Source organism: Lathyrus oleraceus, chromosome 6 (genome assembly GCF_024323335.1).
Source record: "Lathyrus oleraceus cultivar Zhongwan6 chromosome 6, CAAS_Psat_ZW6_1.0, whole genome shotgun sequence".
NCBI lineage: Eukaryota > Viridiplantae > Streptophyta > Magnoliopsida > Fabales > Fabaceae > Lathyrus > Lathyrus oleraceus.
The window spans coordinates 28,496,025-28,551,418 of NC_066584.1; the positions used below are offsets into that span (position 1 = coordinate 28,496,025).

Sequence of the window (55,394 nt, forward strand, 5' to 3'; positions counted from 1 at the left end):
ATAGTGTTTCATGTGACATTTCTTTATGGCAAGCACACAATCAGCTTTATTTTTAAATTGGTTACTCATGTTTATGTCACCCTCAATTGAAAGACGATGAATGGCCATTCAAAGGATGATTGATTTGCACTTAAGTACAAGTTTGTCATGTGGGCAAGTGAGAGCATCAACAATGGTAAAATTGTCGCAACATTGTCTTACAAGGAGATATCATGCCAAACAAATGTAAACCTAGTTGGGAATACATGGATTGGTATAGATCTGTGTCCAATTTGTATCTTTCATAATTTTTTAACCAATTTGACCCTCGTAACCAACCCACATTTTCAAATTTCCAACACATCATACCATCAACCAACACTTACATCCAACAACCAACATGTAACACCCGACAACCTACATGTATCACCCAACAACCTTTCAACCCAACACAACAACCTTAACCCCTGGCCAACACTACCATCAACCATACTAATCATTTAACCCAACCCCCTACAACACCCAACAACAAAACTCAAATTTTACCCACTTAACATCATACACCCTACCACAAACATCATCCAACATCCACTATAACCAATACCCATTCTCACAACCTACCCTGCAAGAACACAACTACCAAACATCCAACCAGTAACCACAAATGTCTTTTTACCACTCAAATACCTTCATCCTAAATTATTTCCAAGACCAACAACTCTACATGCATAACCCAATGTCACCTACTAACCAACCAAATTGAAATAACGAGGGAACCAAACTAAGTTATCGCAGTGCAACGACGATGGAGGAGTTTCATGATGATATGGTCGATGAATTTATGAATCCCAAGAATGACGTGGAAACCTTCTACTCAACCAATAAATGTTGATGAAAATCGTAGAAAGTCTACCCGGATTGGACAAGCTCCTGCAAGTGGAACTCACCAACGCTTTCATTGACCTGGTCAAAATCAAGGCTAGATAGAGTTTAATATACCTTTTTTTTATTACATAAATAAATATTTATTTCCATTATTATTTATTTGTTTTTTATTTATTAATTAAATATAGCTTTATTTATAACAATTATTTTTATTTTAATTATTTAAACACATAATTAAATATAAATAATTACAATCAATTAACATTAATAAAAAATGATTAATATTATATTATTTATATTTAAAATTTAATTCAATTATAATTAAAAAAAAAAACACGTTTATAACATTGCTGCCAATAGGGGTGACAATTAGATTCATTAAGATAAAATTCATCCAATCCATCCACCAAAAAATTCATCCAATTCATCCACTACATAAAAATTAAGTTAATGGATTGAATTAAATTCATCCATTTATAAGCATGGATTGATCCAATCCATCCAACACATTTTAATGATCAAATAGATTTTTTTTATCTAATTTTTAAAAAAAATGAATTTTTTTAAATATTAAAAAATTATTTTTTTGAAAAATACAAAATTAATTTTTTTTTTCGAAAAAAAAATCGATTTTTTTTAAAATACAAAAAACTGTTTTTTTCCAAAAAATTTAAAATCATTTTTTTTTGAAAATACCAAAATTTGATTTTACTTTCGAAAACGTTATTTTTATACGAATATAGAAAAAAATGATTTTTAAATTAGTTTTTTCCGAAAATACAAAAAAAACTGAATTTTTTTCATTAAAATACAAAAAAAAATCCTAAAAAATATAATTTTTTCAAAAAAGTAAGTGATTTTTTTCAAAAGTAAAAAAATTGAAATTTTTTTAAAATACAAAAATTAATATATTTAAAAAAACTATTTTTTCAAAAAAAATGGATGGATGAATATCCATCTCCTAAAAATATGATAATGGATGGATTGAATGAATTTTATTATTAATGGATGGATTGGATTGAATATTTTAAAAAAAAATTTAGTGGATTGTTAATAGACTAATAAATTGTTTTGATCCATCCATATCCATCCATTTTGTCACCCCTAATTATCAATTCAATTGGCGATTTCTCTATTTAATTGTACACTGTTCATGGGCGGTTCTCAGATTATTTATAAGCTTTTCCCCTTTTAATGGGCAGTTGCTTTATAAACGATAACAATTTTTTTTAAAATTTTAATATTTTAATATTTAATGAGAAATGAATGGTGATTTGGTGTTTTTTCTCCTATATAAAGGCAGGGCAGTAAAAAAATTCCATTATTTATGTGTGTACTTTTTCCACACCCGAAGTAAGTGATGAAGTTTATCTCTTTCTTATTTGACTTCTCAGACATTGCGAAACCTTTACTATTTTTGGCCCAACACTTCATATCATAAGATTTGATATGAACTTGTATTCAATCACTTATATGTATTTATCGCTTTTAAATAGTGTCTTCTATGATATGTTACTCCATTTCTTGAAAGGTCATTGTTATTATTCTTTATAGGCGATTAATCCCTTCAAAGAAAGTAATATCACTTGTTACAAAATAAGCTTAACAAAAGCTATAAAGTAGGATGAATGAAGTTTCAATTCCTTTACAGATAAGTCTGATTTTTTAAAATGTTTTATAGATATTTACATAATTAGATTGATTGTAATGAAAATAATTAAGTTTTCTAAATCACATGTCACTAAATAAGTTATAGTTATACCAATGATTGAATACTTGATTGAATTAAATTTCTAATAATTTATTTTAGAATCAACACAATATGGTGAGTAAATTAGGCGGAAGAGCCCCAAGACCTAAAACCCGAAATTATTATCCTAGGCCTTCATTTGCTAATGTGCAATTTGAAGAAAGAAGTAGTTTTATAGAAAATAATTATTCAGGAGAATCCATTGTCGAGTGGAATATCGATGGTGCGTCTGAACAACAAATTTTGGATACAATACAAAACATGACCATGGCTGCTACTGCCTTCAAACTTAAAGGAAATACGGATAAACATACTAAAGAGATATTAGTTATGGGATTTACCGGACAATTAAAAGGATGGTGGGACAACCTCCTTAGTTCGGAAGATAAATACCAAATAGATTCAGCTGTAAAAATAGAATCTAACGAAGAGATTTGTGTTACAACCCTCTTATATGTTATTACTAAGTTCTTTGTAGGAGAACCCCTTAAACTCCAACAAAGAGCAACTGACCAATTGATAAACCTTTATTGTCAAACCATGTCTGATTATAGGTGGTATAGAGATATGTTCTTATCTAAATTATGCCTTAGGTCGGATGGTGCGGCAGATTATTGGAAAGAAAGATTTATTAGTGGTTTACCTAGGTTATTTGCAGAAAAGGTAAAAATTAATATTAAGCAAAACTTTAATGGAACGATCCCCTATCAGTCATTAACCATTGGAGAATTATCTAATTATGTAATTGAAACTGGTATACAAATTTGTATAAATTATAAATTACAAAATAAGATCAAGAATGAAAAGGCTAGTAATAGGCGTGAAATGGGATCATTTTGCGAGCAATATGGAGCTACTCCTTTGAGAGCTCCGAGTAACCCCAAGAATAAAAAACCTGTTAGTAAAGGAAGAAATAACTTCCATTATCATAAGAAGCAATTTTACAAAGACAAGCCAAAATTTTATAAAAAACCTTACAAGAAAAATTATGGTAAGAAACCTTACAGAAAATATAATAATAAATCTAAACCCAAGGATAAAGATGTTAAATGCTATAAGTGTGGTCGTTTTGGCCATTATGCCAATAAATGTAAGGTTCAAGAAAAAATTAATCAACTGAGTAACTTAGACATTTCAGAGGAGTTAAAATAAAGTTTAATAACTACTTTAAATAACATCTTGTTAAACTCGGAGGAAGAAGGGTCGTCAACATCTGAAGAATCTTCTTATGAAGAAATACATCAAATTGGCAATTCTGAAAAATCGGATGATGATTTTGATGAATGTTTAGGCCTAGATTTCTGTAATTGTGACAATTGCAACAAAATAATTAATGTTTTAACAAATAATCAAGCTAATACTTTGATAGGAATATTAGACAAAATGGAAAATTCAGAAAGTAAAAATGCTTTCATGAGATAAATTAAAAATATTATAGATGAAAATGATATTTCCAAAAAGAATATTCACAAAGTAGAATTTTAAAATGTTATGGATTTATTTAAGAAACCGGTTGAAAAAACTGTTTCTGTTAAAGATTTACAAGAAGAAATTAGTAATTTAAAAAATGAAATTAGAATTCTAAAAACCAGAGATGATGAGATAGAAATTAAACTTTTAGAGTTACAAGGAAACATGATTATTCAGAACCAATCCAATAAAAATTTAGCCTCATCTAGCTTAACCAAAAATAATGAGGAAACTATTATTCTGAATAATGAAAATTGGTATATTAAAAAAAATAGAAAAATTAATATCGCATAAATGGTATAGTAAAATAAATCTCATTGTTAAAGATAAAACTTATGAATTAATTGTTTTGATTGATTCAGGAGCAGATTTAAATTGCATCCAAGAAGGGTTGATCTCAACCCAATATTATGAAAAAACCAAAGAATCTTTAAGAGGAGCCAATGGTAATAGATTACAAGTTTCTTACAAATTATCAAGTGCTAAAATTTGTAAAGATCAGATTTGTTATAAAACCTCTTTTCTTTTAGTAAGAAATATTCATGAGTCCATTATTCTAGGAACCCCTTTTCTAGCTTTACTCTACCCTTTCACCGTTAATAATGCAACTATAACCACTAATGCTTTAGGGCGTGAAATTAAATTTGAATTCTTAGAACCACCTAAGATTAGGGATCTTAACTCTGTCCAGAGTAATGTTATATCATTTATTAATCAAATTAATAATAAAAGAAAACAAATTAATTTCATTAATAAAGAAATACACTATAAAAAGATAGAAGATCAACTGCAATCTCCAAGTATTCAAGAAAAAATTAAAGGTATACAAAATAAATTCATTAAAGATCTTTGCTCAGAACAACCTAATGCTTTTTGGAAAAGAAAAGTGCATACTATCTCATTACCCTATGAACCTGACTTTAAGGAAGCAAATATCCCCACTAAAGTCAGACCAATACAAATGAATAAACAAAATTTAGACTATTGTAAAAAAGAAATAAAAGATTTCCTAGACAAGGGATTGATTAGGCCCAGTAAGTCTCCTTGGAGTTGCTCCGCTTTCTATGTTACCAATGCTTCTGAGCTAGAAAGAGGAAGTCCTCGGTTAGTAATAAGTTACAAACCCTTAAATAAAGCATTACAATGGATTAGGTATCCCATACCTAATAAAAAGGATTTGATAAACAAATTACATAATAAAGGTATATTTTCAAAGTTTGATCTTAAATCTGGATATTATCAAATACAATTAAAGGAAGAAGATAAATATAAAACCGCTTTTGTGGTGCCTTTTGGTCACTATGAATGGAATGTCATGCCTTTAGGATTAAAAAATGCTCCTTCCGAGTTCCAAAATATTATGAATACTATATTTAATGATTACTCGCACTTTACCATAGTCTATTTAGATGACATATTAGTATTTTCAGATTCTATAAATAAGCATATACAACATATGAACCTATTTTATGAGATAATTAAAGAGAATGGGTTAGTCTTGTGTGAAAAGAAACTTAAAATATTCCAATCTAAAGTAAGATTTTTGGGTTTTGATATTTTCCAAGGTATGTATACCCCCATTAATAGATCCTTAGAATTTATTAATAAATTTCCAGATGAACTAAAGGATAAAACCTAGTTGCAATGATTCTTAGGTTGTATAAATTATGTGGCTGACTTCATACCCAACTTAAGAACCATTTGTATACCATTATTCAAGAGAGTTAGGAAGAATCCTCCTCCTTGGGATGATTCAATGACCCAAAGTGTTTTGCAATTAAAGAAAATAGTTAAAAAAATACCCTGTTTAGGAATACCTGATCCTAATGCCAACCTTATTGTTGAAACTGATGCCTCAGACATAGGCTTTGGGGGAGTTCTAAAACAAATACTTCCGGGCATGGAAAAGGAACAAGTGGTCAGATATTATTCTGGAACTTGGAACCCAGCTCAATTAAACTATAGTACAATTAAAAAAGAAATTTTATCTATTGTTTTGTGTATTACAAAATTTCAAGATGACTTGTTTTCGAAAACATTTTTATTAAAAACAGATTGCAAAGCTGCACGAAGTGTTTTACAAAAGGATGTTAAAAATTTAGTTTCAAAACATATATTTGCTAGGTGGCAAGCATTACTTTCTTGTTTTAATTTTGAAATCGAGCATATTCAAGGAATTAAAAATTCATTACCAGATTTTCTAACCATAGAATTTTTACAGGGAAAACATGAGTAAAAAATCAGTTGACCCCAGAGATGATTATGGTCCTCCCATTAAACATCAAAAAGATAAGTGTCATACCCCAAAATTTACCCATTAATATTTCAAGACACTTTTCAAGGCATTCCGAATCATTTTTATGATACTAATCTCAAAGGAACGAAGGCCCAGCTCACGAATGAAAATGGCCCAAACTGGCCTGTTCGCTACACGCTCGCCTAGTGATAACATGAAATTATATCATATTTTAAGGCTTAATTCAATTAAATTTTATCATCATTTATTTCAGGTCACTTTATGTTATTGGATATTACGCGGTATTTTCTTCCTATTTGTCTCAAGTGGCTTATTTAGAAACACAAGTAGAATTGGAGGAAAAGAGGTGCAAAAAGGAGGAAAAACGAACCAAACAGCAAAGCCCAACCCAAAGTACAAGAACACGGGTGTGGCATCTGTGACGAGCGTCACAGAGGCTGTGACGAGCGTCATGCCTCGCACACCCCTGTGACGGGCGTCACACATGGTGTGACGAACGTCACACCATTCCCCTACTTTGTGGGCGCAGGCAACGCTTCGGAGACTTGAAGATCCGTTGGGCCCTATATCCACGTACGCGTTGAAGACCTTTTTGGCAGCAGGCATGACCTAATGACAACAATATAAATAGCCGCCTTGAAAACCTAAAAAGGGGGCTTTTTCCGAGATTCTTTTTCCTTTGCCGTTTTCGCCTTTGCATTTTTTCTTCTTTTCCAGCAGCTTAGGCATTGTGTTTTACAAATGCTACACTATTTCTTTTGCAATTCCGGATTCCCTTTTGGTATTTAGTTAATTCTTTTCGCACAATAGTTTCTACAACGGAAACTATTGTGTGCCTTTTTACCGAATCTAATCTTACGGCGGCAGCAAGGTCACCTCCGCTCAATTCTATCCGATCGGCCAATTCAAGGTTGCGACTCAATTGCAAACAGGTTTGCGTTACTATTATCGCTTTATGTTCCTAATTCACATGTGATATCATAATTGAGATTCATAAATATATTTGAGGCTTTGCATGTAACTTAAGTATGCCTGGATACTTTGAATTGTTGTAATGGATGCCGCTGTTCTTCGTCCTATTTTGATCTTTGCCCATCTGACCTGTTTTATCATAACCATGCTTTGTTTACCTATTACTTTGGTGCAACTCTCGATTGCACCCTGATTTGGTATTCTAACCCGTTTGCTGAATTTTGCAAAGGTTCATATGTCCCAGGAAAAGATTGCTGTTTAGGTCTTCCACTTTATTTGTGGGATACCCTTGTGGAGACTCACCCTAAGTGGCCTAATTAATTTTAATGTGTTAATTTTAATGTCTTAATTTTAATGTATTAATTTTAATGTATTAATTTTAATGCATTGATTTTAGTATGGACTTAATTACTTAATTGACTTTAAAATATGACCTTTAAATAAGTGATCTTGGACCTCTCTTTGCTGCCTTACGGTATTACGGTATAACGGTCATGTCCCGCGAATGTGGGGATACGCTTAGCAATGACCCTTCGATTAAATCATCATAAAATAAATCATAGTCCCTCGGATGTTGCCTTCAAAAATACGATTTTGTCCCTCGATGACCCTTCGGTGTAGCCTACGGTTAAATGATGATCGTCCCTTCGAATGCTAAGGTATCCTTACAACTGTTGCCTTCAATGACCTATCGATGACCCTACGATGACCCTTTTACATCCAAAGGATAAAACTACTTACTTCTCAATAGTAAGGACAGTTTTACCCTCATAAGGATAGGAAATGCCCATAACGACCTCAGGAAGGTATAACTCTCAATTACTGGATCATAACCTAAAACATTTTCCACCCCTCACACTTTACACTTTACAAATCCTAGAAAATCACCACTTGGTATACATTCATACTAGAATCATTACCGAGTTATATTTTTCTAAACCATTTTCAAAATCAAATGAGATAAATACTTTGTATACATTCATACGAGAATCATTACAAAGTTAAACTCTCTTTCAAACATTTTTTAAGCAATTCACCGACACTTTTCAGACAAAAATATAAGTGATCCAGTAATTAAGAGCCCATGGATAACCATGGATACAAAGGGTGCTAACACCTTCCCTTTGTATAATGTACCTCCCGAACCCAAAATCTATTGAGGTCTTTCCTGTTCTTTTCCACCTTTCCTTATTGGATAAAAGAAAAGTCGGTGGCGACTCTTGCTATCCGCGACATTGCGATAAAAAGCAAAATACCCCAAGTCAGTTCACCGTATGACAGAACTGGCGACTCTGCTGGGGAGTACTTAAAGAGAGGTTACCTTAATAACAAGATCACATATTCACATTGTCTGATTTACTTTTAAGGGATTGCTTGGGTATTCTTGAGTGAAAGATCCTACACCCGGATTTAGTGTACCTTAGGTAAGTAGCAATAGATCATCGCGACTATCCGGCGTATACTGGAATGGTTAAAATGACGGCTACGGTTAATGTGACACTTTGGTTGTCCTGATGTTCCTCATGTTACTTGAGGAAAAATTTGGCTTCCGCGTGGTGTCACTAAAGCATTAACCAGACCTTTAGAACCCTAATTGACTCATCCTGGCCATTAGAAAGTAGTGAGATAACTGACTTCGGTTCCGACTGGGGTTGGTTGATACTCGATACTACACTCCTTGAGATTGGACTTTAGGGAAGCTTCGGTCAACCACTTGGTGTTGCACTGAAGTGGACTTGAGGGAAGGTCAATGATTGGAGATCCTTTTAGAACCCGGTTACTATTCTAGGACAGGTTGAACCAACTAAACTTCAGTGGGGAGGGTACTTACCTATGGAACTCATGCAAGCCTTAAAACCTAGGAATGATGGTTGTGTGACTTGCTTGTGCTTGTTATTTATTTAACCTCATAACATCATAACATCATAACATCATAACCTCATGACATCATAACATTGTACTAACCATTTCAAGGACTTAGGAATTTAGCTTTGCTCTGTTGAACAGGCTATGGCTCCCAGGAAGACCATCCGGATCAATTTTGTAGCAATCTCTCCTCAACTCAAGGATTTAGTGTCAGAACTTCCCGATCATGCTCAGTTCATCAAGAAACACGGTCATCTCCTCAATTTGGTTACCACTGGTTTCAAAGAAGATATGATGAGAGTCCTATTCCAGTTCTTCGATCCCAAACATCATTGCTTCACTTTCCCAGATTATCAGTTGGTACCCACATTAGAAGAATTCTCCCAGCTGCTTGGGATACCTATCCTGGATCAAATACCTTTCAGTGGTTTAGAAAAGAGGCCAAAATCTGAAGAAGTTGCCGCAGCTTTACACATGACGAAGTCCGACATCGAAGCTAATTGGGTAACAAGGAGTGGAGTTAAGGGTTTACTTGCCAAATTCCTGACAAATAAGGCCCGAGAATTCTTAAAAGTTATGAACGTCCGTGCTTTCGAAGACATCCTGGCATTGCTAATCTATGGCTTGGTGTTATTCCCTAATCCAGACCAATTCATAGACATGAATGCTATTAAGATATTTCTCACTCATAACCCTGTACCTACCTTGCTGGGAGACATTCTGCATTCCCTCCACACTCGTACCATGAAAAGGCAAGGGACTCTCATGTGCTGCATACCTCTATTGTCTAGGTGGTTTATTTCACACCTTCCTCAATCAGTCTTGAAGAATGAGCAAAATCTGAGATGGTCTCAAAGGATAATGTCACTCTCCCATTCAGACATCTGTTGGTGTCCTCAGTTCAAGGAAAATGTTACCATCATCGATCGTTGTGGCGAGTTCCCTAATGTACCACTCCTAGGAATAAGAGGAGGTATTACTTACAATCCTGCTTTAGCTCTGCGACAGTTTGGTTGTGCTCGAAGAGATGGCCCACATGAAATGATCATCGAGGGCATTGTGTTCGACTATGACAACGATTCCCAAGGCCACTGTCAAAGATTTGTACGAGCTTGGGGCATGGTGAAGAGAGGTACGGTAGGACAGAAAAATTCTATTCCTATGGAACCTTATCTCAGATGGGTACGCGCCAGAGCTCGTGAACTTGTCATGCCATATCTTGCAATCGGACCTCAGATTGTCGAACCTGAAGCTGAAGGAGGTGCTCCTCAGATCATTCCTTATCCAGATATGCCTACCAACATTGAGGAACTAAAGAGATCCTGGATCCAGTTGAGAGAAGAAAGGGATACTTTCGAGACTCAGTTCGTCGCAGAAAGGAAGAAAGTGTTAGAACTTACCAGTCAGCTTAATGAGGAACGAAGACTCAATGCGTATCTTCGCCCAAAAAGAAGTCGCCCCTGGGAGACTTGAGCTTTCATTGTATTTTTATTATCATTCCTTTTGTAATGAACATTGATCAAAGAAATTAGCGATAAACATTTCTCTCTTGTTGGTGATTTACGCAAAGTTAAATTCCAAAAGGTCCTATCAGGGAAAGAATGAATCAAATGCTGTGTACAGTGAAAGGAAGCATAACAAGAAGAATCGTGACCATACTGTTGGGGCAGTTACAATTGCCGCCCCGCCAGCTCAAAACTTCCAGCAAAGACCAGACAGACCAAGAAGGCAGTTTACCAAGCTCAATATGACTTTAGCACAAGCACTGCAAAGTATGCTAAAGGTAAACTTAATCACTCTCAGAGGTCCTCCTGCAAATGTCAACACTACTTCGCCTCGTTATAATCCCAATGCCAGGTGTGCATATCACTCCGATAGCCCCGGGCACGATACAAACGATTGTTGGTTGTTGAAGAACAAAATTCAGGATATGATCGACGCTGGGGAAATTGAGTTCGAGCCTCCGGAGACTCCTAATGTCATCACTGCCCCTCTGCCTAATCATGACAAGACTGTCAATGCTGTGGAGGATACTGATAACGGTTGTGACTTGGATAGCTGGATTCTCCCAATAATTGATGATGGACTCAATAATTGGAAGGCTGAAGACACTATCCCGATTTTCTCTAGTCAGGAGTAATTGTTATTGCTATTTTAGTGTTTCAAAGCATTGTGTCTATACCCGGGGCATGATAGCTAATTTTTCAAGGGTTTGTCATTTTTCATAAGCATATTCATATTCAATAAATCAATGGACTTTTTGCATTCAAATATTGCGCTCTTTATCTTTCCTGCCATTTTTCAAACAAGCTATGTTTTCTTGCACACACTCACGTAACAATTTGCCGATCCATATCCACTCTGGATCCTGTTGGTAATGACTCTGCTACTGTTCATTATGACTTTGAAAATCCGATCTACCAAGCCGAGGATGGAAGTGAGGAAGATTGTGAAGTCCCTGGAGAACTTGCCAGACTGGTACTACAAGAAGAAAAGACCACGCAGCCGCATGAGGAATCAATTGAAATTGTAAATCCGGGTACTGAAATAGACAAGAAAGAAGTCAGAGGTTTCTTGGGACACTTGAATTACATTGCCCGATTCATTCCACACTTGACTGCTACCTGCAAACCCATCTTCAAATTACTAAAAAAATAAAAATCAAGAGATGGTATGGAATGATGAATGACAAAATCAAGAAGTATCTCCAAGAACCTCCAATTCTGATGCTACCAGTTGAAGGAAGACCTCTAATCATGCATTTGACCGTGTTAGAAAATTCAATAGGGTGTGCTGGGGCAACATGGCGAGTCTGGTCGAAAAGAGCATGCCATATACTGCCTTAGCAAAAGGTACCGACTGTGAAACAAGATACTCACAGCTCGAGAAAGCTTGCTACGCTTTGGCCTAGGCTGCTCGCCGACTAAGACAGCATATGTTGAATCATACCACTTTATTGATTTCTAAGATGGATCTTATCAAATATACATTCGAGAAATCTGCTGTCCCGAAAGAGTTATCACTGATAATGGTACTAAACTGAACTCTGCATGCAGTTCAAAATAAAACACCATAACTCTTCTCCGTACCGGCCAAAGACGAACGACGCCGTGGAGGCTGCTAACAATATCAAGAATATAACAGTAACATACAAAGACTGGTATCAGATGTTACCTTTTGCTCTTCATGGTTACCGCACTACGACAGGGGCAACTCCGTTCTCTTTAGTCTATGGAATGGAAGCCATCTTACTAGTGGAAGTTCATATTCCCTCTCTAAGAATCATGAAAGAGGCGGGCTTAGATGAAGATGAATGGATTCAGACTCGACTCGATCAGATAAATTTAATTGATGAAAAGAGACTTGCGGCTGTTTGTCATGGGCAGATAAATCGGAAGCGCATGACCCAGGCATTCAACAAAAAGGTCAAGAGACGAGTGTACCGAATCGGCGACTTAGTTATCAAGCATATCATTCTACCACAAGGTGATCCCAGGGGCAAATGGACTCCCACATACGAAGGGCCATTTGTAGTTAAGAAGGTATTCTCTGGTGGAGCCATGATGCTTGCTACAATGGACGGCGAAGATTTCCCGCATCCTGTGAACGCGGACATAGTTAAAAAAATACTACGCATAAAAGAGACCCGCTAGGTCGACGTACCTAGGCAAAAGTAAGGGCATCCCGGCGAACCAAAAGGGTTCGGGCAAAAATTAGGGATAAACATATAAAGACGTACACCCGGCAAGTCGAAAACCTGAAAAGGCGGCTTGAGCAAAAAAGGGTATCCCGGTGGACTGAAAACCTGAAAAGGCGGTCCAGGCAAAAATTAGGGATTAAAGCGTATGACTATGCCCCGTTCTCTGTCAGCTTCACCCAAGTTTCGAGGGACTGACCAAGCCAATCGCTTCTATCCGACAGCAGGAGATGAGATGCTTGAAGACATAATGACAGTAGTGGAATTAAAATCAATAGGACGTTTCCGGCATAGCTTTCTCTTTGTTTTCTTGACAATTTCCTCTTACTAGGATTTCTGTCTCCTTGTACACAGATTGCCTGTTCATAGGCCCTCTTTCAAAATCAATACAATTTTATCTCCAAAAAAGATGCTTTTGTTTTCACTTTTTCTGTTTTGATTGCATAAACGTCCATTGATTTAATTTGAATTGATATATGCATTTGAATATGATCAATGTTTATCAAGAATACATGCCTAAAATGGAAATAGCAATTACTGCGAGACTTCAGGACCAAGGAGAAGGTCTAACCACGCTTTCCAATGAATCCGTTGCTAATTTGATTCCCCGACAACGCCAATTATTCCCCAGAAGAGGTCGGCACCACCATGCCGAAAGGTCATCTCTTCCATCCCCAGCCAGGCTCAGTTGAATCTTTCCATCGTCAGACAGAAATCAAGTACCCCCCAGCCGAGACAGGGTCATCAATACCAATGTCTCCGACCAGCAGACTGAGACTTATCTCCCCAGTAGAGTTCCCTGGAAGAACGTTTCAGACGCATAGTGCATTCATTACATCATTTCATATTACATACCTACATACAATTTTCATTCCGCATCATATACATTACATCATTTCATAACATAGCTCGCATTCATTCCAGACGCATAATTCACTCATTACATCATTTCACAGCACACGCATGCATACAACATTTGCATCTCGCGCGTCATGACATGGCATGAAGCTAACTTTATTTTTCAGGTTAATTATCCTCTTGATACAACCAACACAAAGGTCCATTCATACGGACATCTTTATCAATTACATTCAAGATTCAACTATATCCCTCAGATACTGCCTAGCGTACGGTATATTCCGAGGTGTAGTCTAGCGTACGACTACTTTCTTCTTCAGATGCATCTTTCAGATATACTCCATGTCAACATTCGTTCTGACGTCCTCCCAACGATGGCATCTATAAGCTCATCCCAGACATTTATCGCAAATACAACATATACAAATACTATCAGATATAGCCTAGCGTACGGTTCATCCTGATTCAGCTCAACATGTGACCCCTTCAACTCAGATACGATCTAACGTATGATCCATTCTGACCTCCTTCAACTCAGATACGATCTAGCGTACGATCCATTCTGACCTTCAACAACTCAGATACGATCTAGCGTACGATCCATTCTGACCTTCAACAACTCAGATACGATCTAGCGTACGATCCATTCTGACCTTCAACCACTCAAAGACAGTCTAATGTACGACCAAGTTAGACCTTTAAGTCAGATTCTGCAAATACAGTCTAATGTACGACCAAGTTAGACCTTCAAGTCCTCGGATTCTGCCCAGATACAGTCTAATGTACGACCAAGTTAGACCAGATTCTGCTCAGTGACAGTCTAGTGTACGACCAAGTTAGACCGTCAAGTCCTCGGACAACTCAGATAAGGTTTAATGTACGACCAAGTTAGACCTTTATCTCCTCAGATGCTACCTTCGGACAGGTACATTTCTGAATGGTAGTCTGGTATACGGCTACTCCCCTTGCTCAGGTGCTACCTTCGGACAGGTACATTCCTGAAGGGTAGTCTGGTATACGGCTACTCCCCTTGCTCAGGTGCTACCTTCGGACAGGTACATTCCTGAAGGGTAGTCTGGTATACGGCTACTCCCCTTGCTCAGGTGCTACCTTCGGACAGGTACATTCCTGAAGGGTAGTCTGGTATACGGCTACTCCCCTTGCTCAGGTGCTACCTTCGGACAGGTACATTCCTGAAGGGTAGTCTGGTATACGGCTACTCCCCTTGCTCAGGTGCTACCTTCGGACAGGTACATTCCTGAATGGCAGTCTGGTATACGGCTACTCCCCTTGCTCAGGTGCTACCTTCGGACAGGTACATTCCTGAATGGTAGTCTGGTATACGACTACTCCCTTACTCAGATGCTACCTTCGGACAGGTACATTTCTGAATGGTAGTCTAGTATACGGCTACTCCCTCTTCAAGCAGATTCGGCCTAACGGACGGCTCATTCTGCAACTCAGAAACGATCTAGCGTACGACCCGTTCTGATCTTTCATCCCCATCAAAGTCATCTGCCTAACGAACAGCTCACTCTGGTATTCAGATACGGTCCAGTGTATGATCCATTCTGATCCCTTATCCCCAGCAGTATACAGCATACTCTGACTCCCCAGCGAAGTCAACAGCATGACGGGGGATTCACTATACGGTCTAGTGTATGACCCGGTATGACACCCATGTCTTCAGATATCGTCTAACGTACGACACAATCTGAAGCTCCCATCATCAAACTTCCTGGATGGCATCTTTAAGCCCATCTCCATCAAGACCAATTGACAAGCGCAAATTTTCGGGGCATTCTAGTGTTCAATAATCTTCCACCTCCAGACCACGAATGGTGCACATACCATTCTACTCTCTCGGTTCAAGAATATTGAACAGGGGCAGCTGTCATACCCCAAAATTTGCCCATTAATATTTCAAGACACTTTTCAAGGCATTCCGAATCATTTTTATGATACTAATCTCAAAGGAACGAAGGCCCAGCTCACGAATGAAAATGGCCCAAACTGGCCTGTTCGCTACACGCTCGCCTAGTGATAACATGAAATTATATCATATTTTAAGGCTTAATTCAATTAAATTTTATCATCATTTATTTCAGGTCACTTTATGTTATTGGATATTACGCGGTATTTTCTTCCTATTTGTCTCAGGTGGCTTATTTGGAAACACAAGTAGAATTGGAGGAAAAGAGGTGCAAAAAGGAGGAAAAACGAACCAAACAGCAAAGCCCAACCCAAAGTACAAGAACACGGGTGTGGCATCTGTGATGAGCGTCACAGAGGCTGTGACGAGCGTCATGCCTCGCACACCCCTGTGACGGGCGTCACACATGGTGTGACGAACGTCACACCATTCCCCTACTTTGTGGGCGCAGGCAACGCTTCGGAGACTTGAAGATCCGTTGGGCCCTATATCCACGTACGCGTTGAAGACCTTTTTGGCAGCAGGCATGACCTAATGACAACAATATAAATAGCCGCCTTGAAAACCTAAAAAGGGGGCTTTTTCCGAGATTCTTTTTCCTTTGCCGTTTTCGCCTTTGCATTTTTTCTTCTTTTCCAGCAGCTTAGGCATTGTGTTTTACAAATGCTACACTATTTCTTTTGCAATTCCGGATTCCCTTTTGATATTTAGTTAATTCTTTTCGCACAATAGTTTCTACAACGGAAACTATTGTGTGCCTTTTTACCGAATCTAATCTTACGGCGGCAGCAAGGTCACCTCCGCTCAATTCTATCCGATCGGCCAATTCAAGGTTGCGACTCAATTGCAAACAGGTTTGCGTTACTATTATCGCTTTATGTTCCTAATTCACATGTGATATCATAATTGAGATTCATAAATATATTTGAGGCTTTGCATGTAACTTAAGTATGCCTGGATACTTTGAATTGTTGTAATGGATGCCGCTGTTCTTCGTCCTATTTTGATCTTTGCCCATCTGACCTGTTTTATCATAACCATGCTTTGTTTACCTATTACTTTGGTGCAACTCTCGATTGCACCCTGATTTGGTATTCTAACCCGTTTGCTGAATTTTGCAAAGGTTCATATGTCCCAGGAAAAGATTGCTGTTTAGGTCTTCCACTTTATTTGTGGGATACCCTTGTGGAGACTCACCCTAAGTGGCCTAATTAATTTTAATGTGTTAATTTTAATGTCTTAATTTTAATGTATTAATTTTAATGTATTAATTTTAATGCATTGATTTTAGTATGGACTTAATTACTTAATTGACTTTAAAATATGACCTTTAAATAAGTGATCTTGGACCTCTCTTTGCTGCCTTACGGTATTACGGTATAACGGTCATGTCCCGCGAATGTGGGGATACGCTTAGCAATGACCCTTCGATTAAATCATCATAAAATAAATCATAGTCCCTCGGATGTTGCCTTCAAAAATACGATTTTGTCCCTCGATGACCCTTCGGTGTAGCCTACGGTTAAATGATGATCGTCCCTTCGAATGCTAAGGTATCCTTACAACTGTTGCCTTCAATGACCTATCGATGACCCTACGATGACCCTTTTACATCCAAAGGATAAAACTACTTACTTCTCAATAGTAAGGACAGTTTTACCCTCATAAGGATAGGAAATGCCCATAACGACCTCAGGAAGGTATAACTCTCAATTACTGGATCATAACCTAAAACATTTTCCACCCCTCACACTTTACACTTTACAAATCCTAGAAAATCACCACTTGGTATACATTCATACTAGAATCATTACCGAGTTATATTTTTCTAAACCATTTTCAAAATCAAATGAGATAAATACTTTGTATACATTCATACGAGAATCATTACAAAGTTAAACTCTCTTTCAAACATTTTTTAAGCAATTCACCGACACTTTTCAGACAAAAATATAAGTGATCCAGTAATTAAGAGCCCATGGATAACCATGGATACAAAGGGTGCTAACACCTTCCCTTTGTATAATGTACCTCCCGAACCCAAAATCTATTGAGGTCTTTCCTGTTCTTTTCCACCTTTCCTTATTGGATAAAAGAAAAGTCGGTGGCGACTCTTGCTATCCGCGACATTGCGATAAAAAGCAAAATACCCCAAGTCAGTTCACCGTATGACAATAAGGAAATAATTTTAGGTTCTCCATCTTTTATTTCCAGAGTTACCTCTCCTATTACTGCTACTCCCCTGACAACTATTAAGCCTACATTATTAACTCCATTAGCTTTTACATCTCAAATTACCAGTCCATTATCTATCCAGAAAAATTACTCGTCTAAACTAGCCTACTATACACCTCCTTCTTCTTTACCAAAATCGACCTTTATTACCAAAGATTTGTCTATACCAATATTACCTTTAGAAACACTTTACTGTCCTCCAAACTCCACTTTACTGTCTATACCAATATTTCAAAATACTTCATTCCTAAAGACCAAACCAAGACCAGAAAATTCTACGAATTTATCCTGGTAGATTCTGAGTCTATTACTCTTACCCACCAAACAGATCCGAATGATAAATCTAAGATAAAGTTCTCTAAATTCAAAGTTAATAAGGTATTATCTCCTTCTGATTGGAATCAACCTCCATCAGAATTAAAATCTTTTTCCAGAGTCTTTACTCCATAATATTATTCGTACTTTGATTACATGGATGCTTGGTTCAATTTTTTGTCGGTCGAACCTTTCAACCACACTTGGTTTATATGGTTCAAGAAGGATATTTCACTTAGCTTTCCTAATTGGTTTATCCAGTGGTTCATAATTGTTGGGCCAATTTTAGAAATATTTCCTGATTATGCCTTAAAGGCCTTTAACAATTTTACAACAAAAACTACCTGTCCTAATTACAAGTCTTTATTATGTTTTTGTGCTGTTTTTGGAATTACATGGATTTCATCTTGGACATTTTCAACTGATCCATTATGGGAAGGGTCCTCTTCTACTCAATTGGTCAAGAATTTTTTTGTTAAATGGTGGTCAAAGTTTAATCCAGATTTGCTTTCTCCATCAAGATTAGATTCTTGGTTCAAGTCTCATCCGGGTCTTTGCAAAGAAAAGGCCAATTCTCCAGAAGATACATCGTTCTTGTTAGATAAATCAAAATTACTTGCCTCTTTATCTGCTACTTCAAGCCATAAAGAATTCTTGAATAGAATTAAAGAAGCTATGACTGCTTTATTTGAAAGTGATAGTGCTTCTAGCACTTCTGAAAATAATAATGAAGATGATTGTTATGGAATCATAGATCTCTAAATTATGTTGAAGATAAGTTCAATTATGATCAAGATAAGATTTTGAAGATTCCTCTTGTCAGAATTATTTTGAAGATAAAATCAATTATGGTGAAGATAAGAAGTTAAAGACAACAACGACTCCCTTTGTTGGCCTCAATTACCTTCCACTCAGAATTACTTTTGAATTATTGACTCTACTTTATTAAAGTTTTTGTTTTATTTCAATTATTCAGACCATGTGAATCATTACTTTATTAAAGTTTTTTGTTTTATTTCAATTATTCAGACCATGTGGGTCATTACTTTTTATAAGGTTTATGCTTAGTTTAATTTAGTTTGAAGTCCGTGTGGATCCTTGCATATAAAAGGATCATTTGTGTGTTCTGAAAGGCATTCGAGTTTTCAGTCTTAAAACTTGGAATTCTTGATTGCCATCCTTTGTAAGTATTTTTATAAATAAAGCAAGTCTTTTAATATTTTTAACATGTCTTCCATGTCTTCCGCATATTATTTTACTCTTACCAGTTTTATCAATAATTTTACTAATATTTCCACCATTATGATTATCATTATTAGTATTATTTCCGTATATTATTTTACTCTTACCAGTTTTACTAATAATTTTACTAATATTTCCACCATTATGATTATCATTATTATTATTATTATTATTATTATTATTTTAGAGGCCCCTACCGCTCTGGTATCAGAGCCAGGTTGGTGGTGATTATTGACTTGCATTATCTTTTACTAGATTTCTACTAATTTTATTATAAAAAAAAGAGTTATTTGAAAAGTTTTCTTATTTCACTATTTCTTTTTAACCGTAACCCTGAGCTTTGAATTTCTCTAAGGGTACCTGCTGGTAGTGTGTGGTCCAGGTCGTAAGTCCAGATAGGTGAGACAGTAAACTCGTTGGTTTAGCACACTGTAGTTGCCGTTAAGAAAACAAACAATAAGGGGGAGGATAAAGACAGATAGTGGGTGAGAAACCTGAAGAATAACTAGTTCGATTAAATAAAGCTACTTGTATAAATATTGTTTTGAAACCACGTCTCAAATCATCAAGGCTTTTAGCGAATTAGGATGTAGTTCACGGAGTAAAATTAATAACCGAACCTTAGTTCCTGCTACCTTAAATAATGATAAAATTGAATTAGATCAAGATACCTTCCAAAACCAAGAATTAGAAATTCAGGAAATGGAAAATAGATTAGTTAACTGGTCTATGCCAGAAATTAAATTTAAAGAAATATATAAAATTAGTACTTTTGATTTTAAAAGTCAAAAGATTATTCATACTGTTGAATCCGCTACTTCTATTAGTAACAAGCATGAAACTATTAATTTGTTAAATAAAAAATTATTAGAAACGCATTATAGAGAAGGTTATCGCTATATCCATCTAGGATTAATTCAGATAGCTATAAAACCATTACATAAACTAGGGTTAAACACCCCTATATTGCTAGTTCTTCGAGACACTAGAATTAAAGACTTTCATAATTCAACTATTGATATAGTTGAATCAAATCTTAACGATGGTCCAGTCTACTTTAACTGCCATCCCAATTACTCTATGAGCTTGGCTGATGAATTCACTAAGAATTCATTAGTTATATACGTCCAAGGTCTAAGTGATAATTTTAATCCTGGAGTTTCCAATATTGACGTTATTAGTAGAATTACCTACAAAGTCTCTAATGTAAATTATGATTTTAAATCACTCAAAACTACTCCAAGAAATGAAACTTGTATTATTGAAGCAAATCTTAGCAGGTCCAATGTTATGACCCCAAAAATATTGACTGCTTCGGATATTATAGAAAAATTCCCTCAAGAATGGATATTATAAGATATGGTTAAATCTAAAAAGATTGAGGCGAAAACTATTAGAGATGTTATTCAAGATATTGATGGATCTATTAGGATCAGAATGAATAGAAGCCAATCTTATCGCTATCATCAATCTAGTAGTATTGGGTCAACATCTAGTGCTAGACATTCAGTTGATTCAACAATTAGGGTAAATCTTGCAGGAGTAAACTTTGCTCCTACAATTCCCTAACCGCTATACTCTGAGAGGACCTTTAGGTCACCCTCTCCAACTGAATCCCAAATACTAGGTGTTATTACAAATGACGAACCCTTTGTCATAGACAAAGCTTAGATTAGAGCTGACTTTGAGGCCATTTATAATTTAGAAAAGAGAAATTGGTATTTCACAAATTTCTCTAAAGATCAGACTCAAATGTATTTGCAAATTTTTTATAGGTTTCTAGAAACACATGAAATTAATATCTATTTCTTTACATGGTTTGAATTACTTTATCTCTCCTGAAGAAGTTTCTATGTTTAAGGTTTTTTATTTAGTAACTAATTCCTCTATTTTATGAGTAGTATCACGACCTAAACTCATTCCTTTCAACTCTTGGTTAGAAGGAGTATGGTATTGATAAATCAGTTCACACAAAAAATAATGCATTATCCGATCTTCACTTTTTACTATATTCATCTTAAATCTTGAATTAACTTAAATATTAAATTATCAATCTTACATATTCACTTCGTGTCTCCGTAGTGGAGATCAGCACCACTGATTCAAAAGATTCGATTCACAAATTGCATTCGATTCTGGTTCGTGATCAGAAATAATAAGAAATTTTTATAAACAAAAGTAAAAAGATAAACAATCATATAAAAGACATAAAATTTATACTAGTTTGGACACGATTGTCCTTGCTTGTAACCTACTTCAATCCTTTCCCAATGTGTGAGAGAATTTTTTTCAAATTTCTACTTATGAAGGATTGATTATAACTAAAAACTCATTCAATTTAATTGTTTTAAAGATTTAATGTGACTTTTTGTCCCTTAATTTAATTTTATGTTTCGTTTTAGTTCTTTAATTAAAAAACATGATAAAGTAGTCCCTTAACTAACATTTTGTTTCCTAAAATAGTCTCTTCCGTTAGTTTTTTGTCAAAAAACGTTAAATCTTACCTAGCTGGACATTTAAAATCTGACCTGGAATTTATTTATTGTATATTGACTTAAAATTTTGAAATAAAAAAAGAAACGAAGCTGAAACGTTTTAGGGAAACGTTTCAGTGAGAGAAACATCATTTGCATTTTGAAGACGCAAATGATAGTTGATCCTAGCTCTGTTGAAGACGAAATGAAGTGTGACTAAACGAAAGTTGAAGTCCCAACTCCGTTGAATAATAAACTAAGACGATCTGCAGCCAACTAACGTTTGAAGAAGAAATCCTAAGGTACAAATACTCAACTGTATGTTCTAAAAATGTAAAAAAAAAAAAAAAAAAATCTTTAGTCATCTTCCTTAGTACTTCTTCCATCTTATGTAGCTTGAATAGGTCATGGAAAAAAGGTTTCGTGCATCATTTTGTTGAGTTTTCTAAGGAGCTTGCTAATTTTACCAAGTCGGGTTATAAAGGGTTAGAGACAATTTAGGATGTTGATCCTGATTATTGGGGTTATTTTAAAATTTTGGGCAAGTTAAAAGAGTTAGGTTATCCAATTGTAGATAAGCTTTGATATTTTAATGAAATGAATGTTAATGACATTGTTATGTTGAAATATAACAATGAAACTAAGAGGATGAAAACAATTGCAGTGATGACTGAGACATGTCATTCATATATTACTCATCCTCTTACACAACCCAACATTATTGAGGAACCTATACTTTCACTAGAATACCCAAGTCTCACCGTGTTTAAAGATGTTTTGGATGAAGGAGTCAACTTGAATGAGGTCTCTACCATGTTTGAAAATATTGTGGGTGAAGGATACAACTTGGATAAAGGGACAACTGTGGTGGAAGAGAATGTGGGTGATGAGGAGGCCACTGTGGTTAAAGTGAGTGTGGGTTATGAGAGGATCATTGATATGAAAGAGAATGTGAGTGATGAGGGGGCCATTGTAGTTGAAGTGAATTAGGGATGATGAAGGGACCACTGTGATGGAAGATAATGTGGATGATGAGGGGACCACTGAGGGACTAAACTGTAACCAGGAAGAAGTTGAGGGAGTTAACTGTAACCAATGAGATATGGAAATGGAGGGGACCAATGAGGGACTAAATTGTAACCAAGAATAAGTTGATGGAGTTAGTTGTAACCAATGAGATGTGGAAACTGAGGGTAGTGAAGACAGTACTTTGAATGTCAACTTTGAAGACTCGGAAAATGATATAAGAGTTGATGGAGAGATAGCAGTTGATGATGAGGAAGTAACATGTGAAAATAAAGGTTGAGTTTGATATGCAAGAAAGGTTTTCCATTAAAGGCATACTGTGCAAATATCCAAAATGAAGAGACTTGGCAATTGAGGGAAAGAGTGGACAAACATACATGTAGTATAGACTACAAGGTTAGGTTCCTTAATTTCAAATGGTTGGGCAAAAATATTCAAATCAATGTTAAAGAGAATCCAAATTAGAAGTTGAGTGATATTATGGAGAAGACACGTGAAAAATGGAATGTAGGGATCAAAAAGACACCGGCATATAGAGCAAAGACACTTGATGTTGATATTGTGGATGATCCATTTAAGGAGTAATATAGAAGAATTCATGATTATGGGCATTAACTGTTAAGGGAAAACCCTGGATCAACTGTTAAAATTACAAGTCAACCATTTCAAAGTGAAGGGGGAAGCGGTGAACATCTTGAGAGGCCAATTAATCCTGACTTCTAGAGGATGTAGATATGCTTTAAAGCTTGCAAAGATAGTTTTTCAAGTGCATGCTTGATATAGGATTTGATGGGTGTTTCTTAAAAGGATAATATGGTGAAAAAATTCTATCTTCCATTGGGAGGGACCCAAATGATCAAATGTTTCCAATTGCATTTTCTGTTATTAAGGGTGAAACTAAAGATTCATGGATATGGTTTTTGGAGTTATTGACAACTGATTTGGGAGGAGTCCAATTATGTAACAATTACACCTTCATAAGTGTTCAAAAAAAGGTTAATATCTTTATTTATTTTAATGATATTAAAATATATTGTAATGATTCACATGATTAAATCTTCATATGTTTTAACTGTATTGCATGGTTTGTTACCAACACTTGAGGAGTTGCTACCTAATGTTGACCAAAGGTTTTGTGTTAGGTATCACTATCTTAATATGTTTACAATGTAGTCCACTTACTGTTTGATAAGTTTTAGTGTAGTCCATTTATTATGACAAAGGTTTCAAAGTAGTCCCTTTAATGTGTTTGCAAACATTTGTGCAACAACTTCAGGAAGAAGTTCCTGGGTTTTAACCTGAAGGAATTGATATGGAAGGCTGCAACTGCTATTCATGTCATTGCATGAGAGAAAATCATGCTTGAAATCAAGGGTGTTAATGGGATGCATTCAATCACCTTATCAAAATTCCACCAAGGTTATGGAGTAAATCAAGGTTTAGGACTAGTACAGGATGTGACACTTTGGTGAATAATATGTTACAGGCTTTTAACTTGTATTTTTAACTGCAAGAGCTAAGCCAATTATCAGTATGCTTGAAGAAATAAGAGTGTATCTTATACAGAGATGGGAGTCAAATAGGCAGAAGATTCCAAATATAAAGGTACAATTCTACCAATTATAAAAAAGAGGATGGCAAAGGAATCACAAAAAACAAACCATTGGATTGTGAGGTAATATGATTATATTGTGTTTTCTACATGTAATATATTTATAATTAAATGGGCTTATGATTATATTTTGATTTTTACATGTGTTACATGCGTGCAGGTGAATATGACTACGAGATTAGGTATATATCATTCAATAGGGAAAAATGTGTTGTTAATATTTCCAAAAAAAAGAATGCCCATGAGAAATGTGAATGCTGACAGGGTTGTCATGCTGCCATGCAATAGCATTCACGAAGAATCAACATTTAGAACTTGATGATTTTGTGTCTGACTACTATAAAAAGAAACGCTACGAAGCTTGTCATGCATCAGTTCTTTATCCAGTTAATGGGGAAACTCTGTGGATAAAAACGGATGCTATTGATCTGTAACCACCACTCATAAAGAGACAACCTGGTAGGTTCAAGAAAGAAGGAACAAAGAGGCTGGAGAAATGGTGAGAGATGAGCCACATCTGAAATAAGCAAAACATGAAATCAAATGCAGTCATTGCCATAAGGAAGGCCACATGAAAACTGCCACCACCACAAGAAACTCCAAGTTATCCACCACAAGCACATTTAACTCAGCCACCACAAGAAACTCTAAGTCAGTTGCCACAAACACCTTCAACTCAGCCACCACAAGGTATAATAAATACAAACTGATAGAGTATAATGAACACAAATTGTTTATCATAATATTACACATTAAACCAACAAAAGTGTTACATAGATAAACTCATGGCAGATACAAAACTCAACCCAACTAAATTACATTGATAAACTCATGACAACACACTGCATTACCCTAAGCTTAAAATCCCAACCAAAATCCTAAACTATTTGAAATACATTATTACAAACACAATATTAAATCCTAAGCTCAAAATTCCAACCACAATGGACATTTTCAACCATCCTCTTGTGTGGAGGGCCTCATTCTTCAATTTTGAATTTTTTTTCTTTTTCCTTTCAATCTTCAAATCCCTTTCATCAACTATTTCATCATATAACCACTTGAAGAAGTACAACTCTTACCCATGCAATTTCTATAATTTCTACAACACCAAAATTTTCTCCCATAGTTCGCACTGTTAATATCACTGGCAGTACGAAGAACACTTTCATCTTGGCAAAAACACTTCACCCTCTTGTTTCTATGAAGCACAAATCCAACTGTCACAAAGTTTTGATTGTTTGACATTGAAACACTGCTTGCATTCTTTAACATTGGGAAAGCAAACGAAAGAAAACGCAACAAACAATAAAAAAACAAAAGAAAACGAAAGTTGGAAGATGGAAACGATATAAAAACGAAAGCTGGAAGATGAAGATTCAACCCTAGAATCTGAAAATGAAAGTTGCAAGATGAAAAATCAATCCTAGAGTGCAAATATAACACAGATGTTGAGTCAACAAGTTACATTTGCCTACCTGTCATGCCTCATAGTCACTACTTAACTTTTTTTTTTGTGACAAAAACTAACGGAAGAGACCTTTTAAGGTAACAAAATGTTAGTTAAGGGACTACTTCGTAACGTTTTTTAGTTAAGATATTAAAGTGAAATATTTAATTAAGTTAAGGGATTTGGGGACTGATTATACTTATTTTAAATGATGTAGATCAATTGCTTTCAATCTTTTAACATTCAAGAAAGTCCTAGATTGTGAAAAATTCTTCTTAATTTTCTTTTTATCCTCACCTTGAACAAATACAAACGATTCTTAAATTCTAATATACAGTGGACTGAACTTTCAGAACGACGAAGCGTGAGTGAACCTGCAAGATTACCACTTTAACATTTAAGTAAGTGAATGAATACAAAAATAATTTGAGTGGGTTAATCATAAAATACCTAAAAGGATGCATGCACGAATTTATATAGTATGTGCGGTTAGAATCATCCTCGTGTGATTAAAAGCTTCACGTATGAGATCATCTAGTTATATTTAACAATGGTGAGTGCTATGAGCCATCAATGTCTTAACATGCCCGTTTTTAAATTAGACCTCATCATAATTGGACTTTTCTACCCTTGAACATATGATCCACCCGAACATGTAAATGAAATCATTAATAATAATTTAAAAGAAAAAACAAAGTTTATACATTCTAGGAACTATCCTACATTTCAAGGTGTACGAAATATAGTGAGAAAAATTGAGATATATAGCTGAAATAAAATATGAATTAGATTTTAAATATTTAAAATACTAAAAAGATATAAAAATACTCACCAATAAATTTAAAAATGGAGGGAGTATATTAAACTAGAAGAAGACTACACGTCAGTACTAATCAATATTTTCAACCACCCATTTTCGGTTGCATTTATGTTTTGCTGACGAAACATAATCTTAGTCAAACTGTCTCAATTCATGGCAGTTTAATTTTAATTAAAAAAAAACACACTCAATATTTTTTATTAATTTTTTTATATGATTATCCATTGAACCTCACCTCAATTTGCCAAGTGCCAGCCTTTCTAACCTGTATTCAACCACACCATTCTTCTCTATTGCAACACTTTGCTTTTAAAATGTTGCTAAAGATTCATACCAAATATTCACCTTAAAAAGCTGTTTTTTTTCTATGTTGGAGAATAGAATTACAAAACCATGAAACATCATTGGTCTTGGTTGTGTTTATGTATCCTACTTTTGTCTAAACTAGTTTTGGTTTTCTCTGGTATTCAATGGATTGGTAAGATCTCACCTGGATTTGGAGGCTCACAGATGAATTGGATTGATAAGAATGGAAAGTTTCTTGTCTCAAACAAAAAACTATTCGGTTTTGGCTTTGTCACATCTTCACACAACAACACATTGTTTCAACTTGCAATAGTCCACATGGATAGCACCACAATCATTTGGACTGCAAATAGAGAATCTCCTGTTTCAAGTTCTGATAAATTTGTGTTTGATGAAAAGGGTAATGTTTTTTTACAAAAAGGAAGAGTTTTGATTTGGTCAACAAACACAAGTGACATGAAGGTTTCATCAATGGAGTTACAAGACAGTGGAAATTTGGTTTTGCTTGGAAATGATGACAGTGATGTGATTTGGCAAAGCTTTGATCATCCAACAGATACTTTGTTGCCAATGCAAAACTTCACCAAGGGAATGAGACTTATCAGTGAACATGATTCTTCTAACAATTTGACTTATGTGCTTGAAATTGAATCTCATTCTGGTAATGTTGTTCTCTCCACAGGCTTACATTCTCCACAAAGCTATTGGTCTATGCAGAAAGATATCCGACGGATCGTCAATGAAAAAGGCGATGATGTTGCTTTTGCAACTCTTGATAGAAATTCATGGAAGTTCTATGATAATAAGAGATCTTTGTTGTGGCAATTTATCATTGCTGCTGATGATGATGATTCAAATGCAACATGGATTGCGGTTTTGGGAAGTGATGGAATTATTACTTTCATGAATCTTCAAAAGAAAGACTCAATTGCTTCATCAAGAAGAATACCGCAAGATTCTTGTAGTACACCACAGCCTTGTGATTCTTACAATATATGCTTTGGTGACAGAAAATGTAGTTGTCCTTCTGTTCTTAGCTCTAGGCCTAGTTGCGAACCGGGTTTTGTTTCGCCATGTAACTCGAAAAATTCTATTGAGTTAATGAAAGGTGATGATGGACTTAGTTGCTTTGCACTTGAATTTCTTCAACCTTCTTCGAAAACCGATTTGATTGGTTGCAAGAATTCTTGTAGTGAAAATTGTTCATGTCTTGCTGTGTTCTTTCATGGGAGTTCAGGTAACTGCTATATGTTGGATAGGATTGGAAGCTTTGTGAAAAATGACAATGATACTGATTTTGTCTCTTACATTAAACTTTCGAGGGACAGAAGCACCGACACAGACACAGACACTACTGGTGCGAGTGGAGACAATAATACTCAGACAATAGTTGTTGTGATCATTGTGATATTAACATTGTTTGTCATTTCTGGTATGATCTATGTGGGACTAAAATACATGAAGAAAAAGGAAAATTTGTCTGAGTCTCCAGTCGAGAATTCAGACGACGACGATGGTTTCTTGGAGAGCTTAACTAGTATGCCGATCCGTTTCAGCTACAACGATCTAGAAACCGCGACGAATAACTTCGCGGTGAAGTTAGGTCAAGGTGGTTTCGGCTCGGTTTATAAGGGAATTCTACAAGATGGAACACAGATAGCTGTGAAAAAGTTAGAAGGAATAGGTCAAGGGAAGAAAGAATTTAGAGTTGAAGTTAGCATTATTGGAAGCATTCATCATCATCATTTGGTAAGGCTTAAAGGGTTTTGTGCTGAAGGATCTCATAAACTTCTTGTTTATGAGTATATGGAAAATGGTTCATTGGATAAATGGATATTCAAAAGGAATAAAAGAGAACAATCTTTGGATTGGAACACAAGGTACAACATTGCACTAGGAACAGCTAAAGGACTAGCTTATCTACATGAAGATTGTGATTCAAAGATTGTTCATTGTGATATCAAACCAGAAAATGTGCTTTTAGATAGTAACTTTGAAGCCAAAGTATCCGATTTCGGTCTCGCGAAGCTCATGAACCGCGAACAAAGCCATGTTTTCACAACAATGAGAGGAACAAGAGGGTACTTAGCACCAGAATGGATCACAAACTATGCTATATCAGAGAAAAGTGATGTTTATAGCTACGGAATGGTTCTGTTAGAAATTATAGGTGGAAGGAAAAACTATGATGCTAATGAGAATTCGGAGAAATCGCATTTTCCTTCTTTCGCTTATAAGATGATGGAACAAGGGAAGGTGGAGGATCTGGTTGATCCTGAGGTGAAAATGGTTGAAAATGATGTGAGAGTTGAGATTGGTTTGAATGTTGCATTTTTGTGTATACAAGAAGACATGAGTTTGAGACCTTCTATGAATAAAGTAGTGCAAATGCTTGAGGGTTTATGTGATGTTCCTAAGGTAGCAAAAGGTTCACCATTGGGTTCTAAGTTTTATTTGAATTTGCTTAGACCTACAAGTGAGAGTGGCACTTCTTCAGAACCATTAGAGGGGTATAGTGATGCATATCTCTCTGCTGTTAGACTTTCAGGACCAAGATAAAAAGTATATGTAACATTTTTTTTTTGTTATAACTAGTGTTTATTTTTGTTTTTTGATTGGTGTTGTTGAGGGAATTCAAGTGTACAAAAGTTTAATTAGTGTCATCAATTTTAGAAACATATGCTTTTGAATTTTGACACCAAGAAGTGGATTAGGCTCCTAGAATGGTACTATGATGCTAATTTATTTTTTTAACATTAATATTTTATAGCATACAAAATTTTAAAATGATGTATTCAAGCAAATTTTTAAAATAATATTTTATTAATTGAATTGAATAAGAAATGTTCATTTTAATTTAATTTATTTTTAAAATGTTAATATTTTCTTTTAAGATAAATTTATTTTTAAAATGTTTTAAAAATGTTCTTTGTAAAAGTCCCTTGTAAAACGTTAACATCATAGTACCATTATATATTGAGTATCTAATATAGATACTATGTCGTACCTAAAATTTGTCCTCCCATTTTCCATCTGACATACGATTTGAGATTCATCTGCACATATTTGTGCTTCATTCATATGCGCTCACGTTGACATTCGTTAATCCATAGATTCAAAGCTGATGATTGATTAAAACCCTAATTTAATACAAACGGTTGATTGGGGTCATTGGTTGACTTTTTGGTCAACTAGTTGACCAAAGTCAACCATCTGTCCCCAAATCCATATCGTCTCGACTTTGGTAATATTGATCATTTTCCATACCCTTTCGACTCACTTCATCGTTATATCCATCATGATGCTTTCAAAATTGATTTTAATTTTAAATTAATTTTTAATTGATTTTAATTGAATTTTGGATTGTTAATTTGATTTAAATTGATTTTCAATTTCAAATTAATTAATCTCAAATGAAGTCTAATTTTAAATTATTTGTGGGATTCTAACTTATTTTTTATTGATTTTAAAATTAATTTTAATTGATTTTTAATTTCAAATGAATTTTAGATTTCTTAAATTGATTTTAATAGCAAATTGATTCTATTTAAATTAATTTGATTTTTTTAATGGGTTCTAATCAATTGTAATTAATTTTATTTGAGTTTTGAGTTTTCAAATTGACTTTCAAATTGATTTTAACTAACTTTTATTTTAATTGGATTTTGATTTTTAAACTAGTTTTAGAAATTATTTTTAGATATCCAATATCCATTAAACTCATTAAGAATTAAATATCCATTTCAAAACCATAATCATCTAAGTTCCCAAATGAAGTCTTTATTAACATTTAAATTGTCATCATTATAATTTATTTTCAAAGTTAATTAGCATTCATAATAATATCCATTCAAATAAATTTACAATTAATACATTCATAAAACATTCAAATTCAAAACTATAACATTCATTTAATTTCCAACTATTTTCATCCAAATTCCATAAGCCAACCTTACATAATTTCATTTCAAAATACAACATGTTATTCAATTCATATTTCAAAATACAACTTGTTTTTCAATTACAAGTCACTCATATCTTCAACTTCAAAACCAATCCTTTACATTACAAACATTACAACTAAGTTATCATATTCAACAATATCCAAGCATCCATCATTAATAATGGGCGTCACGCACAGGAGACATGGCCAAGAAGTATAGTAATAGAAGCTTTTATATGGAGCGATTAAGAGATTTTTTTTTGTGAGCAATAGTATAAAGGTGTATTCTTATATTAGTTATAAGGTTGCAAAATTGTATAAAAATATTTCCACAAAATAAATAATATTTACATTGCCATGATTTTGTTTTAATTAGGTGTCAAGAACACTAAACAAATAACAGTGAATGAGAGTGAATATGAAGAAAAAAAATGAAAAATTAATCTTGAGGCATCTCAAAAACTGTTCTAAAAAGACTATCTAATTGTTTTACGCAAATTCTTAATGATAAGTATTAAAGTTATATTGAAGTTTCTTATTATTTATATTTTCAGACTCATGGATGTATAAAATATGATTATGTAATTTCATCATTTGAATTATTTTTTGGGATGAGATCCAAATATATTTAACAGAGAATTTTAATATTCACTCATTTATTTGGGATGATATTCAAACATATTTAATATAAATAAAATTCCTTGACTTCATTCATTGTGAAGGATGCATTACATGGAGTATTTATAGCACAAGTAAGGATTTATACACGATGCATTACATGGAGTATTTATAGCACAAGTAAGGATTTATACACCATAGCTTAGGTATATAAGTATAGTATAGAAAGTTCTAACTAACTCTTAAACAAATTGTAACTATATAGTTAACTACTTTTAGAAATCTTGTTATAGGTTAGTTATTGTCTTGTCTAACTTGTGACTAACTCTTTTTATGTTATTGTGTGTTATTCCTCCACAAGTTAGAGGATAGATGTTGATCATCTCCGACTTGGATAAAAGTAGATGAAATGGTTGAGGAAAAAATGATTTAGTTAAAAAAATATATGCAAATTGATCTTTAGAGGATACATACATCAACTTAAGTATACCAGTTTGAAATTTCTATTAAATAAGATGACAATCATTCTCTAAATGTTTGGTTCATTCATGGAACACGAGGTTGGCTGCTATGTGGATGACACTAAGATTATCACAATAAAGTACAAACAGTTTGGCACATGATATGTTGATGTCTTGTAGAAGGTACATATGTCATTGTAAATCATAAGCAGTTGTAGCCAAAACACAATATTATGCCTTTAAAGATTATTTAAAATTGTCAATTGCTTCTTTGTGTGCCAGGATATCAAGGATTTACGTAAGAAGAAGCATTATCATGAGATGGACCTCCTACTCTACACATCTTGCACACATAGGATATAAGAAGCTAATGAGATTTAAAGATGAATCTTTTGGAAAGAACAAGCCTCGAGTAGGACATTATTTTAGGTATATAGGAGTTCTTGCAGTTGTATTGAAATGAATTGTAGTTGGTTTTATGAGAAATTAGTTTAATTGTTGAGTGATGAATCTAATGTCTGATCTTGTGGTGGTTAAGTAGAGTAATCAACCAATCAATCTGATGTAGGCGGAGATGTCATTGAATGCAAAAATGTCATTATGAAACATTTTAATGGAGGGATTTGTTGATGTCTTGATTAGTTTACAGCCAATGAGACTTATGTTAGACAAGAGATCTAAGTAGTACTTTGTTTGGCATAGTGAGATACTTGTTGGACATATGAGTTTGCACACAAGAAAGGGAGGTGAATTGTGTATTTCAGAAAAATTTGAATTTGAAAAACTTTTAGAAATTAAATCAGAGTTTGAAAATATTTTAGAGTTATACACTGGAAAATAATTTGTAGAAAATAAAATGCGGAAATGTAAACAGTTAAAGGAAGAGAGGAACACCGGGAATTATACAAGTTCAGTAAAAAAACGAATTAGTTATGTCTTGAAGAATTTATCTTGAGAGTATCCAATAAACTTAAGAACTTTTAGCAGGTTGAACTCTCGAACCCCCTTATACAAGGAAAAGTGAAGTTTATGACAACTTCCAACCAAATGGTAAACACAGAGAGAGAAATGGCGAGTCTTCATTTCAAATGATGGATCGAAGCGCTTAGACTCATTTCCACAAGAATATTGAAGTGGTTAGTCTTCAAGCTTCAAACAAACCCTGGGAGCTATTAACACTAGGATGAGCTTGCAAACCTAAACTTGGTTTTATACCGGGCTAAACAAAAACTTGTGAGATTTTACCATTAGGTTGATCTCGAATTAAAACAAGCTTTTATCATAGGTTGAGCTTTTACCTAAACTTGGTTTTATCTTGGCCTAACCAAGAACCTATGAGATTTAACCACAGGCTGGTATCGAGCTTAAACAAAGACCTAATCATACAAATTCCAAACCAAAGCTTTTTACGGGTTTAGCTTCAAACCCAAACAAACAATCCCTAAGTGGATAAAATGTTCAATCAAGGTAAAAACAAAAACTTCCTTGGTGAACTTACAAATCTACCCTTCCATAAATTACAACTTCCTCACTCACAAAACTACTTTCTAGAAAAGTACTTCGGCTAAACTTTTAGTGAGAGAAAGTAAACAAAAAGAATTTTCAGAGAGAGAGTGAGAAGTGAGAAATGAAGTCATGTTTCTAGATGATAAAAAGAGTGGGAATGGAACTCTATTTTTAGGCTAGAGGTTTGCACAAAAAGGAAAAAGTTTTATGGCCTTTTATGGCTTTCCAATTGATTGGTAACATACACCAATTGATTGGTTGCCTTCAAATTAATCAATTACTAGGTTAAAAAGGAAGTGAGAGATATTTAGCCATTATACCTCATTAAAATGGTGTCAAAATCGCTTAGGATGCATTTTTGAACTGATCTAATATATTGGGTTAAGGTGCCAATTGATTGGCAAAGACAAAAATCTACCCCGAGCTTTTCTAACAACTCCTAACTCATCTAGCATGACTTCAAGGTATTTTTGAAAATGTTTTATTGAGGAAAAATAGGTTTGAAAACAAGTTTGTGTGTGTGTGTGTGTGTGTGATTTATCCATGCATTTTTATGAGAATGTTATTATGCTTTACAATGTATTCACTCAGATTAATCGAGGTAGGGCTTTCATACTTTCATACTTTCATACTTTCATACTTTCATATTCTTTAAGACTTGTCAGATGCTCTATCTTTGTAGACACTTGATTGAGCTTTGAGATGAGGCTTGAGATATATTTCATTTGGTTGTCATCATCTGATAGTCAAGTCCATCAAACCCTAATGATATGTTTCACCTTTAACCGCACTTTGGTTATCATTAAGGACTTGTTGTCATTATCATAGACATGTTTATCTTTAACAATTGTCATCATCAAAAGCATATTTTATAACCTGTAAAACAAGGTTCCACAATACCTTGTTTGGAGTGGGTTACTTCTAGTGCAAGAAAGTATTTCAATTGACCCACAAATTTTATTTTGAAATGGGGATGCATAACTGCTTTGATCTTGTTAAATTCAATTAGGGAGTTTACAACAATTATAATATCATCTACATACACTAATAATAAAGTGAATGACATGGAACTTTTCTTTATGAACAAGGAATGGTCGGCATTATATTGGACATAGTCATCTGTGAGGATAAGATATGTGAACTTCTCTTACCATTTCCTCCTAGCTTGCTAGAAGCCATATAGTGATTTTCGTTGTTTCGCACACTTGGTTTGGTTTGGAGAGAATGGTATTAGGTGGAATTACCATGTATACATCTTCTTGGAGTTCACCATGGAGGGATGCATTATTTACATCGAATTGGCGTATAAGCCATTTGTTGATTGAAGTAAGAGCAACGAGTAAACTTAATATAGTTAATTTTTCCACTGGACAATTACTTTAGGAGATAAATGTCATAAGAAAATGTTTATATAGTCTCTAAACCCTAAAGAACCTAATATAAAAGATAAAAATCATATCTATTTCAGATACACACTATTCTAACTCTAAAAACTTCATTCTAACATTTTTTCGTATTTGGATCAAACTCTAGCCTCAATATGGTTAGCTTTATGGTTCGACATCAGTCGGAGATATGCATGTCTTAGTCAAAGTCTGTTCTTGCATGCAAATGTATATGTTAGCTTGTTGTTTAAGTTAGCATGTTGAATTGGGTCAATCTGTTAGGCCTATTTTTTAGTATATTAGTTAAAAACTAGGGTTTAGTTTTCTTATAAATAGCGTACTAGTCATCATTTCTCCATGAATTCTTAATAATCTTAATCAGAGGGAGAAAATAGTGTGGTTGAGATTCAAATGTTAACATTGTTCCCTAATGTGTAATTGAATCAAGAATCCATTTTTTAACCACTTTGATTGTTCTTTCTCTTTTCTTCTCTCTCCTTTTTCTTTTCCTTTGTGGTTTCCTTTTCAATCAAGAACCTATCACACTCTGTTTTCTTGGGCATTGTTTCACAACAAATTGGTGTAGTGAGCATGGAGTATAAGATGTCGTCAACAAAGTATGAGATTGAGAAATTCACCAGTGTGAATGATTTCGGTTTATGGCGCTTGAAAATGCAAGCCCTACTGGTTCAACAGGGTTTGTTAGAAGCGTTGAAAGGATAAAAGAAGATGGATGTTTCACTAACGAGGAAGGATAAAATGACGATGGTCGAGAAATCCTACATTTTCATTATATTGAGCCTTGGTGATAAGGTTCTCAGACAAGTTTCAAAGGAGAAAACTACAACTGGTGCATGAACGAAACTCAAAGGTTTGTATATGACCAAATATTTGGTAATCGACCATACTTGAAGTAAGATTTATATTCATTCAAGATGAGTGAAGACAAATTTTTTGCTAAGCAGTTGGATATGTTCAACAAGTTAATTCTTGATCTTGAAAATATCGAGGTCAAGATTGATGGTGAAGATCAAGCATTATTGTTATTGTGTGCTTTACCAATATCTCATGCTCACTTCAAAGAAACCCTCTTGTATGGAAGATATTCATTCACCTTTGAAGAAGTTCAATCATCCTTGTACTCTAAGGATCTAAATAAATGAAAGGAACACATGCCATCGATCGTTGGTGAACGATTGTCCGTAACTGGAAAATTCACAAAGAAATATGGTAGGTTTGAGAAGAAGAATGGTAAGGTTCTACAAAATTCTTATGGTGGTAATGCTCCTGCAATTAGGTGTTATCACTATAATAAGGAGGGTCACACAAGGAAAGTGTACCCTGGTCGACTGAATAATTATGGTGGAAAGGATAATGGTAATGCAACCATTGTGCAAGATGATTATGAATCATGTGATGTCCTGGTGGTTTCAAGCAGCGACTTTAGCAAGGAGTGAAATATGGATTCACGGTGCACTTGGCATATGACTTCATAAAAAGATGTGTTTGAGGAACTATGTGATCAAGATGGTGGATATGTGTTGTTGGAAACAACAAAGCCTGCAAAATCGCAGGTATTGAATCTATAAGATTCAAGCTCCATGATGAGTCAATAAGGTTATTAACTGATGTTAGGTATGTACCTGAACTTAAGAGTAATTTGATTTCTCTTGGTGAATTTGACAAGAAAGGATATATGTTTAAAGGATAGTAAAGTATCCTAAGGTTAATGAAAGGGTCGAAGGAAGTCTTGAGAGGCATCAAGAGGAAAGGCATATATTCTCTTGAGGCTGAGGTTGTAAGTGGTTCAGCACATGTGGCATCCACAAAACTTGTTTTGACGAATGAGCTATGGCACAAGCGACTTGGCCATGTTAGTGAAAGAGGCTTGGTCGAATTTTCGAAACAAAATCTGCTATATGGTTACAAGGTCAAAAAACTGGAGATTTGTGAACCTTGTGTATTTGGTAAATACTGTATGGTGAAGTTTAACAAAGGTAAACAAAGAACACATGGATCCCTTGATTATATATATGCTAATCTTTGGAGGCCTGCAAGAAATCCTTCACACTCAGGTGTAAAGTATTTCCTATCCATAGTTGATGATTATTCCAAAAAGTTATGGGTATTCATCCATAAGACTAAGGATGAAACTTTAAAAAAAATTAGAAGTTGGAAGACTCTGGTCGAAAACCAAATTGGCAGGAAGGTCAAGAGTTTAAGGACCGATAATGATATTGAATTTTGCAATGAGGCTTTCGACAACTATTGTGTTGCATCTAGTATTACAAGGCACATAACTACTACATGTACTCCCCAAAAAAATGGTTTGGATGAAAGGTTTAACCAAACCATTTTGGAAAGAGTGAGGTGCATGTTGGTTAGTGCGAGATTAAAGAAATTTTGTGGGGCTGAGGCAGTCATAACTGCAGCTTACCTGATAAATAGGTGCCCCGCGACTGCCTTGGGGATGAAAACACCTGAAGAAGTCTAGTTAAAACATCCACCTAATTTCGACAGACTTAGAGTATTTGGTTGCTTATCCTATGCTCACATTATGTAGGACAAGGTCGAACCCAGAGCTCTAAGATGTATGTTCCTTGGATACCCTAAATGAGTCAAAGATTATAGGTTGTGATGCCAAAAGCCAGGTCATAGGAGATGTATCACAAGTCGAGATATAGTATCCAATGAAGCAGAAATTGCATTCAAGAAAACTGATGATGCTGGTCGAAATGCAGAGATCTCTAAAAAGGAGTTGGAATGAAGAGATTCCTGTTGAGGTGAAGCATAGTGATGCTGAATTGCATAACCTAGATGAAGTCAAAGAAGATGCACAAGTTGCCGATAAAGATGAGGAGACTGAAAATGACTACCTATTGGCAAGAGACAGGTCGAGAAAAGTAATCAAGCCACCTCAGAGACTTGGTTATGCATATCTCATAGTGTTCGCCTTAATTTCTACAAGCGAGGTCCTTTATGAAGAACCTAGAGATTACAAGGAAGTTGTGAGGAGTCGAAACAAGACTGAATGACTGAAAGCCATGGATGATGAGATGAAATCTCTTCATGATAATCACACTTGGGAGATGATCAAGAAATCTGCAAGAGCTAGGTTAGTCAATTGTAAGTGGATTTTCAAGGTTAAGGAAGGAATCAAATGAGTGATGTCAAAGAGATTTAAGGCAAGATTGGTTGTTAAGAGGTTCACTCAGAAAGAAGGTGTCGAATTCAATGATGTGTTCTCACCTGTTATAAAGCATTTTACGAGGTCGTGTTATCATCAAAATCTTACCATGTGGTGAAAGTCCAACCTCGTTGGCACCTACAAAAAGCAGATAGTTATTCGTCCAGGTTCAATTTGTATTTACTTATCCGATGTTCTTCTGAATGTGTTTATCATTATGATGTTTTTCTAAAACTTATTCGATGTTCTTCCGAATATGTTTGTCGTGCTGTTGTTTTCCCATAACCCTTATATGCCTATCTGGTATTCTTCCAGATATATATGTCGTTCTGATGTATTTCCAGGACCCGTCTAATGCTTTTCTGGATATGTCTTGTTGTTCTAATTATTTTCCATAACCTTTATGTGCCTATCTGATGTTCTTATGAGTATGTTTGTTATTATGATGTTTTTCCAAAACCTTTATGTGTTTATCCTATGTTTTACCATATATGTTTACCGTTTTGATATATTTCCATTACTTATCCGATGTTCTTCTGGATACGTTTGTTATTCTGATGTTTTCTCGAAACCCTTTTTTATGCTTATCCGGTGTTTTTCCGGATATGTCTTGGTTGTTCTGATGTTCTTCTAGAATCTGTTCCAGTACATTCAACACTTTTATAGATGTTTCAGATGTAACTTCAGAATCATTTATTTTTATCCAACATTTTTCTTGATGTCTTCAATGTATCTCTGAGTTTTATTAACAACTCTATCCAATGATTTTCTGGATGCCTTAGAGTTTTTTCCCCTTTCATCCAATGCTTTACTGGATGTCTGCAATATATTTATGAGTTTGGATAACATACTTATCCAATGTTTGTTTTGGATGTCCCCGAGTTTGTTTTCTTTTCCATTCAATGTTTTTCTAGATGTCTCTAACATGTTTCTAGGATTTAGGTCTTCTTTTGCATTCAATGCTTTTCTGAATGTCTCTGACATCTTATTAGAATGGGCTTCCTTTTCCATCTAATGCTTTTCTGGATGTTTTGAACATATTTACCACAAGTTATCACATTCAATGCTTTTCAGAATGGCTATAGTGTATCTTCAGTTTGGATTTCTTTTCCATCCAATGCTTTTCTGGATGTTTCAGACGTATTTTCCAGAGTTATCACATCCAATGCATTTCTGAGTGTCTCTGATGTATCTTTAGTCTGGATTCCTTTTCCATCCAATGCTTTTATGGATGTTTATGATGTATTTTTCAGAGTTGTTACATTCAATGCTTTCCTGAATGTTTGATGTATCTTCAAATTGTTTCTTTTTCCCCAGTGAAGTCTCCATTGCTTTTCTGGATGTTTTCAATGTATTTCTCAGAGTTGTTACATTCAATGCTTTTTTGAATATCTCCGATGTATCTTCAGTTTGGTTTATTTTCCATCCAGTGCTTTCTTGGATGTTTCTGATGTATTTTCCAGAGTATGGTTCCCTTTTGCGTCCAATGCTTTTCTAAACGTCCCTGGTATCTTTCTAGGGTTTGTCCCTTGTTATTCCAAGTTTTGATGGATATTCTTTGATTATTCTGACTGATCTCCATAATATGTATTGTTTTTCCATAACAAGTCTTTTCACCTTAATTCATTCGATCCCTAGTAAAAATTTCACTATAAGTCGTTTCCATAATTCCCATAGAGTATGTTTGTTATATCATATTCTTAGTAAAAACAAAAAAGGAATCCTTCATGAATTCATAACATCTCTTATCATTTTATTTCATCAAAGAACAAAATTTGGGTCCTTTGATATTTAACTATCTCCCACCATGATCATATGAATAACAATTTTCTTCATATTCTCTGGTCAAAGATACTTAAATAGAGACATCTTCCATACCCCAATTTTGTCTAGTTTTTTCAATTCATCTGATACATGCCAATTTTTCAAGTTTTGTATTTTCATCATCAAATAGTGTCAACCAAAAGTCAACATCTTACGTATTGTGAATTTTGACTAAAAATTCATGCATCATTGATCATTATCATGCATCTTGATAAAAGTCAAAGGAGAGTCAATATTTTACATATTGAAGAATTTCACTAAATTTACATTTTTTATTATCAATTAAAGGGGTAATCGCTTCAAAATGGGATACACTATCAATTCAAAATGATTAACTTATACTTGACTATTTCAAATAATAATCGAAAGAAAAAGACTACCTGAGTATAATGTTCAGTCATATCCCCGAGTATTAGGCCCAAGTAATAATCACTTCTATATCATAGTCGATGAGTGCCCTTTGTGACAAGTAATCAGATTAATCTTCCATTTGTACCTCGGACTTATGAGACCTTGTACCTGAAAAAGTACATGGCATCTTATTGCATCAATTTACATATCGTTACATTCCTTTGGATAAGGATTCATGCATGCATTTAAATTGTCAAAAAAATCATTTCATTTATTCTCATATTTAGATTAGTTGAGCCACCGTCAAGCTGATTCCTCAACACAAGTACGAAACTAGGGCGAACGTCTAATAAAGAATGGCTGATCAATAGCAGCATAATGGAAGAGTTAGGGAAGACATTGATGAGTTGAAAGCAAATATGAGCAAGATCATGGAGATGCTACAAGCCTTGATTACTAGAGACATTCAACCTCATAGGACTGTCATCTCTAAAATCACCAATTTTGCTATTGACCATATACCTTCGTAGAGTCCGGTTACTTCTTGGCCAAAATTTGGATTACCACCAAATTACTCACCACACTTTAGAAATACTTAAAGGGTTGGCCCATCTTCACTGTCAGTATTCCTAGCTCTAGTAGTCACTGAATCTAAACTTATCGTGCATGTTGTTGCTCAAGCTGCTTATGAAGATCCTCGATTTATATACCATGCTGCTGGTCCCCAAAGTGAAATCCAAGGAGAAGTCAGATATATTGAAGAAGTCAAAGAGCAATGCCAGACTATAGAGAAGAGGTTAATATTTTTGGCAGGTAATGGTGTCTTTGGTGCAGCCATAATGGACATGTGCTTAGTTTCAGACTTGCTTATGCCCGCTAAGTTCAAAACTCTAGAATTTGAAAAAGACAAGGGGCACATGTAACACCCTTCTAAAATACCCCAACTATTTAATTAAAATAGCAATATATCAATCAGAGTAATTATGCCCTGAAGGGTGTCACACAATCACTTCACACCAATCATCAAAATATCCTGTCATGCTCATTTATTTAATTAAAATAAGACACTTTTTGCATAATTCACAGCGGATACGAAATAACAACATTCAAATCATGTACTACATTACATGTAAAGTTGTTCAACAACCAAAAGAAAACATAGTAAAACATCCCATCCCGATGTTACATCTACCAGAGCATGACCCACTAAGGACTACACTAGACTCCCAGGACTAGCTTCTATTCAATCACTGCTCGTTACCTGAAAACATAGTTGTAAGGGTGAGTCTTTCAATCGATATAATAAGCATTATAAAACATCATGTAATGCTAAGTAATTTAACACATATCATCACCCAAATCAGATTACACATATACAGCAACGGCAATATCAACTCATAATTATCATCATCATCATACTCAAACTCAACACAACCATAAAACACACGTATAATATTGGAATACATCCATTCATATTATACGCCATACATACATATATTATGCAATGAGACTCCATGCATGCGGTACCGACTACTCGTGAACATATAGTTCAACCTCACCGACCAAATCCAGGTACGGCTACCAAGCTCACTAGTCTCATTCATTTGAGACCTAGTGACTCACATCACTAATTCCTCACCATGGGAATTAGCTACCACCCCAAGGGCTATGCTATGCACGCTAAATCACCTAGCATGCAAACATCAACAATAATCCACAATAACTCATCACTAATTCCTCACCATGGGAATTAGCTACCACCATAAAGGCCACAACATGCATGCTAATCACCTAGCAATGCTACATCATCAACAACAATTCAAGAATAGATATATGCTCACACTCTAAGCCATAAAACAGTCTATTCACCAATGCACACATAACTGATACATTCACAGCATCATGCATACTATCACACACCAGCAGTACTTTATCACATAAGCATATCATATCATGCCAAATAACAACCACAGTATTAGCACACTCTACTAATACCTATACTACTCAAAACAACGGGAAATGATCCCTAATATATCATACATCATCTGAATTACGTTACTCAGCTGAACAGTTAAAAACTGCACAACAACAGCTCAGGAAAATCACAATCCTGCCCATACGCGTATTGCCTAACCCCATACGCGTATGGCCCATTTCCACGCCAATCCCATACGCGTATCACCTGTCTCATACGCGTATGCTACGCGTACCACTTCCCCATACGCGTACCAACAGAGACCAATCTACGTTCAAAACATCATCTTCCTCATCCATACGCGTATTGCCTAGTGCCATACGCGTATTGCCTAGTGCCATACGCGTACCAGACCATCTCATACGCGTATTGCCTAGTGCCATACGCGTATGACCAGAAACCAGATTTCCAGATCTGCTATGGCTTTCTCTGCTACGAGATCTATCCAATTCAACCTTCTACAGTCCAATTTTACACAATAATCGTTCATATCATCTAACACGAATTATAACCTATTCGATCTCACAACTCCTAACACTATTGCATCTAATTCCTACGAATTTCCTCTCAATTGTAACCCAATTTCGTTCATCCAAAGAGTTCACAATTTCATCATAATCATCCAATTCAGAAGTAAATCAATGGTTTATCACTACCCAGTACATATTATCCCATAATACCCATTAAACGATGATAAACCCCCCTTACCTGAGTTAATCCGGCGAATCTTTAAGCTTCAAGTTTTTCCTTCCTTCGACCCTTGTTCTCTGGCTTTCTTTGCCCTTTTCCACTTTTCTGTCTCTTTTTCCTTTTCACGTGAAAATGAACCTTTTTACCAAATGGAACCTTTTTACTGATTTCTACTTTTATTCCAATAATAACAATAAAAATAATCCAATAATAATAATCCCAATAATATTCCAAAAATTATTATTCCAATAATAATAATAATTCCAATTATTTAATTAAATTAATAAATATATTATTAACTCAATTTAAATAATTATCTTATTTTATCGGGGTGTTACAACTCTCCCCCACTAAAAGAGTTTTCGTCCTCGAAAACATACCTCAAGTGAATAACTCAGGATAAGACTCCTTCATCTGACTCTCAAGTTCCCAAGTCACATTGCCACCTGCTGGTCCGCCCCAAGCTACCTTTACCAAAGCAATCTCTTTACCCCGCAACTGCTTCAACTCTCGATCTTCGATCCTCATAGGTGATGTTTCAACAGTCAGGTTATCTCTCACCTGTACATCATCTACTTGGACCACATGCGACGGATCAGGAATGTACCTCCTCAACTGAGACACATGAAAAACCTCATGCAAATTCGCAAGTGACGGCGGTAAAGCGATACGATAGGCTACCTCTCCTATCCTCTCCAAAATCTGATAAGGACCAATAAATCGAGGTGTCAACTTCTTCGACTTCAAAGCTCGACCAACCCCAGTTATCGGAGTAACACGAAGAAACACATGATCTCCCTCTTGGAACTCAAGTGCCTTCCTTCTCTTGTCGTGATAACTCTTCTGACGACTCTGAGCAATTCTCATCTTCTCCTGAATCATCTTAATCTTTTCCGTAGTTTGTTGAACAATCTCCGGTCCAACCACAGCACTCTCACCGGATTCATACCAACATAAAGGTGTCCGACATCTCCTACCATACAAAGCTTCAAACGGTGCCATACCAATGCTCGAATGAAAATTATTGTTGTAGGTAAACTCAATTAAAGGTAAATAACAATCCCAAGCACCTCCCTTTTCCAAAACACAAGCCCTCAAAAGGTCTTCCAATGACTGAATCGTCCTCTCAGTCTGACCATCAGTCTGCGGATGATATGCAGAACTCAATCTCAGCTTAGTTCCCAAAGCCTTCTGCAAACCTTCCCAGAACTTCGATGTAAATCTAGGATCTCTGTCCGAAACAATACTCGACGGAATACCATGCAAACTTACAATTTTCTCAATATACAACTCAGCTAATCTCTCTAACGGATAATCCATTCTGATCGGAATGAAATGAGCTGATTTTGTCAATCTATCAACAATCACCCAAATGGCTTCAAAATTCTTGATCGTCCTCGGTAAACCCGAAACAAAATCCATACTGATACTATCCCACTTCCACTCTGGAATAGCCAACGGTTGCATTAGCCCAGACGGCTTCTGATGCTCAATCTTCGACTTCTGACAAGTCAAACAAGAATAAACAAAACTCGCAATTTCTCTTTTCATTCCCGGCCACCAAAATAACTTTTTCAAATCATGATACATCTTCGTAGCTCCAGGATGAATACTTAAGCCACTACGATGTCCTTCCTCCAGGATACTCTTCTTAAGTTCGGTAACATCCGAAATACACACCCGATTACCAAATCTCAAAACACCATTCTCATCAACTCTGAATTCACCACCTTGACCTTGATTCACTAGAGTCAACTTATCAACCAAAAACACATCGGATTTCTGACCTTCTCTAATCTCATTCAGAATACCACTCGTTAACTTCAACATTCCCAATTTAACACTATTGTGAGTACTCTCACACACCAAACTCAAGTCTCTAAACTGCTCAATTAAATCCAATTCCTTAACCATTAACATAGACATATGCAATGATTTCCGACTCAATGCATCAGCCACTACGTTTGCTTTACCCGGATGGTAATTCAAACCAAAGTCATAATCCTTCAGAAACTCTAACCATCTCCTCTGTCTCATATTCAGCTCTTTCTGATCAAACAAATACTTTAAACTCTTATGGTCACTGAAAACCTCAAATCTTGACCCGTACAAATAATACCTCCACAACTTCAGAACAAATACCACAGCTGCCAACTCTAAATCGTGTGTCGGATAGTTCCTCTCATGAACCCTCAGTTGTCTCGAAGCATAAGCTATAACCTGCTTATTCTGCATCAACACACCACCCAAACCCAACAATGAAGCATCACAGTAAACCTCAAATGCTTCCGACGAACTCGGTAATATCAGAATAGGAGCAGTAGTTAACCTTCTCTTTAACTCTTGGAAACCTTCTTCACATTTTGAGTCCCAAACAAACGCTTGCCCCTTTCTGGTCAACATCGTCAACGGTAACGCCAACTTAGAAAATCCCTCAATGAACTTCCTATAATAACCAGCCAATCCAAGGAAACTTCGAATCTCAGCAACAGACTTCGGAGCTTCCCACTTAGACACCGCTTCTATCTTAGAAGGATCAACAGCAACACCACCTCTTGAAATTACATGACCAAGAAAACTAACCTCCTCTAACCAAAATTCACACTTGGATAGTTTAGCAAATAACTTCTTTTCTCGTAGAACTCCTAAAACCACTCTCAAATGTTCAGCATGCTCTTCTTCAGATTTCGAATACACCAAAATATCATCAATAAACACCACAACAAACTGATCTAGGTACGGATGGAAAATCCTATTCATATACTCCATAAATACTCCAGGCGCATTAGTCACACCAAAAGGCATTACAGAATACTCATAATGTCCATACCTTGTTCTGAAAGCAGTCTTCTGAATATCCTCAGCTTTCACACGTATCTGATGATACCCCGATCTCAAATCTATTTTGCTGAACACACTCGCACCAACCAACTGATCCATCAAATCATCAATCCTCGGCAAAGGATACCGATTCTTGATCGTTACTTTATTCAGTTGTCTGTAGTCCACACACAACCTCATAGTACCTTCTTTCTTCTTAACCAATAACACTGGTGCACCCCACGGTGACACACTCGGACGAATAAATTTCTTATCCAACAGATCCTCCAATTGACTCTTCAATTCAGTTAACTCAACAGCAGACATACTGTACGGAGCCATCGATATCGGCCTAGTACCAGGTACCAAATCAATCGAGAACTCAACCTCACGCTCTGGCGGTAATTCATTCACTTCTTCAGGAAACACATCAGGAAAATCACACACCACAGCTAGATCGCAAATCACCAGTTTATCTTTAGCCTCCAAAGTCGCTAACAGCATAAACAACTCTGCCCCATCTGCTACTGCCTCATTCACCTGCCTTGCTGATAGAAACAAACTCTTTCCTTCCTCAATCTCAGGAAAGATCACAGTCTTATCAAAACAGTTGATAGAAACTCGGTTAAACACCAACCAGTTCATACCCAAGATAACATCGATCTGCACTAGTGGAAGACACACTAGGTCCATCCCAAAGTCTCTACCAAAAATACTCAAAGGGCAATTTAAACAAACTGAAGTAGTAGTCACTGAACCCTTCGCAGGAGTATCAATCACCATACTTCCAAGCATCTCAGATATTTCTAACTTAAGTTTCACAGCACAATCCAAAGATATAAAGCAATGAGTCGCACCTGTGTCAATAATAGCTACAAGAGGAAAGTCATTAATATAACACGTACCTCGGATCAAACGATCATCTGCAGAAGTCTCGGAACCCGATAAAGCAAAGACCTTGCCTCCCGACTGGTTCTCCTTCTTCGGCTTAGGACACTGTGGACTGATATGACCCACTTCTCCACAGTTGAAACAAGTCATAGTCTTCAACCGGCACTCTGCAGCCAAGTGACCACCTTTTCCACACTTGAAACACTTCTTCTCAGCACTGGTACACTCATGGAAACGATGTCCAGCCTGACCACATCTGTAACACTTAGCAGAAGCACTGGAGTCTCCCTCACTAGGCCTCTTCATCCCACTCTGTCGCTGGAAACCTTTGCCAACTGCATACGGTTTCCCACGATCATTCTGATTCTTGCCTTTCCTATCAACCCTCTGCTGATAGCTCTCTGCTCTAGCCTTGGAATCCTGTTCAAAAATCCTGCAACAGTCAACCAAATCAGAAAACACTCTAATCCGCTGATACCCAACAGCCTGCTTAATCTCGGGACGCAACCCGTTCTCAAACTTCACACATTTTGAAAATTCCCCAGTAGCCTCGTTATAGGGAGTATAATACTTTGACAGCTCTGTGAACTTAGCAGCATACTCAGTAACAGACCTGTTACCCTGTTTCAATTCCAAGAATTCTATCTCTTTCTTTCCTCTGACATCCTCTGGAAAGTACTTCCTCAGAAATCTCTCTCTGAATACAGCCCAAGTGATCTCAGCATTCCCAGCAGATTCCAACTCAGTACGGGTAGCAACCCACCAGTCATCTGCTTCTTCTGACAGCATATGCGTACCGAACCTGACCTTCTGGTTATCGGCACACTCAGTCACTCGGAAGATCCTCTCGATTTCCTTCAACCACTTCTGAGCACCATCTGGATCGTATACTCCCTTAAACATTGGAGGATTGTTCTTCTGGAACTCACTCAGTTGACGAGCAGCTCCCATTCCCACAACATTCGGATTTCCTCCAAGTACTCCAGCTAGCATACCCAGAGCCTCGGCAATCGCAGCATCATCTCTACCTCTTCCAGCCATCTCTATTCTGAAAACCCAACAAGCTAAACAATAAGTACTGATAGGGTTACACAACACCTATCCCGTACAGGGAACAGAATAATTACGACTCGACTCGACCGACTATGCTCTGATACCACTAATGTAACACCCTTCTAAAATACCCCAACTATTTAATTAAAATAGCAATATATCAATCAGAGTAATTATGCCCTGAAGGGTGTCACACAATCACTTCACACCAATCATCAAAATATCCTGTCATGCTCATTTATTTAATTAAAATAAGACACTTTTTGCATAATTCACAGCGGATACGAAATAACAACATTCAAATCATGTACTACATTACATGTAAAGTTGTTCAACAACCAAAAGAAAACATAGTAAAACATCCCATCCCGATGTTACATCTACCAGAGCATGACCCACTAAGGACTACACTAGACTCCCAGGACTAGCTTCTATTCAATCACTGCTCGTTACCTGAAAACATAGTTGTAAGGGTGAGTCTTTCAATCGATATAATAAGCATTATAAAACATCATGTAATGCTAAGTAATTTAACACATATCATCACCCAAATCAGATTACACATATACAGCAACGGCAATATCAACTCATAATTATCATCATCATCATACTCAAACTCAACACAACCATAAAACACACGTATAATATTGGAATACATCCATTCATATTATACGCCATACATACATATATTATGCAATGAGACTCCATGCATGCGGTACCGACTACTCGTGAACATATAGTTCAACCTCACCGACCAAATCCAGGTACGGCTACCAAGCTCACTAGTCCCATTCATTTGAGACCTAGTGACTCACATCACTAATTCCTCACCATGGGAATTAGCTACCACCCCAAGGGCTATGCTATGCACGCTAAATCACCTAGCATGCAAACATCAACAATAATCCACAATAACTTATCACTAATTCCTCACCATGGGAATTAGCTACCACCATAAAGGCCACAACATGCATGCTAATCACCTAGCAATGCTACATCATCAACAACAATTCAAGAATAGATATATGCTCACACTCTAAGCCATAAAACAGTCTATTCACCAATGCACACATAACTGATACATTCACAGCATCATGCATACTATCACACACCAGCAGTACTTTATCACATAAGCATATCATATCATGCCAAATAACAACCACAGTATTAGCACACTCTACTAATACCTATACTACTCAAAACAACGGGAAATGATCCCTAATATATCATACATCATCTGAATTACGTTACTCAGCTGAACAGTTAAAAACTGCACAACAACAGCTCAGGAAAATCACAATCCTGCCCATACGCGTATGGCCCATTTCCACGCCAATCCCATACGCGTATCACCTGTCTCATACGCGTATGCTACGCGTACCACTTCCCCATACGCGTACCAACAGAGACCAATCTACATTCAAAACATCATCTTCCTCATCCATACGCGTATTGCCTAGTGCCATACGCGTACCAGACCATCTCATACGCGTATTGCCTAGTGCCATACGCGTATGACCAGAAACCAGATTTCCAGATCTGCTATGGCTTTCTCTGCTACGAGATCTATCCAATTCAACCTTCTACAGTCCAATTTTACACAATAATCGTTCATATCATCTAACACGAATTATAACCTATTCAATCTCACAACTCCTAACACTATTGCATCTAATTCCTACGAATTTCCTCTCAATTGTAACCCAATTTCGTTCATCCAAAGAGTTCACAATTTCATCATAATCATCCAATTCAGAAGTAAATCAATGGTTTATCACTACCCAGTACATATTATCCCATAATACCCATTAAACGATGATAAACCCCCCTTACCTGAGTTAATCCGACGAATCTTTAAGCTTCAAGCTTTTCCTTCCTTCGACCCTTGTTCTCTGGCTTTCTTTGCCCTTTTCCACTTTTCTGTCTCTTTTTCCTTTTCACGTGAAAATGAACCTTTTTACCAAATGGAACCTTTTTACTGATTTCTACTTTTATTCCAATAATAACAATAAAAATAATCCAATAATAATAATCCCAATAATATTCCAAAAATTATTATTCCAATAATAATAATAATTCCAATTATTTAATTAAATTAATAAATATATTATTAACTCAATTTAAATAATTATCTTATTTTATCGGGGTGTTACAACACACATGTCTGAAAAGTCACTTGGTGATGTACTACCGTAAGATGGCTACATATACCAATAACTACGAATTTATCATTCACTGTTTCTAGGACAACTTGAGTGGAGCTTCAATGAAATGGTATATGGGACTTGAAAATAGGTGTATCTGAAGCTGGAAATACTTGGCTGACACTTTCTTAAAGAAATATAAGTACAATATGGACATGAAACCAGATCACTGTCAACTGCAAAATATGTCTCAAAAGGAAAAATAACCTTTCAAATAATACACTAAGTGCTGGAGAGAGTTGGCATCCCAGACGGAGTCATCATTGGCAGAGAAAGAACTGACTGGATTGTTCATGGACACTTTACAAACTTTATTTTGGGAAAAGATAGGTAGTGTATCATCAGGTTTCACTGACCTGGTAACTATTGGAGAGACTAGTGGAGGGTATCAAGAATGGAAAAATTGCTAAAGCGAATCCTCTGGTGGTACAAGAAAGTCCTATAGGAACTTTCACAAGAAGAATGAGGGAAAAGCAATTGTAGTCTCAAAAAAAGGACACATCATCATATGTAACAATACTATGATCAACCATATATAGATGTTGTCGCTACAATGATAAATGTTTTACTAGCTCAGGTTGCACCTTCTTATCAACAAGCACCAATAACGCCTACTTACAATTAGCCTAAAGCTCAAGCTCCTCGTCGGCAGGGTGTTGAATCAGAATCGTAATTCCAAGAATAAGACTCAATTTGACCTTATTCCCATGTCATATACTCGGTTGTATCCTTAATTGTTCCAATGAGGTTTTGTTACAACTAGATCTCTACATCCTCCCCTAAATCCTCCTCCAGCTTGGTTTAAGCCCAACGCCCACTGTGAGTTCCACGAGGGAGTTATGGGTAATGATTTATAAGATTTCTTTGCACTAAAGGCTAAAGTACAAGACTTTATTAGAATAGAGGTTTTGTCTTTCAAGGATGTTGGTCCCAACATCGACAACAATCCTTTGTCAGGACATGGTAAGTGAAGATCGAGTCGGAGCATGACAAGTCACCTCCTAAATCCAGTGGATCAGATAGGAAAGCTCATCCTAGATGTTTATTAGTCACTAGGCCATGTTTTCTTTCCATTTGTAATTTCCTTATTTGTATTGTGTTATTTTCTTTCAAACTTGTTTGTTTTCTATTAATATTTAATGAAACGAGCATTACATATTTTGAATCAATCCATTCATATTCATATATGCACATATATTATGTTTCCCTTTTTCAAAATTGCAAAAATATATTAAGGTTTCTCCCATTCATATTTCTTTATCAAACTTTTGCTTAAGCAAAGATATGATGGAGGATGAAGACAGCGAAATACCCAAGTTGTTAAACAATATGCTTTCAAATAAAACTTTGATGATGATGTAAGGCCTTGTTTCAATTCCCAAACATTGGAGAAATAAGGAGGTTAATCCATAGTCAACCCTTTTGGGCCTTGTAGTTGGTGTTTCTTTTTGTATGAAAAAAAATTGTAATCTTAACCTGGGACAGGGTAGTCCTCAATTAATTCGGATGTGCATTCAAGTTCAAGAGAACCGTTCCGTACACTTTTTTAATAAAAATTTCAAGCATGATCTTTCCTTCGCACATGTCAAAGAAGTGTTGGAGAAGCCATGAAATGACAGTGGTTGTGCTTATCAATCAACACAATCATTATCTTTCTAGATCAAAAATAGAAAGCTTGGCTAAGTCAAAACCTAAAAAAAAGTGACTTATACAAAAATTAAGGCATCCCGGTGAACTAGAAACTTCAAAGAAGCATTCCAGGAAAAAAATAGGGATAACAGAAAACATCAATCAAAAGAGGTCAATAAAAATCTCAGCGGATAAAACATGAGTTGACCGTCGTATAAAAAATCAAAAGGGTCACCAAAATTCTAAAATAGAATATTGTGACTATCGAAAAAGGAGAAGTGACTGCCATTTCAGAAATCCCATTGGCTTTTGAGCCATCATCATTAGTGCAATTTCAAATCTCTTGGAACCTGAATGCATAGGTTGATTAATTGAAAGTATGACTGGAGATCATAATGGAGAATGGGTTGGGTTTAAATTAAATTTTTGAGCCTGATATCCTTTGTTTTGAAAGCTTTGAACCAAACCATGTTACAACCTCCAAAATACCTAATTGAAGTTAGGTTTATTTTGAAATCATATTATAGCAAGGTTGCGTAAACTGCCTCCAAAGAGATTTGCTAATCATTCGTTTTGGTACCATACATTCACATTATCTTTTACTCTGAGTGTCTAAACTAATATTGCATTTTGACTAGTGATCCATTTGCTGTATATCAATAATATTATTCCAATAATTTTTCTGATTTCAAAATTTGCATGAGCATTGCATTAAATTTAATATTTTTGAATGAACAAATTTATTTGCAAGTAAGCATTCATCATCGAGGAAGTTCAAACAGTTGAGAAACTTTATCAGTGATCCTATCAGGGGCATATCACAAACATAATCTTGTTGTTTAGAGAAAATCAGTTCAAAATTCGTCGATCAGAGAAAACTATACCAGAAATTGATTAACTAAGAGAAAATCTCTTCAAGACTCATGTTGGGTCAAACATTTCAAGCGCATAGTAAAATAGTCATTTCAAGAATCAATCAATCCGAGGCAGCCTACTTCAAGAAATACTCAAGCAAAGCTCATCAGTCTATCTCAAAGGGATCATCAGTGTAACACCTCAGATTTTAGTCCAGGACAGAATTTTAAAATTTCCATTTACTTTTAAAATGTGACAATTTTCTTTTATAGCATAACCATCATTCATGATAAATTCTAAAAACCATAATTATTTGAAAATTATTGAAATAATTTATTTAAGACATTACAATCCTCATCTCTAAAGTTTTGATAATAAGATAATCTTCCTTACAAAATTATAAATTCAATTAAAACTTGATTTCATTCCCAGGAGCACATGCAACATCATATCACGAGCAATTCATATCTTCAAATTCTTCATACCTAATATGTTATTTGTAAGGGGTCAATCTTCCATCGTCCATATCAAATCAAACAAAACATATAATATGGTATTATAAAACAAATCATACAAAACATAATAGCTTAAGCAAAATCAATTCCACAAAATCCCTATTCTACAATTATCTTAATGTGTGAATATGTATTCTCCTAAATCTAAATGATCAAGATATAATCAGCCCGCCCCTAAGACACCACACCAAATTCATCTCATAACAATGAGGAAGATAACCTGCCACTAAGGCGCCACACAGAAATGCACATGCCATGTCATGATGTTGCAAATACAAATCCCGCCACTTAGGAAATCATACAATCATATAGTATCACATCATTAAGTACATCCTCTTAAATTTTTTTCCACATAATCATTCGTCTCAAATCGTAATCGATTCAGATCACAACCATACATAATAATAACAATCACAAACACAACAAAGATTCATCCTCATTACATAATCATACCAAAAAAACACAATATATAGAAGTAGTATTTATATCGAATATAGTTATATATCAATTATCTCTTCAGAAAAATTATGTGTTATATGGTTTTATTCTATAGCATCTAACTATTAGTTTTGTCATAATCAGTATGGGGAAGTGTCATTACCTTAGACGCTTTTATTCCCAACCACATTTAAAGATCACCAAAAGCAAGATCATATCTTTATCATGCTTCCATATATTGATTCGAGTCCAAATTCAGAATTTTCACTCTCTTGACTTTTCATCCTCCAATCATTCGTTTTCGATCATTTATGAATAAATATTTAAAAATAGGATGTTAAAATACACTTAAAATACCAATTTCGAAATTAAGTAAAAGAAAATTACCCAAAGACAAAATTCAAACTTTATAAAAACATCACTTACGTTCATCCGGTCCTTTTGGCGTTGGTTTTGCGTAAATCAGAGTTACGGTGATGAAGATACAAATTAAATAGCAATATTAATCGAAAGAGAAAATGATATCTTAAAGGAGTTAAAAGAATGTCTGAAATATAAAATGAATATAAATATTTAATCTTAGTAATAACTTATTGAAAATTGAGATGAAATGAAGAATATTTTTCAAACAATTGATTTGATTCTAAAATCAAAGTTGTCTCTACCGACGATAATGAATAGTTGTGCGGCTGAATCACAATTAAGAGCATCACAGACACTGTAGTTCATAAATTTCACTTTTATATAAAAATAGGTTTAGTTTTATTTTATTTATTTCTTAGTTAATTGATTTATAAGTTTGGCTCATTTAATTGTCAACTCACACATCTAGGCATGGCAACGGGGCGGGTCGGGGACGGTTTTTACCTCCCCCAAACCCAAATCCGAATCCCCAAACCATCCCCGTTCCCCGCCCCAAACCCAAACGGGGATGGAGAATCAAAACCCAAACCCGTCTCAAACGGGTTCGGGTTGGGTTCGGGTATCCCCACCCCGCCACTATTCATTTAGTGAAATCAATTTTTTTAATAGAAATATTTATTTTGATAAAATAAAATTACATTTCAAATAATAAAATAAAACATTCTAAAAAAATTCCATACATACATTTCAAATACTTTAAATAATAAATTAAAATTAAAATATCAAAACATTGACCATATATTTAATATTCTAAATTATCAAAAATAAATAATAATGTACATAATGAAATAAACGGGGCGGATTCGGGGACGGGTTTGGGGTGGGTACTAGTGTCCCCATTACCCGACCCGTACCCATATTTTAAAATCGGGGAAAATCCAAACCCAAACCCAAACCCAATCAAAGCGGGTTTTCCCCGTCAACTTCGGGGCGGGTTCGGGTTGGTACCCGCGGGTACGGGTTATGTTGCCATGCCTACACACATCCCTTTAATTTTAATATTTAATCTAATTAAATTATCTATATATTTATTTATTATTAAATAATTATTTATTAAAATACTCACACTAAAATATCATCAAATTCATAAAATAGTAAAATAATAACAAATATAATATTAAGGTTTATGTTAATTATTAAATTCAAGAAATATCATAACATAACAATACACAAATAACTAAAATTAATCTCAATATTATTAATTTATTAAGATACTTTTCCATCGAATAAATAATTGAAATACCATCATATATAAATTATTAAAATACTACTTTATACATAAAATAGATTATTGAATAAATATTAAGGTTTACAAATAAATAAATTGTATATAAAGATATTGGGACGTTATAATCAGCTTGATATAATTGACAAATATGATAGAAGTGTGTTCAAAACATGTTCAAAAGGCGGATTTGGCATAGTTCCATGTGCTTTGGAATTAGAATTCAGCCTTACCACACAGAAAGTCTAACCTAG

The 55,394-nt window shown here is 35.3% G+C and overlaps 2 protein-coding genes across 2 annotated transcripts; both read left to right on the forward strand.

Moving 5' to 3' along the window:
- Positions 1–2,881: 2,881 nt before the first annotated feature.
- Positions 2,882–3,766, forward strand: LOC127093816 (uncharacterized). Its single transcript, XM_051032719.1, has one exon. The coding sequence runs from the start codon at positions 2,882–2,884 to the stop codon at positions 3,764–3,766; it is 885 nt and encodes a 294-aa protein (XP_050888676.1).
- A 23,294-nt stretch (positions 3,767–27,060) lies between these two features.
- Positions 27,061–29,810, forward strand: LOC127097379 (G-type lectin S-receptor-like serine/threonine-protein kinase SD2-5). The gene has a single exon (XM_051035876.1). It carries the CDS (start codon positions 27,235–27,237, stop codon positions 29,704–29,706), a length of 2,472 nt encoding a protein of 823 aa, XP_050891833.1. The 5' UTR covers positions 27,061–27,234; the 3' UTR covers positions 29,707–29,810.
- Positions 29,811–55,394: the final 25,584 nt, after the last annotated feature.

What these genes read in the sequence shown, in the direction of transcription:
- LOC127093816 (XM_051032719.1), top strand. Translation starts at nt 2,882, where the DNA reads ATGGCTGCTACTGCCTTCAAACTTAAAGGAAATACGGATAAACATACT.
- LOC127097379 (XM_051035876.1), top strand. Translation starts at nt 27,235, where the DNA reads ATGAAACATCATTGGTCTTGGTTGTGTTTATGTATCCTACTTTTGTCT.